We start from the raw sequence: 72089 nt of genomic DNA, 5'->3' as shown, positions 1-72089 counted from the left end.
TTAGTTTTGGAAGTATTCGCCTTAAGAAAGTCGACAATCTGTTCTTTATAAAATTGAGGAAGGTCATTTTCAGACACAAATCTGTCGGCAGCCTCCTCATAAGACTCACCAATGTTATACGGCAATTTGAGTCTGAGTCCAGGAAGCAGTTCCTCCAACTCCACATCAAAGACATAATCATATTCCTGTGTCTGATACACACGGAAACCACCCGGCCTTCATGTAGTTGCTTAGAACTGTCATTCGCCCCCACTACTCGTCCTATCTTCAGCCAACGTTCCTCCACGGTCGACCAACTGTAGGCGAGGACATCTCCACTCTCCTCTCTCACCATTCGAATCTCCCCCTCCTTCGACCCTGCAATATTTCCTAAGGGCACACCCACCTCTCTCACTCAGTGAATCCTCTCCTCGAATAGCCTCAGTGGAGAGGTCCCCGATCTGTGCTGGAATGTTCATCGAAGCCACTGCGGCGGAGAATGCCTCTTGATCTCTGGGACTAGCATACCGACTTTGATCTTGGGTAAAAATACGGACAATCCCATCACTAAAATGGACCAGGATAACTACGATGAGCCAGTCAGAATGTCTCCATTTGGAAAAAAAGAAACAGACCACACAGATTGGACGGGAAGTACAACTGTGGACACACATTCCCCACATTTCCACACCCTTACAGACCTGTCTTCCCCACAGGACACCAATGAATCCCCTCCTCTGCCCTGTACTCCATACACATAGTTGGTATGGCCATAGTAAGTCTCCAAACTCTGATTTGACTCATATGTCCAGCATTTGACTGTTCCGTCGTTCGAACATGAAAAGAAGGTGTCCAATTCGTCATCCACCGACAACCCACGCACACAATCAGAATGCCCCCAGAAAGTAGCCCGTAACGAACAACCCTCCCATAATTTGATAGTCCTGTCAGCAGAGGCAGTCAGGTATAACTCATCCCTGTAAATGGCCACATCCCACACCGGAAGTGAATGTCCTAAAGACTTAAGAAACCAAAATTGCCTTCCAGTCGATATTTCTCTTTAAAATCAAACCAAACTACGGCAGAAGAGTCCAACGATCCACTTATCAAGACTGAGTTGTGAACATGTAGGCATGATACTATCAAATATATATTAGATTAGAGCCTTCTCCTCGATGACTGTTCAGTGTAAATATTGGTTCTGGATTTGTAAGATCAAATGCTCTTATTTTTGAATCGTAACAAGCTGTTATAACAAGGCCGTTGGGGAATTGAGTATTTGGGGGGAAATGGGAGACTGAGGAAACATACTTTGGGTGGTCAAATGTTCTGTACTGTTCCTCAAATAGCCCAGATTGGCTGGGAATTTGACAGGTTTGTAAATACTAGTTAAGAATGTATTTTTTGGCATATTTATCTCTTGAACATGTTAGAAAGGATGTTGCAGAGTCAATAAATATGCATCTTACGTCGTCAGAATGTGCATTAATAGATTGACTAATTTTAAACATTTCGAACCGACAAGAAGCAAAAACGTTTAACAGTTTATTTCATTATTCAAACAAAATAATAAAAAAATAAAAAATCAAAAAAATTTATATTTTGATATCATTTAAGTAATATAAAAATTAAAAATTGAAATTGAAAAATCATCTGTAAAAAGAAAATATACCGCCGATACTTGTTTTCATATTTCCAGGTTGTTTAAACCAGTGGTTCTCAACCTAGGCTCGAAAATCAGCCCAGATCATCGTAAGGGGTCGAATATTAATTTAATAATTTTTTCATTTTAAATTAAGTTAGTTTATTTTTAAAGTGGTAAACCTTTGTTTTTTAAAATTTTTAAAATTACAATGCCAGATTTTGTTCTTGTATGAATCGTCCGTCTACATTAAAAATTCGTCAATATAAAAATGAATATTTGGCATTTGGATTTATGAAAAAGATTATAGAAAAAGATTTGATTCTCCGATTTCAAGATATTCTTGAATTAGAAATTCATCTTGGATGATTAATCCTTTTTTGTCGAATCCAGAAGAAGAAAAAGAAAATATTCAAGAGGAATTAATTATTTTAAAATTCAATCCAAAATTAAAACTATATTATGATGACTTACAAACGTCAGTTATTTTTTGGTAAAATATCAAAGTGAAAGAGACTTATCCAAAATTGTGGAACGAAATAGCACAATCGCTACTCTATTTTCCAACATAAGGGGGTCGATTAAATAAAAAAATCAACGGGTCGACGGTAAAAAAGGTTGAGAACCCCTCGTTGAAACAATAAATAGTTCCTTAAAAAATAAATCAGAAAAAATCTTTCTCTATTAATATTACCTATCAACTGTCAAAAAAAGTATTGAATGTATTGTCAAAAAAGTATAAATGAATAATCCCAATTTTCTAAACTTTGAGATTGAATAATCATGAGGTCAAAAATAATTTTGCTTTGTGAAATAAATCTTATTTTTATTCAAAATATAGTAGTATACAAATTATCCTAGGCCATGCTGTTTTTAGAGTTTATCCCTCACGAACTTACAAAAACTTCAGCGCTCCTGAACGCTGCCCTCCCCACAGTTACTAGATTTCGCCATCGACAGCCATCGACCACCTTTAATAGGGAATCCAGGATTTTTTTGTCAGTCATCATTTAGAAATACGAGGATTACAATTCCTCTATGAGGTCCTGAACAGGCCATACCCTCAATATTGTGTTACCTTGTAAAGAAACAAAAACATTTCATTACATTCTTGTGAACCGATTAAGACTACTGATCAACCATGTCCAAACAAATACACAACAACGTTTCCATTCAAGTCATAAGATCACTTGAACACAATAAACTACAAAACTCCGCACTTCTCCTTGTCGATAAATCAGAATCAGCAAAATCTTTGTACACCTATTAAAGATCCGCTCGAGCCACCATTTCCTTCTCCACAGACCACATCACTGCATCCACCCAGATGACCTCATTTAATGTTCTAGACCACTTCAATCTCTCCCCTCTTCTTTGGGATCTGCCGACCACCTCGATAAGGTTATATTCGATGCGTTCTAAAATGCGTGGATGACTATTAATATTTTTAACAATTGGTTACAACAAATAATGATGAAATGTCTTCACAAAATCAAAAAAATTTTGATTCTTCTTGATAATGCTAAGTGTCATAGATGTCTATAAATAAATAAATTAAGAATTAATGATTTCGAAATTAATCAACACATTCAAACTGAACTTTTGGAGACTCATATTTCATACATTTTTGACCTTGTAGATGTCAATTTTTAATCATCGAATAACTTGAAAGAATAATGCATTTTAACAAAAAATATTAAAATTAATCATTTTTTAGTCTTGCCATTGGTACCCTCCATATCTCTCCTTTAGCATATTTTATCTATTAAATAAAAATGATTGATTTGCCTCGACTCGATTATTTGATAAAATGTTAATTATTTCAGCCCCCGGATAGAATGGAGACTCGAATTTATCCATCCCCTGTGTACGGGGATTGTTTGGTCTTCCATGTATCTGAACTAGATTGAACCCTTCGCATAGATCTCTCAGAGATACATTCTTGAATCTGATTGCAAAATTTTGCAATGTCCATATAGGTAGAAAAGTGATCTTAAGTTGTTGAAATCTTTCATTCTGAGAAAAAGCAAAGATATGATGATTCATATCACCAATCTACATTAAAAATTAAAAAGAATTAAAACTTTCAATTGACAGGCAAATTTACATACTTCACAATTTCGAATGACTTTTCTGATTTGTTTACTCCTCCGTGTGAATATTCGTGTAGAGATATAGCTATATGCTCCATTTCAGTGAAGGAAATAATCAAATTTTATCATAAAAATAGACATTACACACAGCGCGATTTATCCCTTTATTTCAATGTTTCTCTGGGCTGCATAAACAAAATTTTGAAAAATTCTGAAGGAATTCTTAATGTTCAAGATGACCAATAAAGGAGAAAATTTACTTGCCCAAGTCACAACCATTCGACAGAGATCTATTTGAATGGTTCGTTAAAAAACGATCATTTGGATTTACAATCAATGAATATCTTTTGAAGTCCATGTCTCTAAAAATGGCGAAAGTTTGTAATATTCAAGGATTTCAAGCATCAAATGGATGGCTTGAGAAATTTAAAAATCGATATTGCATTGCTTCCCGTGCTTTATGTGGGGAAAATCAATTTTTTGAAACCTCTGTGATTGAAAATTTTACAGAAAGCCTTAATAGAAAATTAGAACAGTAACATCGAACTCTTTTTTTTCCCTCCAAATACAACATCGAAGTTACAACCCCTTGATCAAGGAATAATAAAATCATTCAAAGACAGGTATAGACAACTCCTATGTGCACACTTGATTGAATTTTATACTAATGATGACAATGTAGATCACGAAAAAGTTACGGAAAAGTTGAAGAAATTCACTCTATTGAATTGCTTGATATTCATAAAACAAGCTTGGTTAGAAGTGTCGGAATTAACAATTACAAATTGTTTCAAGAAAGCATTTGAAAATGCGTTAATACAGAACCTGACAGAAATAGAAAAAATAGATGATGAAAATTTTTTGATTCATGCAAATGATCAAATTGACGACGAAAACTTTATACAAAACTTTGCGAGAAAACTAAAACAACAAGACCAAGTTGAAGAAGAAGATGAAAAAATTTATGTTCCGACACTATATGAAGCTAGTGAATATGCGAAGGCACTTGAATTATGGTTTCTTGAGAATGATTATGAACAAAGAGGAAAAGTATACGAAATACAAAAAATTTTAAGAAATTATCAAACTAATCATTCTCAAAAAATCACCGATTACATGATTAAAATCTCTAAATAATCTTTGTAATTATACTTTAATATTGTTTAATGTTATTTTGATTCCTTTTGTTCACTATAGACCAGACGTCACCAAACTACGGCCCGCGACAACATTTTATCCGGCCCGCGCACTATTTCGAGATATTCAATTAATACCTTAATATATTCAATTAATACCTTAATAATTATTGTTTAATATGCCACGAACATCTCTCTGTTATGAAGGAGTATAACATTCGACGTCATTATGAAACGAATCATGCTCCGATATATTCCAAGTACACTGGAAAGCTACGTGAGGATAAAGTTGAATCACTGAAACGCACTTTACAAATTCAACAAGGCCTTATAAAAAAAAATTTTGAAAATAATGAAAATGTAACAAGAGCTGGATACGAGATAACGAAAATTATTTCACAACACGGAAACCCTTTAGTGATGGGATGTATATCAAAAATTGCATTATTGAAGCAGTTAATTGTTTGTGCCCACTAAATTCTTCCTTATTTGATGGAATAAGTTTGTCGGCGAGTTCTGTATCACGGAGAACTGAAGAGCTTGGAAAAAATATATATTTACAAATTTGTGAAAAGACAAGTAATATGTTGTGGTATTCTCTTGCATTGGATGAGTCAGTTGACATTTCGGGAACATCGCAACTTCTTATTTTTATTCGTGGAGTTGATGAGAATATTTCCATAACTGAAGAACTGGCATCTGTTTGTTCTATTCATGGAACAACCACTGGAAAAGATATTTTTGATGAATTGGAACAAACTATAAGTGACTATAACCTTGAATGGGAGAAACTGAGTTGTGTTACGATTGACGGGGCAAAGAATATGGCTGGTTCTAAAAAGGGTCTAGTTGGGCAAATAACTAATAAATTGGAGGAATTACATATTTCAAACACTTTGTTCATTCATTGCATCCTTCATCAGCACGCACTATGTGCGAAGGCTCTTAATATTTCATGTGTGTTGAATCCAGTTATTCGCATAATAAACTTTGTTCGAGGGAGCTCACTTAATCACCGTCAGTTTAAAGTTTTACTTGACGATTTTGGATCTGAATATTTTGACTTACCATATTACACTGCAGTTAGATGGCTTAGCTGTGGTAATGTATTAAATAGATTTTATAAACTCCGAAGTGAGATTGATATTTTTCTAACCAGTAAAAATAACTATTATCCCGAATTATCAGATCTTGCTTGGCTATCAAAATTATCATTTTTGGTTGATGTTACAACTCACATGAATGAGCTAAATCTGAAATTACAAGGAAAGGAAAACTTAATTTGTGATTTCTACAGGATAATTAAAGCATTTCGACAAAAATTGATGTTATTCGAGTCACAACTTGGAGTACGTCAGTTTTCACACTTTTCTTGTTTTAAAAGTTTTTGTGAGGCAAACTGTTATGAGATCGACATTACTTTCCAAATTGGAATTATCAAAGAATTAAAACATCATTTTTTACATAAGTTTTCTGAACTTGACAAAATTGAAAGCGATATAATTTTGTTCGAAAATCCATTTTCTTGTAATGTTGAAAATGTTCAACATGAATTACAATTAAAAGTTATTGACTTACAATCAAATGAACAGCTCAAAGATTGTCACAGACGGACCAAACTCGCTGAGTTCTACGAATATCTCAAGGATGATGAGTTTCCGAGACTAAAGAATTTTGCGATAAAGATGATTTCTATATTTGGCACAACTTACCAATGTGAGCAAACGTTTTCGAGGATGAAATATGTTAAGTCTGCCCATCGTGCAAGATTGACTGACGGACACTTAAAATCAATTCTCATGATAGGATGCAGCAATTTAAAACCAAATATTGATGAACTTATCAAAAAAAGATCACAGTTCCATAGCTCTCATTAAAATTTTTGTTTACTTTATTTTTGTTTAAATTAGTTTTTATTGTAAAAAACACACTTATGAATTTCTAGTAAAATTATAATCCTATGCACGTGCTCCGGCCCGCGTTCATTGTGTTGGGGTCAATCCGGCCCGCGAGTGCAAAAAGTTTGGTGACCCCTGCTATAGACAATAGTGAACATGATGTTTTGACGTGGACATTTTGTTCATTATAGAGAGGGTTGACTGTACTTTATAAATAGTAAGCATTACAAAATTTAATTGACATATAAACAATCAATGATTCTCAACGTGTGTACACTTTCCCCTCCACTCTCGGAGTGATGGAAAGCGTCCTGACGGGATGACTACCTTCCCTTTCAGGGAAGGCAAGTCCCTGATTTGGGATGCAACTTGTGTTGACTCGTTCTCCGCGACGGTGTTACTCAAGTCCATGACTAACCCGGGTTCTGCCAGTGCTCAGGCTGAGGAGGCTAAGAGGTCGAAGTATGGAAATATTTCGGACTCTTACGAGTTTGTCCCCCTCGCCTTCGAAACATCTGGAATCGTCGGCAGGTCTGCGACTCGCCTTCTTGCCGACATTGCCAGGAGAATTGCCAAAAAGACCAACGAGCGGAGGAAGACGAGCTGGCTCTTCCAGCGAATCTCGGTCGCGGTGCTCCGCGGAAACTGCCACTCGATACGCAGTGCGGCGACTTTGAGCAACCTCCAGGCTCTTTATTAATTCGTGAATAACTTATTCACCGCTAATGTCTTTATAAAAAAAATAAAATATATTAATCTTTGTTGTTATTTGTTTTTCTGATGGTTTGCTATGGAATTGTGTATTGATAAAAATTGAATTTTTACATATTCTTGTATATTATGATGAACATATTTTCATTTTATTTTTCTATTTGCTGTTTATTTTTCATTATTAGTATATTTAATGGTATCTCAAGTCTTTCGTATACCAAGAAAGTCGATTTGAAGGCATTTATAAATCCTGATAAACATTATTAACAGTGATTAGTGCGTTTTCTGATTTGGTTTTTATTTTTATATAAAGACATTATTGATTGTCTTAGGATAAAATTTTTCGTTTTTTTCGGAACGTTTGGCTTTATATTAATTGGCCTTTTGAATCGGTATATTAATTATCGATTTTTTTAACGGCTCGTATTCAACCGTATCTCATTATGAACCGGTCACAAGAAATTAATCTATGAATTAAAAAAAACTCGCTTCTGTCTTTGGGAATAAAAGTGAAATTACCAAAAATGAAAATAAAATGAATAATAATTCCCCTGATTTGGCACTATACAACAAGGTGCTTGAGTAATTATTAATTCAAATTGATGCTACAACTATAAAAAATAATCAATAAAATAGTGGAAAAAATCAAAATACTAAAAAATCCAAATAGACAATAGAATTAAATTTAATGTAAAAAGTTCTTATGAATGGAGATTAATTAATTGATAAAGTGAATATAAATTCGCTTGCAAAATAAACTTTATCCAAGATATTTTACCAGTAGTCAAATTAATTAATCTTCAAACAAATAAATAAACAAAAATATTAAACAATAAAACATTAATAGCAAGAAAAAATGAAATAAAATTTTACAACCAGAACCACAACAGAAGAAAAAAACATTAATAACACGTGATAATTTATTTCAATTAATTCGATAAATTTCGAACATTTAAAAAATTATATAAATAACATTTAATATTGTCAGTCATTTTGAATTCAATTAAGTTTATTAAGTTTATTTTTTTCCAACACGAAAATTTAGTCATATATGCTAAGGAAGAACAGATGACAAACATTGTCTATCAACAGGCATTAGAATAGCCTTACATCAAACTAGGTTGTTTATATATCTACATACATTTATAGTTGTTTGATGAAACAGGCCCTCCACAGGAGCTAACTCGCGATGAGCGAAGGAAGCTGCCGAGATAGTTCTCCTATAAGTGTCTTTAAAAATCTGTTAACTCTATTCAAGGTAGTTTTTTATTTAACTGAAAATCACAAACAGTGAATCAAATAAATTAATTAGATGATCCAGACAACCGGAATGAAGTTCCTCAGCTTTTCTATGTGCTATTTAACCATTTTTTAATTATTAATTTATTTATTCTATTAAAAACTGCATAACATTTGGCTTATTTCTCAAAAAGACCGCTCCACAAGCTACAGTACGCACAAAAATGGTAAAAAATAACAAATGGCAAAGTCCCAGAATAAATTTCGATATTTTTTGATTATATAAGGGGCGGTTAAATTTGAAAAGCTTTCTTGACGTTGTTGGTTGCAAACGGGATTTAGGCTTGTATTTGGGAAGCTGCTATCTTATTCTAGTTGGAATCGGACAAACGTGGGTTCCGTCAACTGCTTTTAAGATTTAGTCTCTCATGTCTTTTTTTCCACAGCCGACTATGTTACCCTGTATGACCTATCGTCTATCTGTTCCAAGTTTGAACGTAAGTGAGTTACGGTTAGTTTATAAAATTAGCCTGAACTAGTATATGAGATGGACATTTGTTTCCTACAGTGAGAGTTGGCACTGATTTTTTTATTTATTTAAGCTCATTCGCCCTGAAATTGAGAGGAATTCGGCACGAAGAAAATAGAAGGTCACACCATAAGTTAAGGAGGGAGTTTATCTTATATGATCTTCCTATAGCAGTGAGGTTTTTGCATTTCAGGACGACGTGCTTTGCTAGAACCATTGCAAACATCCTGAACAAAGCATTTGAGCAGAATAGACTATTAGACCTCGGCAAAGAATGGTTAATTCCACTGAAGAAACCCGGAAAAAAGAAAGGAAAGATACTCAAGTTAAGATCTATTAGCCGACTATCGACGCTTCGGATAACACTCTCGCTGGTTGCATTAGAAAGAATGAGAACTAAGATGGCAAATTTTCTTTCAGCTGGTAAAATGGCTCAGAATTGACAGGTACATACATTTTTTTAGAATCTGCATTACACGGGAAGTGCAAATAATTGATTTGACTCAAAGTATTTTTAGGGAATATCATTCGAAAAATGATATTTGTATGACATAATTAGTACAATAATTGATTTCTGAAATATAAATTTAGTAAACTAATAAATATTAGATACGTGCCAAAAATCGAGTTATTTTATAACTGTCTCTAAATTATAGTTCACGTACATAATTGTCTGGAAATACTACAATTATTTTCATGATTAATCAATTCCATAATTTTATGTACAAGAATTATTGCAGATGCTTATTGATTATATTATTAGTCAATTATTAAATTTCAATGTATTCTTTAAAAAAGTGATTTTAGCCAAAAATTCAAAAAATCAATTTACTAAACTACCAACTCAATTCGAACAGATGTAATATAATGACTTTAATAATTACAAAATTGACTTGTTGTGATTGCCATGATTCTGAAAATGAACTTAAGTGATTAACCTACTTGGTACTGTCAAACATCCCGATTGGAAGACGCCTGTTGGAAACTGTATTTTCAGTGGTTAGATAATTATACTTTGGTTTTAGCTTGGTATTGAGTGGTACTTAAAAATAAATTGGATGCTTTGCACTAGGAATTGGAAATAACTTGTTTTTTTAATCTCAAATATATTTTATTGTATTTGCTAATCTGACCACACTCCCCTCCGGCGTCGCTTAAAACCGTATCAAAGGGCGACTTTCAGCGTAAACTCCGTTCTGATATTCCATTAAATAATTAGCGTAGTTATCATTCTTGTTTTTAGTTTTTCTCGCCGCATGGATGGTCAGCTGAAATGTACCAAATGTCAAGAAGTAATTTATACAAAACACTCATATTTGCGTCTGATGGACTCATATTTTCACACTAACTGTCTCCAGTGTTGTGTGTGTTCTCAGGTACTCACAGATGTTTGTTACGTGAGAAATGGGATTTACTGTTTTAACGACTATGCAATGTTTTATTAAAATTTTAGTTTGTAGGATGTATGGGTTTTGTCCGTTGTGTAACGTCCAAATTGAACTAAATACATTGGTGTATAACATCAACTCACATATGTATCATATTGAATGCCTCAAGTGTCTGTGTTGTAACAAAGAACTCAAAACTGGGGACTCATTTCACTATTGTGATAAATCCACACTTTACTGCATGGACTATTATCACAAAAATATATGTTTGGTAATCGAGTTATTTTTAGTAAAAAACACTGCGGAATCAGAAGGCATCTCAAAGTCCCCTGATTCTTGTTCGGAAGTGAATGGGAGTCCTGAAGAGCCTGAATCCCTTAGTCAGGAAGTTCAGGCCAAGCATGAAGCCAGATGCAAACAGCGAGGACGGAGAACATCAATCAAACCACATCAAATTGGGCTGCTTACAGAATTGTACGAAAGTGAAAGAAAGCCATTGCGTCATACATTGGAAGAAATGAGCAAATTGACTGGACTATCAGTTCGCGTCATCCAAGTCAGAATGAGGGTCTTTAGTGTTAGGTCTGGTTTCAAAACAGGAGGTCCAAGGAACGGAGAAACAACCCGAGCAACTCTAGCCTCCTACCTCTCAATCCACCTCCCAGTAACACAGAATTTGGGGTCTACCAACATCAGTTTAATCAAAGACCACAAATCCTGCAGAATAACAGACTTAAAAATAGTTTGTTTTCGTCATTTGTGACAGATTATCAACATTATGGACATTATGGAAACGAATATTACCCAGAAAGTATGTTGAGAGAGCCAATAAATCCAATGCTGTTTCCTCCCTCAATGCATTTTCAAACTCCCGATCAGACATTCCAGAACTATCCCAATATAAATTTCTACTCAGATCTTAATTTTTAACATTGTGTCATTCTTATAAATATTGTTGTTTAAAATGTTCAGATTTCACTTTGTCTAAGGTTTAGAATTGTCGACCGAAATGGTTCACATTTCTGTCCTACTTTCTTTAACTTCCAGAAAGTGATTTCGGAGTACGCTTCTTCCAGAAGATCCAAAATACAAAAGATTCTTCTTTCCAGGAGTTTTTTGGAAATTAGGGCAAGATCTGCTAACGAATTCCAAGAGATTTTATTTGATTTCCTCCGTGGTGATAACATAAATTGCTTCCTCAACAAATAGATTATTGGCTGTTTAATTAAGTAAATCGACAAGTCTGAAGTCACGAGTGACAATCAAAAAATCATCAAAACGACCAATCTCATTGTCTCTGGCTAGACCCCAAAGTCTGGAAACTTATTGAATTTTGTGTATTAAAAACTATAATTTAACAAGAAATAATTAAAGTTATTTTTTGATACAAAAAGGAATTTAATTTAAATAAAAGTAGACACGTTTATTGATTTCTATCTTGTTCTTTGATATTTGCACGCATTTTATAGCTAGATAAGAATGTCTGGTGGATGTAATCTTATGAAAATAACCCCCGAGGATGTAAGACTCATACTTGCTTCAAAGGCTCACATCGCCTCTCCAAGCATTAACAAACAAATGGAAAGGTACATTTACAGCACCAACACAGACGGTAACTCACTTTAATAATCAAAAGGGACAAACATAATAAACATTCACCTCATGTGGGAGAAAATCCAAATCGCCGCTCGATTGATGGTTGCCATCAAAAACCCGAAAGATATCGTCGCTGTGGGGGGGAACATTCTGGCCCAGCGAGCAGCTCTCAAGTTTGCCCGCTACACGGGATCTGCCTCTGTCGTCCAGAGATTCACTCCCGGCTCGTTCACCAATCGGGGACAGGCTGGGAATGTTTCTTATTGGTAGAAACAATTCATGGAACCCCTGGTGTTGGTGGTAGCCAATCCCCAAGTGGACCATCAGTGTATTAAGGAAGCCTCCATGCGGGGGATAATCGTGATTGCTTTCTGTGACAGTGACAACTACCCCAATAACGTGGATTGTGTTATTCCCTGCAATAACAAGGTTGTAGTTCATAGTGAGTGTGTAGGGGAGGGAGTCTATTGGGGTGATGTGGTATTTGTTGTCCAGAGAGTTCCTCAGAATTAAGGGAGTTTTGAGTAGACAAAGTCCGTGGGATGTTATGGTGGATATGTTTCTGTATAGAGAAGTCGAGGAAACAGACCGTGTAGAGGAGGTTGAAAATGTGGACGAACAGGAGTCGGATATGCCCTATAATCAGGATGCTCGTCAGTATGATATGAACTTTGTTTGGATTTCAGTTTTTTATACTCTAGGTTCCTTCCGCAATGGAGGATCCCAATTGGCTTAATGAGGACTTTGCTTTCTAGTCATTAATTAATTTTTTACAGTAGCTATCATTAAATCTATTTCAGGAGTCTTTTATTTTCTCACAAATATTATAAAATAGATGAACGGCACAAATATTTTTAAGTATTCTGCCAGCTAAAATATAAAGATGATATTTTACCTGATTTTATATAATTTTTTTTTATTTTTATAATTTTATTAATAAGAAAGGACAAGAGAAAATTCGTCATTGGCAGATAGCCAGAGTATTGCCTCTGACTATGGCTATAGATATTCGTTCGATTAAATACCGGAATTAACAAAAGGAAATTTCCTCTTCAAACCAAATTATTTAAGTTCGTCGTAACAACCTGGGAATTGACAATGAGATCATTTTTACGAATAAAATGAACACTCGCGGGTCGGTTTGCAGGCACTATCCGCATTTTGCTCCATGCGCTCAAGAATCTTCTGTTTGTTCAACTTAAAATCGTTAATTGATTTTTGAAACGCAAAGAAAAAATTTCTGAAACACGACTTTCAGAGATGAGTTATCAATAAGATAATTTATAATTTCTCTTTTTTGATCATAAGATAATCTAGAGCAGTTCATCATGTTACACAAAAAGATACGCGGTTTTTCTGCACCTCCGATTACGCATATAAAATATAATGATTAAAATTGTGATCATTTCCGACAAAAATGATGTAGCATTGGCATTGTATTGGATAATAAGCTTTTTGCTAGAAATACTGACTTTTAGCACATGGTGACATTTCATTGAATTTCAGAATTGCTTCGTTCTTGCTTATTCCACACGTAAATATTTAATTACCAAAATATCTTTCGGGTCATTCTACAACTTTCAAGGGAGATTTCACAAATCCCCGAAAAAAATTATTGTTGGCATAATGCTTTTTGCAGAGGAGATTTTTTGTAATCAAGCAAAGCATCATTTGTCAAGTCGTTAGTGCAATAAATCAAAAAATGCCGGCTAATAATAAATTGTTGATTAATTTGGTTAGTCTCGTGGATCTAATTAGGGGGTTCCAATTTGGAAAGTTGATATTAACTTGTTTACAGTCCCTCAGAGAGTGATGGCCTCCGAAAAAGAGTGGCCACTCCTCCCCTCCAGTTATATTGCCTTTTTTATGTTTTATTTTTAAATACGGCTATTCTCAGGTTGACTTGGGTTGTGCTAAAATTAATATTTTTGTGCGCTTGGAAAAGGGAGTGTGCTCGGGGATGACTACACCCAAATTGAGAAGATTATTCTAATGGATCTAAGAAATCAAACGATCAAATCCTTATAAGAATTAGTCCAAGATAAGCTAAACGCGATTTTAAGCGGAAGAATATGCAAAAAATCATAAAATTCTGCTTCGACTCTCTAAATAAACCCCACTCAAAAATGTATTGCATTGATTGCATGGCCAAATAAATATCTTGAGCAACCATTCTAGTAAAAGAAGATTGGAAGAAATTGACGCAATCCAATAGAAAAAAAAGAATCTAAGTTCATTGACAATCCTTAGATTAATAAATTGCAATATCTGTCCGCTAATCAGAGAATTTGATACTTTATTTGTAAGGCTTGTATAAAAGCGTTTTTGCACAAATACACTTCCTTCGATTAATAATCTATCTTTCAGATCAGGATTAGCAGAAATAAGCATAATCACGACAGGGAAAATTGCAATTGAGATTTTAATGTGACGAGAACAAAAAGTAATGGTCCGAGAAAGTTTAAGTTTCACAACGTGTATTAGAAATACGACCAACGATCGGTTAATTGTGGGCCCTTTGTTGTGTAGGCTTTGTGAATGTTTACGGAGCAAAGCACGGTCTTTTGGTGCATCGGTTTGCTTGCAAAACCGTTACAAATGAATTCCGACAATGATTGTAAGTATGAAGACGTGTCTTCGCCTTCTTGAACCCATGTTAAAAAGGTTTTTCTGGTAAAAACTTTTCCTTTCCAGGATTTTTTGACATGAAATATAATAGGGAAACTGGCCTGAAAGATGCCGGCTGGTCTCTTGGGCTTCCAGGTTTCAGTATCGGCCTTATTAGAGTCTGTTTCTATAATAACGGAATCACATTATGGTTGATCGAGTAGAAGATAGCCGATAAAAACGTGACTCCTTCAACACCAAGATTTTTTAATAGAATGACCGGGATTTTGTGGAGTGCAAGGTATCCTCCACCTCCTTTACCCAGATAATGAGAGGTTCCGCCCGTTTCTTTAGACTTCTGATTGAGGGAGTGAATCCAATTTCATGTACTCCTTGTGTGCTGTTCTTGCGTTGAATTTGATGAGGCTGGTCACGTCTTTTTGATCATATTCTTCAGCAAATTCGGTAGCGTAGCCCTTTGCTACGTGCCAAAGAGCTTTTCACATTTCTCCCGTGAAGCGATTACGGTTTACTGCAGTGAGGATTCGATTCCATTTCAAACAGGTGTATCTGTGTTCACTATTCTTTGTTCAATGATGTGATACAGATCATTATATCAGAAGACACTCGGATTGAGTTCTTGGGTGATTTCTGTCCTTGGGCAGGTCGGACCTCCTTCGGCTACAAACAGCGTGAAGTTGACGGTTGGGTCCCTCTTGTTTCCAGAATAATCTTCGAGAAGCCAATTGCCTAAAGTTGTGCAGATTTTAATTCTTTAGTTAGGTTGTTTCGTATTGAGGCCTCCGCATAAGATCACTCCATCGATGCGTGCTAGATTAGAGAGGGAGGTGGAATGTCTTTGTGACAAGCGAGATCCCGATAACTCGAAACCTCATAAGCTTCGATAAGGTTTCTCACTTTAGCGGAGACTTCTGTGAATTTAGGATGTTTCTGATTAAAGTGAGCAGACCACCCCCTCCTTTCACTTTCCGGTATAGCCGGATAGCCTTTTAGCCCAGGAATGAAGGCGTGTGATCATTAGGAGACAGTTTGGTTTCTTGAATCATGGCCAGGTCAATTCTCAGGTTAGTCAGGAGTGTTTTCTGATCTTCCCATTGATCCCGTTAATGTTTAGCTGGAGAGCCGTGAAGTGCTTTCTACTTCTGCGGATGTCCTCAGGGAGGAATGAGTCTTAAGTGGAGTGCGTTGTCCTGGAACGAGAATGTCGCCAGAGGGACGAGTTTTTAAGTACCCCCTGAGCGTTTCCAAGTAAGTTTGAATTGCGAGATCAAGCGAGCTGGTAAACAACATAACGCCGCGTTGATATAAAGTAAAAAGGTGCCCTACTATTTTAATCAAGAAAAAAGAGAAGTTAGCTAAATTAGATGAGTCGCCTTAAAAAAATACTTAAGAGATAGTGAGAAAGATGCGTTCTAAACGCCTTAAAAAATACTTAAAAATAATTAGTTAATGTTTTCTTGGAAAAAATATTTGATTATCTTATTTTTGACAAGGATAGACATTGAAAACATCTGTCATGGTTTCAGTCTCGGCTCGGTTTCATTTTTGGCTCGCGACATAATTGATCATAAAAGTTTCTTTAATTTTCAGCATGTCGTGCCGGCCTGATGCAAGTAAAAAAAAACAAAAAATTGTATAAAAACATAACTGAAAAATTTAAAATTTGACAGAGAAACTAAACCGATAAATATATATAATAAATCACTTTAACTAGTAACTGTGATCGAGATTCATTGAAAAATACCAAATCTTTCAAATTTAAAGTGGAAAGCAGCAAAGACGCTCTTTTGGTTGAGGTTGTGACGTACCTCTGTCTGTTTCGGATATGTCTTTTTCGCGTTTTACAACTTTCGCGATGTCCCCCACGTATTCATTTGGGAGCTTTAACACTTCTGATGATCTCGACAACCTGAGAGAATTGAAAAAGAGGAGAGGCACCTGGAGAAGGTTGTGGGACAGTATTGTTGTTCACGCGGCACAAGGGAAGTTTAATTAGTTTTATGACTTCTCGGGAGTGCTTTTAATAATAATAACAATATTACGTGATGGCTGATGTGGGGTTGAATTTTGCTGTGAATAAACAAGAAACTTTGATGCTTACGGACAACTACAATGAAGAACAATGCATGTTGTTAAGTGAAACTATCATTCCGAACATCATTCCAAAAAGAGAGAACACGATATGCTCTTCCTGTGAACTGAGCAACAAACGCCGGTCTGGCATGAACTGTTCATCTTGCGGTGAATTGTTCCATCTTTCACGTGTTAAAATCACCAACAAAGCAGCAAAGACGCTATACAAATGGGACTGTCGTCGATGCATGAGTTCTTGTACAAACCGAAACTTCAATCCTCCTGAAATAAATATGGCGCCTAACCCGCCTGATCTTCCCTCAAATACAGATCTCATTCTTCTACACCTATCGGAGCTACGGAAGTCCAGGAAGATTCCTCTAAGGATTCCGAAATCCGCCCGTATTTCTGCTGCTTCATGTCTTAGCCAGCTAATTGATAATGCTCTCTCCACTAACAGCTTGGCTTCTTGGGTTCAATTGCTGAGCTTTGCACCTCTTGCTCTTGGAGTACAATTCAAAAACGCTACGCAGAATGAGTCCATATCCTGTATTATCAAGAGAAATATAAAATCAATTGATGACAAAGTACACCACACAAAGCCGAATGAAAGACGAAATATAACTCTAAACCAGAGACAGAGTGAATAGGAAACTCATTGAGGGTGATATTCGTGCTGCTTTGCGCGTCGTGAGCAACGACGATACGGTTTTAGTCCCGACTCCTTCAGTGATCGAACATCTGATACGTAAACACCCTTACCCACCTACGGACTACCAAGAATTCACTATGCCGGAAAATTTGCCCAGCATTATCATCACCGAACAGGAGGTGATTTCCGGAATCATGTCGTTTGCTCCAAGCAGCAGTGGAGGCTTGGAGGGCCTGCGACCGGGACATGTCAAAGATCTTACTCCGAGATCAGTTCATAGTTCAAATTTGGTTAAATCCATTACGTCGCTGATTTCTAAAATTGTCAATGGAAATATCCCTTCTTATGCAAGGGAACTACTATTCTCCGCGTACCTATTGGCCTTTAAAAAGAATGACGGGGGAGTAAGACCGATCGCAGTTGGTAATTACTTCAGAAGACTTGCGGCAAAGATTGTCGCTAAAAGAGTCTGTCCGCGGATAAACGGAGAACTTTCGCCACTTCAATTGGGAGTCGGTATTACAAATGGATGTGAGGCCTCTGTGCATGCGACAAGATGCTACTTTAGCTGTAGTGCGAAAACCCCCAGCATGGGGCTCAAAATAGACATATCTAATGCTTTCAACACACTGCGAAGAGATCGACTTATGGAATCGTGCTGGAAGAGAGTTCCGGAGATAATTCAGATAGTTAACTTCTCTTATGGGAAAGAATCGTCTCTAGTCTTCGGTAACGAAATTATCAAGTCACGAACTGGAGTACAGCAAGGAGATCCACTAGGACCTTTACTGTTTTCGTTGGCCATCGATGATGTTGCACGTTCAACTGGAACTGAACTCAATCTCTGGTATCTCGACAATGCCACTATCGGTGGAACTTGGGAATCTGTTTACGAAGGAATTTCGCAAATTGCTCCTGCTTTGAAAAACCTCGGTTTGGAAATTAATACAAACAAATCGGAATTGATCAATATTACGTACTCCAATGACGAATTCATGCGAATTACTCAACAGTTCAACCATTTGCTTAAAGGGATTTCTACCACGGCTCGGGACGAGGTATATTTCCTCGGTGGTCCACTTGGTGACGCAGAATTGCGTAAACACCTTCGGAAGAAAGCAGAAAACCTATCACTATTTACACAACGAATATCCCTCCTTGATGCGCATACTGCGTTTTTTCTCACGAGAGCGAGTATCTGCATGCCAAGACTTCTTTATGCTCTAAGGAGCTGCCCTTGCTATGCACAACGAGACAGCCTTTTATTACTTGATCAGACACTGAAAGACACGGCCGAAACTATTTTAAACGTTCGTTTTGATGATCTGGGATGGATTCAGTGTAAACTGCCAACGAAATTGGGTGTAGTTGGCCTCAGGTCCGCATTGGAATTTCAATTTGTCATTATCCGTTTCTGTAGATACGATAAAACGATGTTTAAGGTCCAATAATCTTCATGGTAGAATAATGGTAAAAAAACCGAAACTTTCAATAAGAAATTTGAAGTCAAGATTAGACTGGTGTATTGAAAAACTTACATGGGGATTTGAAGAATGGAGTAATGTAATTTTTTCAGATGAATGTCGAATTATGTTATTTCCAAATGTTAGAAGATATGTTAGAAGACCAGAAAAATGTAGAAATGAGAAAAAATATTCATCAGAAACTGTAAAGTTTTCTCCGAATATCTTGGTATGGGGTGCTATCACTGCAACTGGAAAAAGAGCATTGGTTTTGAGTAGGAAAAATGTTAATTCCAATGAATACCAAAGAATTCTCGAAAAAGGATTAGAAAATATAGATTTTCAAAATATGATGTTCCAGCAAGATGGGGCCCCATGCCACAAATCGAGATCCACCATTCAATATCTTGATCAGAAAAAAGTTAATTTATTTGATAAATTCGAGAAAAAAGATATTCTCAACTGTGACGAAACATCCCTTTTTTGTCGAAAAGAATTCATGTAAATCATTTGTATCTTCGAATGATGACTGTTTCGGTAAAACAAAAAGTAAAGAACGAGTTTCGGTTCTTTTATGCTGCAGCCTTGAAGGTGAGAAATTAAAACCCCTTGTTATCGGGAAATTCAAATCCCCAAGATGCTTAAAAAATATAAAAACTGAAGATTATGGAGTATGTTGTATTAGATTATTTTTAGGTTTTGTACACTGCATCAAAAAATGCTTGGATGACGATTGATATTTTCGATAAATGGTAACAGAGATAAACTTCGAAATGGCTCAAAAAAACAGAAAAATTTTGATTCTTATGGATAATGCACCGTGCCACAAATTACAAGAATATTCAAACTTATCATTTCTTAAATTTCCTAAAAATACAACAGCACTTCTTCAACCTTTAGATAAGGGGATCATAAATTCGTTTAAAGCCTATTATAGCAACGTTCTTTATGAAATGATGTGTACTGATGATCTTAAAAAATACTATTCGACTTTGTTGAAAATTAATATAAGGCAAATAATCGCATATGTGGGAGAAGCATGGAGTCGAGTAACAACAACAACAATTGTCAATTGTTGGATGAAAATAAACGAACAGAGAACATGTTTTCCTAAAATTAATTCAAAAAAAGAATCTGAATTAATTGATAAGCATGTTTTAGCTTTAATGGATCTTGAAATAAACGGAATTGAGAATAATGATAATTTGTATAATGGAAATGATGAAATTGAAGGGTCCGACTTAAAAGATTCAATGAGAATAATTAATGATCTTGAAACTTCCTTGCCCTGAAGGACACAAAGAATACTATGAATTCAAGATAAAAATGTCGAAGATTCTAAGAAATAAATATAATACTGGATTCAAAACAACTGATTATTTTTCACAGAATAAATTAATTCATCTTTTTTAATACGAAAAAACATTAAAAATACAGATATTTGCTTTTAAATGTAAAAATTATATATACCTCTATCTTAGGGGCACCATCTATATTTGGGGCACTTTTCTATTGGGGCGGGGTCGTACTGTAATTAGATTTTGATGGAGTCCATTAATATGCCGGACACATTAATTTATAAAAACATATATTTCTGTTGTAGAGGGCAATTAAAATAGTTTGAGACCTGGTAGAAGCATCGTGAGGCCTTTAATAACTTAGCTATCTTTAATTCCTTTCTTGTTTAAAAAAAAACTTGTTAATTAAAAAAATCATTTAAAGCTGCAGTCAATTTGGGGCATGAATGCCTTGAAATTGCTGCAGCTAAAAGTTCAAGTACAGGATGATCGAAATTACCATTCAATTTAGAAATATTTTCAAAATTAAAAAAAAGCAGCCCACGCTTTTTAAAAAAATCCAGGAACAAATGAATAAAATTCTGCTATAAGAATATTAAGAATAGAACTTTCTATCAAAAAATAAAGTGAAATTCAATAAATAAAAATAAAGTAAACAGATTGAGAGAATAAACTCGCAAATATTACAAAATGATGAAATTTCAGATAATTTATCCATTAAAAGAAACTGCATCGCAAAATATTCCTTCTAATCCAATTAAATAAAAATAAAGATCGACCAAATAATGTAGCAGGACAACAAGGTATGGCAACAGCGTGGTCACACGTGGCATAATTTATTAGGTTTTTTATTAATAATTTGGTAACTAAAAATTAAGATAATTTATTAATGAAAAAATTATATTTTAATTAAAACACACTTCTACTTAGTAGTTTATAAACAGTGTAAATTTTAGAGAGCATATCTCAATGATTCTCCAGATAGCTGAAATAAGGATACAGTCAAGCCTCGTTAATCAGAAAAATTCAAATCGACTTTCCCTTCGGGTTTCGGATTATGAAGGAATTTAAAATTTATATGATTGTTAGATAAATGATCAAATTAGTGATCAATTTACCAATCTGTTTATAAAACACATTATTTACTGAAAAAATCAAATAAAGTTCTTTGTATAGTGTTTTTTAATTAATTTTGAAGGCAATCTGAAGGCAATGAACATGACTGACCCTAACTGTTAGATTTGGACTCCAAATTAGGGCAAATCCACATGGTGACAGCCTCGGAACCGACCTCTTCCTAACCTTTTTGCGAGGTTTATGACTGCCTGATAAAGGACTCAACCAACTACCTCGATCACCACATCAACGGAGAAAAGCGTATTCCGCAAATGTGATCCCGCAGACCAAAAGAACTTCGGAATGTCGATGAAGGTGGAAAATCGATCAAAGCTCGGTCAATGCCCCCGATGAAATTGAAGAACCCGATGTCGCCATGAGATTTTCTTGTTTCGGTAAGCAGTGACAGTCAATTCAGTTGTCCTTACTTTAGTTGTCTTAATTACCAACTGAATATGTACTATGATCGCATAGGCTAATTCAGTACGAGATGCTTTTGTCTAGTATTACCTTGATATTACTTTATTAGTTTGATTAATTTCCGGAATAGCATCAAGTCTCTTAATTACCAATTAATCAATTATTATGATCACATAGGCTTATTTAGTACGAGATACTTTTGTCTAGTATTACTATGTGACGTATTCTGTTCTCCCTTGATATTAATTTAATATTAGTTTGATTAATTTCCGGAATAGCATCAAAGTTTACAATTTTATTTGAGCAAAATCAAAATATAAGTTTGAACAACCCTCGACTGATTGGCTTTTTAATAGATCTGTTGTTAGAATCCCAGTTTTTTGAAATACTAAAATCAATTTTGTATGTATGTTAAATCTTCAAAGCACACAAAGAAAGAAAAATGGTATAAAATTTTACATTTCTTCCCCTTTTTGACACCTTTCAAAAAAAAAAAGAACATAAAACTAAAACAAAAATGTAAACCATTCCTAAACAAATAATGATTGATAAAACCACAAATCTGTGGATATTAAATGCATCTCATATTTCACGACGATTTATTATAAAAAGTACGATTCTTAAGAGCGGAACCCCATAAGGAAGGAAGCATATCTTGAACTCGATTGACCTCTCCAATTACTGAAAAAGTTTGATATCCATAGTTTAAGATTGGCTGGTTAAGATATACCATGGAAAACAATAAGATGCAGCTTTTAACCAGGTACCCCATCTAGTCAATACGACTTTTGGTGGAATTCCAATTTCTGAAAACAACAATTGTCGCTTTTTGTTCTTCCTAATAGCAGCTTGTAGGCTAGCCATCACATCATCGACTTCTGGATAAGATTTTCTGACCTCAATTGAACAACTATGTAAATATGGGCGACGCATTTGATATGGAAAAGATTAGGATATACACCCCTCGACAAAAAATTTGGTTATTTAATCTTTCCTGCTTTTTTTCATTTAAAAACGAATAAATTCATACTTTAAGATCCTTTAGATCTTCTTTTTTTCATTTTTTTTTTATTAAACTAAAATAATTGTTAATTAAGTAAATTAATGATGTTAATTCTTTGATTGAGAGGACGCGCGAATAGATAGGCAGTTTCCGCGCAATATCGCGAGCGAAATGCGCTGAAAAAGCCAACTAGACTCACGTCTCTCGTGACTCTTCCTTGAGATCATCAAGCCGATTTCCGAAAGGAACTCAAGAGCTTTTGGCCGATTATCCCGCTCGTTTCGAAAGCCAGGGGACGAAAAGGCAGGTGTTCTCCAATGAGACATACTTTGTTATTTTTTTTGTTTCGGCATGTGCGGAGGCTGAGCCAGGACGGGAGGCAGAGTCCATGAGAGATGACGAGGAAAACGAGTCGACACAGGTCACGTCCCAAACGAGAGCGAGTCCCCCCTTGAACGGGAATAGCGTGGACCCGTCGGGACGTTTTCCGTCGCCACGGTCTAAACCAACCGGCTCTAGGACCGAAGGGAATCCAGCGGCGTTGAGCGCGCGCTTGACAATATCATTCAAGGCAGCATGTCTGGTATACGGCCGGTACTGAGGCGACAAGAGAGGGGGTGTAGCCCTCTCCTGTCAATGACCTTTCTGCATCTGCACTGATGTGGCAGGCAAATCTCTATGCCAAGCCGTAAACAAATTCCGATGCGGACAGATTCGTCGTCCAGCAACATTCCAGCAGAGGAAATTGGCAAAGCGTCAAGCCAATCGGCCGAGTGGGGTTGACAGGCACAATTGATGCTTGCCAACTGAAACTGGTCAGCACGTAGGCGGATATCTTCGAGTGTATGCAAACAATGTATCTCATCCCAGTTCTTTTGAACTGAGGGGACGTCCGGGATTTTAAGCCCACGAAAAATCCACATGTTGACACCCGCCGCATATTCCAACAACTCGGGCTGTTCAGGGAAGGGGAAGAGAACAGAGTTGAAGGAAGTAGCAGAGGCAGACAACGAGGAAAGGTAACATGAAAGGATAAATCAACACAAGAACGAATGCCGATGCCCCCGTAACGAATAGGTAAATTAACCTGTCGCATGTCTGAAGGTTTGAATTTGATATTTACGAGGAGTTCAAGAGCTTCGGAGACCATGTTGTCGAGACGAAATAAGTGATTTTGTTCGAGAAAGCACGGCGATGAGCGCAAGAGATAAGTTAGCCTCGGTATGAAGAGATAGTTCTTTAGCAAAAAAGGCCTAAATGGGATTCGAGTTTGGAAATGCGGGAGATTAAAGTTTCCAATTCTTCGAGCCTGCCATATAAAGCCTTCTTAGTAGCCTTGCTATTGATTGGGGAACCCAGAATGATGAGGTCATCAAGCTAAAAATTAGATCTTCTAAAATAATATTTATTTTGTATTTATAATTAAAATAGATTTAAATTTTAATATTGCAAGAAATCAATATTTTCGCGAAAAAAATATAAAAAATTAGAATGGCCTTCGCAATCTCCGGATTTAAATCCGATAGAGCATTTGTGGGCTTATATGAAGGTTCAAATTAGGCAAAGAAAAAATGAGAACATTCAGGCACTGAAGGAAAATCTATTGGATATTTGGAATTCTATTCCATCAAAAACACTTGAAAAATTAGTTGAGTCAATGAAAAAAAGGTGTTGGGAGATCTATTCGGCAAAAGGAGGTTATTCTACATATTAATCTCACAATAACCAAATTTTATGCCAATGAAGTCGTTGTTTTTTCCAAATTTCTTAGACAAAATTTCAAAATTTAAATAATTAAATTAATTTTTATCAATTTATATCAGATTTTAAATATATCTGAAGAAAAAATTAAATCATTCTTTGTATGAATGAAGTAAGTTGAAGATTCACCAATATTTATGTCGAGGGGTATAGATTTTTTAAAACTTTCCCGGCTAAATCGTAAATGAATTAAAACAATACCGGCCATCATATACCTTGCAGCATCAGAAATAAGAAGCATAAAATTAACCCTTTCGACCATAAGATTTCGGATCGAATCATCACCAATCTGGGCTATAATATTTTTTGTAGGTGCAGAATCAATTTGCTTGAATGAGACCAAATAAGTAATTTTAGGGGGTTTGATTAATCCCACCAAAACCGCGAAATATCGTTGGTTTCGGATTTGAATCTCATCGACTATTGAAAAAATTTTTTGTTGTCTAGAAAATAAAATTTGATGGAATACTTGAATTTGATCCTAAAAGAATCCATATATTCATCTTAATAATAAAATGGTATGGTGTGTGTCTGTCGTCTGTCTGTCTGTCGTTCTGTCTGTCTGTCTGTGTGTGCACACCAACTTCAAATTGGCAATACGATGTCCTCGACTTACATGATGAGGTCCTTAAAACCTTCCCCCCAAAAAAATTAAAAAAAATTTTTCTGCATTTTGGTCAAAATGAACAACTACGATGTCCTCGACTTACATGATGAGGTCCTTAAAACTTTCCCCCCCAAAAAAAATTAAAAAAAATTTTCTGCATTTTGGTTAAAATGAACAACTACGATATCCTCGACTTACATGATGAGGTCCTTAAAACCTTCCCCCCAAAAAAAATTAAAAAAAAATTTTCTGCATTTTGGTTAAAATGAACAACTACGATGTCCTCGACTTACATGATGAGGTCCTTAAAACCTTCCCCCCAAAAAAATTAAAAAAAATTTTCTGCATTTTGGTTAAAATGAACAACTACGATGTCCTCGACTTACATGATGAGGTCCTTAAAACCTTCCCTTCAAAAAAATTAAAAAAAAATTTCCTGCATTTTGGTTAAAATGAACAACTACGATGTCCTCGACTTACATGATGAGGTCCTTAAAACCTTCCCTCCAAAAAAAAATTAAAAAAAAATTTTCTGCATTTTGGTTAAAATGAACAACTACGATGTCCTCGACTTACATGATGAGGTCCTTAAAACCTTCCCTTCAAAAAAATTAAAAAAAAATTTCCTGCATTTTGGTTAAAATGAACAACTACGATGTCCTCGACTTACATGATGAGGTCCTTAAAACCTTCCCTCCAAAAAAAAAAAAAAAAAAAAATTTTCTGCATTTTGGTTAAAATGAACAACTACGATGTCCTCGACTTACATGATGAGGTCCTTAAAACCTTCCCCCTAAAAAAAATTAAAAAAAAATTTTCTGCATTTTGGTTAAAATGAACAACGCGAATGTCCTCGACATTCATGATGAGGTCCATTAAAACCTTCCAGGCAAAAATCTCACGTATTAAGAATATCCTTGATGAAAACGACAGCGAGAATATTAACAATGATGAACTCCCATTATTCGCGATAAAGAAATTCAATTCATCCTATGTTTTCTCTTTAAAATTAAATGCATATATCATTATCGACCATGAATCAAAATTAAAGCTATTATCATATTTGACTTTGACAGAATGTGCAATCACAGATTGCACGACTTTGAATAGAGTGTGCAATTAACAGATTTTAAAAAACCACTTTGATAGTTGAAACCACATTAGCATAATCATTAACACAATTTACCACCAATTGACGCACGACCTTGAATAGAGTGTGCAATTAACAGATTTTGAAAAACACTTTGATAGTTGAAACCACATTAGCACAATCATTAACACAATTTACCACCAATTGACAGCGCAATCTGAAGAATTTGCGTAAAAATATTCACTATTTAGTTAAGTTTTTCGTAAAGATAGAATTTATTTTCGGTATGTCTCTTTTCCTAAACTTTTTTATTATTCAAAAATAATTTTTTCAATAGATAACCGAAGGAGGGAAGACGACCTAAAGAAAATAAGTTTTTCGTAAAGATAGAATTTATTTTCTGTATGCCTCTTTTTTCCTAATATTTTTTATTATTCAAAAATAATTTTTTAAATAGATAACCGAAAGAAGAAAAACGAAGCTGAAGAAAAAACGGGCACCTTAAGGTAATTAATTAAATCTTTTTTGTGTGTCGCTTTTTTGGCTGCTGCTACTCTGCCTGCCTCTTTTCCGCCAGTGGTTTTATTACGAAATCTTGCGCCACCTAAATTATGCAACGGAACGAGGTTAGTTATCAAAAATTTAATGGCTAACGTAATAGAGGCGACGATATTAACAGGTAAGTATAGAGGTGAGGATGTTTATATTCCACGAATTCCGATAATTTCTGATGAATTACCATTTAGATTTAAAAGACTGCAATTTCCTTTGAGGATGAGTTTTGCAATGACAATAAACAAGGCCCAGTGACAGTCATTAAAGGTAGTTGGGTTATTTTTAGAGAGTGAGTGCTTTTCACATGGACAGCTATATGTGGAATGCTCGAGGGTAGGCAGAAGAGAAAATTTATTCATATATGCCAAGGAAGGACGGACGACAAACATCGTTTATCAACAGGCGATAGAATAGGGTTACATTAAACCAGGTAGTTTTATACATCTACATAAACTTATAGTTGTTTGATGAAACAGGCCCTCCGCAGGAGCTAGGTCGCGGTGAGCGAAGCGAGCTGCCGAGCTAGTCAGCAATATATTTAGCGCAATTTCTAGCTTGTGATTGTGAAGGCACTTGAGCCTACTTGAGCCTAAAAGCTTTTAATAGCGTATGGCACTTGAGCCTACTTGTGAGAGTCCATGACACTGGAGCCGGATTAAAGATCAATCGATGGCTAGAAAACTTCTTGTGTGGGAGGAAATCTTTTGTTCACTGTGGGAACCGCCTATCGAGATGTGTGGAACTTAGAAAAGGCGTCCCGCAGGGATCTGTCTTGAGTCCACTTTTTTTCAACCTCGTCTTGTCGGACGTCTGTACGTAATGGCAAGCTTGTCATCTACGCTGATGATATCCTGGTTATGGATACCTCGAAAAGGATATCACAGTCTTGGAGACGACTGAAATCGTACATTGCCGAGTTAAAGAAGTGGACTGCTGAATAGGGCTTGACCATAGCACCCGAGAAGAGGAACGCGTTGTGCAGCTACATGTTCCTATGCTATGAGTGATTATGATATGGATCTCTCCAAGAGTTTGAATCTACACTACTTTGGAATAATAGTCAACTGCTGTAATTCGTACGCCGACCACGTAGCTAAACAGAGGAAGAGGAGCGTTAGAATCCTCAAAAGCTTAACCAGGTTCTATCTGGATCCGGAAACGTACATTTACGTCTACAAAACGTGAGTACAGCCAGTCCTCGCATATGGCTACAAGGGCTGGTACGGTACGGAAGAGAGTGACTACCTTCGAACAGTTGGAAAAAACAAGACGTTTCGCATTGAACCTGGCTTATGGAGTACAACTTGACGGAAGGCTAGAAAGCTCGCAAGAATCATCTTTGCCCACGATCCGGATGGTCTTGGAGAAAAGTTGTCGACACCGACAATATTTAGGGATACGCATTGAAAGAGACACTTCGGTGCCTTGTTTAATCTCCCCGTTAACGATCTTTCCTTGTTTTCTTTCGGTTTCTGTTCTTCTTTGATCAATAAACAACATTCTATAAATATCAAGATTAATAATTCTTGTTGTTAAGTGCATGTTTGTTTCTACTGGGTTTAATGAAACATTTCCAATGGACCTATCTACGAAGGATAATGAAAGAGAAACCAATAATAACGTAGATCGTGTGGTCCGTGGGCAGCTTGGAACGCAAGAATCTGATATTCCCCCTCCAAATTCGGTTTTTCAACCGGATTGTCTTGCTAATCTGTTAACTCTACGGGCTATCATCGATCAAGTAACGCAGTTGGACGAATGAAGTGGTTAACGTTTCTCGAGCAAGATTCAAAAGAATACCACGTGGTGGATGCCCTATGATTACTCAGGCTTTCAACAAAAAGTTCCCCACGTTTAAATCTGTGGCGAATGTGAAGAGTCTGGCTAAGATGACGGGAACAAAGTCTAACTCTCCAATGGATCAAGAAATGATCACAAAACTGAAATCTCTAATTTTAGAGATTGCTCAATTGAATTTTTTTCCCAAATAGAGCAAGTAAAATCTATCTCTCGAAAAAAACGAAAGCCGGCCAAAAAAGTTCCATATCAACTACTTAAAAAAGAAATATTGTCTAGAATAAATGCATTGATTAATGAATATATAAAGACCAACCCTCCTGTCAATTTGAATGATATTGTTTATGCTGCACAGCTGACATACCAAGCTCTTACAAAATACGAAGAATAACAACTGGAAAGGAATTATGGAAGCAAAACTAATTAAACTTAAAGAACAATACGAACAGACTAATACACTTATTTATCAAAAAGGAAGCTTGAAGTTCGATAATGCAACGAGGGATACGCTGAGTGAATATGGATATCGAAAGGCAAAGAAAGGAGAACTTGGAAGAATTTCTGCTTGCATTGGAGTCGAAATAAAGATTGTTGAGAAGAAACATCGACTCCATGATGCAAGAAAAGAATTTCGGAAACAGAATTAATTCTTTGAACTGAATCGGCGTTGTTTCTTTAATAACAGTGAATGTCTATCATATTGGAAAAAAATATGGAGTAGAAATGAGAAGAGCGATAATGTGTTACAAATTAACAAGAGAGTGACATGGGCAGAGGATACATTTGCAGAGTTTAGTAAGGAAAGCATCTTTGAAATAATTAAACAACTCCCAAACTGGAGAGCTAGCGGTTGTGATGGGGTGTATAATTTCTTTCTAAAAAAATTACCTCAATCCATGATCACTTCTGTAAAGAACTAGTCAGGATAATCCATGGTGAATACACACCGGATGAGTGGTTCTACACTGGAATCACATATCTCATCCCAAAGAAAGATATTTGTCAAGGACCCAAAGATTTGAGATCAATTACTTGTATGTCTAACTTATATAAACTTGCAACGAAATGTGTTAACAGGAAGTTGGGAGATTATATTAAGGCATATAATCTGATTGCCGATAATCAATTGGGAACTTGGCGAATGTGTCAAGGGGCAAAGGAACAAGCAATTCTTAACCGGTGCATTCACAAGCAAAACGGAAATAATTTGTTTTCTACCTGGATTGATGCAAAGAAAGCGTTCGATTCGGTAGATCACGACTTTCTGTTCCAGGTGCTTGAAAACTCCGGACTTTCTAGCTGGATTGTGAATTTTGTGAAGAACCATGTAACGAAGTGGAGAATAAAGCTAATTCTGAATCATAATGAAATCGGAGAGGTAAAATTGGAAAGAGGCATACTCCAGGGTGATTCCTTGTCACCTCAAATCTTTGTCCTGGTGATGGATCCTTTTAGTAGAATTCTGAATGCTAAGTACCCAAAAGTGATGATTGATAACCAAGATCAGGGTTGTATTATATATACAACAAATCACTTACTGTTTATGGATGATCTAAAAATATTTTCACAAAAAGAAGATACAATGATGAATATGATGAATGAGGTAAATAATTTCTTCGAAGCTGTCGGAGAAAAAATGTCGAAAAGTATGCAACTAATCTGGCAAACCTTGGTTCTGAAGCTAAATTGCTTGATGGGATGGAAGGTTACAGATACCTTGGAGTGCTAGAAGATAGAAGAAGCGATGTATTGAAAAGCAAAGTATATCTTTATTTAATTTTCATCTTCATACTGGACTAGTTACTTCCAGATAAAAGTATGTAAATATGGAAATGCTAGATTGGGAAATAGATCGATCAAATCAGTACAGATTTTGGAAATAGTTTAAAATAGCATTGTTAAAAAGCATTTTTTATTTGATTTATTTTATTAGTGATATTAAAATGAATTTTGAGAAAAAATAATTTATGTAAATTTAAATTTATGAACATGATAAAATAAAGTTTAATAAATTGCCTAAATCTGGACATAATAAATTTGTTTGTGTTAGAATGCTCAGTCAAGGCTCGCAACTCGATCTCTCCAGTCTAAAAGTAAATTTTCTGGCCAAAAATCCACAAGGGCTCTCCTTCTGAATTCCGACTCCTTGAAACAATTGGTAAAGGCACCTACGGGACAGTCTGGAAGGTACTTAGCCCATCAATTTGCAGGCAATACATCTCAAGTCAGGCCAACTCACTGCAATCAAGATTATGTTACTGGAGAAAGTCGGGATGTGATTTTATTCTTAGAATGACGTTGAGGCATTCAGACTTGAGGTCGATATTTTGAGAAAAGTTAGTTTTTTGATTTAATATAAGTTTTCCCGCCATCGGAATATAGCCAACTATTTTAATTCGTTTGTCAGTACGCCAATTCGCGGAAAAACGGAGGAATTGTGGATTGTAATGGAATTTTGTAGCATGGGCACTCTAGATAAAATAATAAGGGGTATTTTATTTATTAAATCTAATAATTAGCTACAAAAACTAATATGATGCCTGAAAATTGGATAGCATTTGCTACGCGGGAAATATTATCCGTTTGACGTGGTGCCACTATATTTTATAGGGGTTGGCACATCTCCACCAAAACAACATCATCCACAGAGATATAAAAGGCCAGAATATTCTAATAACACACCGATGTGAAATAAAATTAGGCAACCCGTTAATTCTATTAGTTCTTAGTCGATTTTGGGGTGAGTGCCCTCCTGGACAAGTCGATTGGAGGACGGAATACATTCATAGGCACTCCCTATTGGTCAGATCTCCCATTTACTCTTAGGATGGCCCCGGAAGTGATCAACTGTGAGACAGAAAAGCAGACTACCTACGACGGAAGGGTTAATAGTTAATAAATAACTCAACAGTGTGACATTTGGTCTCTGGGAATAACACTTATCCAAATGGCAGAAGGAAAGCCTCGTATATTTGCCTACTTCATTCCTAGCACTGGCCAACTACCACCCAATGAAGGCTCTTCTTCTCATCCCGACAATCCCCCCACCCAAACTAAGAAGACAGAAAGCCTGGTCTCCCAAGATGCACGACTTCTTAAGGCTGTGTCTACATCGGGACCCTAAAGACCGTCCAAAGTCGAGTGATCTCATATCCCATCCCTTCATAACTCTGGAAAGTGGACAAGTCAGTCAGACTATCAAGCAAATGAAAGAATTGTGCCGTAAGGACTCCAGAAGGAGTCTTGATGGTAGAGAAGGCGAGTAATGTGTAGTTATGATTCACCTCCCCAATAAACCGAGGGACCCAGAAATATCAGATACGAGGAAAGAATATGTCGGTCACGTGGATGTGACAATGAAATCTCCCTCTAGCATAACAGACTCTACTTTGAAGGTCGAAAAACACAAAAAGAGACATCAAAGTCCCCCATTCCGCTCGGATAAGTTTTGTCTTTTTATAATTTTATAGCATTCGGAAAACAATTAAATTTAAACTTAAAAATCCTTTAACTGACCTCACTCTGAAGAAACGGTCTTCTCCAAAGTCTCAATCAGTGCCTGAAATAAGGAAATATAAAATAAAATTCAACTCGGAGGTATTTTGTGCGTGTGTGGTGGATGTGAATCTGTTTGTGGGGACATCCCAAGGACTGTTCCTTCTCGACCAGTCAGGACACGGGGACTGTATGTGTGTCATTTGATGTGGTAGTGTTTCAAATAATGAAGGAGCCTGTGTTTCAAATAAACGTGCTAGTCGGACTGAACTGTGTGGTGATGATAATGCGGAAAATATACAGTCTTAACTGCATTCCTTTGAACTATATGCTCCAGTCGGTCAATCAGAACAGCCCTCCTGCAGTGAGCAGACAATTGATATGTTGCACATTTGTGGATTGTTCATGTTTTAAAACAGTCAGCATTGATGAGAATGTGTTCCTGGCCATTGCTGTTGGGTTTTCCATTGAGATTTATGTGTGGCATAAGGATCCCCATTCGATGTTTATGCCTTATAAGGTACTTCTATGTGGTCATTTCCAGGCTCTCAAATCACTTCGGATTCGACCTCTCTTAGTCAATTTATTTTTTGATTCACAAAAAAATATGAAAGTGGTTTATGGATCTTCCAAGGGATTTAAAATTTTTAATTTCAAAAATAATTCCGTGTCAACAATTTGCACTTCTGAGGACACGGTACTGTCAGTGGTGTAAGTTGTAGATGAGGGGGACTATCATTCCTCACGACGTTGTGACATACCGTTTGGATGACAAGAATGTGTGTCTTTTAGTTCTGTTTAACAGTATTTTTATTTCTTTATTTTAGATCGTGGGATTTTTGTTGATTTTGAAGGTAGAGTGATTAGTGGGAGTTCGGAAGTGCGATTTAGTGAAGAGGCGTATAACGTCAGTTAGCCAATGTGTTATCCTAATATGTCACATGCCTCAGGGATTACTATGCCCCACTCGTTACCTCCGAATTATTTCTGAGAAATAATTGATTAATGATTTTTCAATTTTTTAGAAAAATTAATAATCAATCACAACGACGAACGAACGAACGAAGAATTTTATTGTAAGAAAGAAGAGCGAGACAGAAAATTAGTGCGGAAAGTAATTTTGACGAGACGATTGCTTTGGGCATTCGAGCTCTTCCATGGTTCGTCCGCTTTGTCTGTCTATGAGCAGGGACACCTGCTATTCTCCACGATCGATGAATAGGTCAGTTACTTTAGAGCGTTTCCGAAAAGTTCGGATAGAAGCCTCGATGGCCTGCCGTAGCTCTGGAGACTTGCTCTCCGCCCAGCTTGGGACAGGCTCCCATGGATTTAGCATATAGGCTAGTTTTAGAGCGTATCTCCGTATTTTTTCGCATTTTCGCAGAATTTTCTCATATTGTTTCGAGTAGAACCAAGCTTCCATACCATACAGTAGGCTGGGCAAGATTGTTGCATGGTATACAAATAGGAAGGTATTTGGATTCAAGTGCATGCTTCTTAGGAGTCGGAGAGCGGCGATGGCTTTCCCTTTTCTCCGTTTGAAATGCAAATGGTATCTCGAGTTTGCGTCGATTGTGAGCCCCAGGTAACGTATGCTCTCAGGGCGAGCAATTTCCACCAAAGAGCCGGGTTTGCGATCTTGCGACTTTCTTGGGTTAATTTGGAGATATGCAGATTTGTCCATGGCCAGCGAGAGTCGCTTACCAATGCACCAATTCTTTATCTCCTCAATGTAGCCGGCAAGTCGTTTCTCCGAGGCATTGGTGTCCATCGAGGTGTCCAGAACGAGAACATCGTCCGCGTAGAGGAGTAGGGATGTCCTGGGATCGGAGGGTGTGGGGAAACTGCTCATTACCAAATTGAAAAAGATTGGGCTGAGACAGGACCCCTGCGGAACCCCCCTTCGGAGCGAAATATATCTTGAGAAGAAGCCCGACTCAGAGATAAAAGAGTAGCGATTTGAGAGGAAGCAGCGCATCCAGAGGAAGACTTCCGCTGTTGGCTCACAGAGTTCGATCCTTTCCAGGAGGTCTCTGTGCCAGACGCTGTCAAAAGCCTTTGAGATGTCCAGACATACAAGAGATAAAGTTTCTTTAAACTCCGTTGCTCTCGAGATGGTGGACTGTACCGTAATGAAACAGTCACCGCAGCTACGTCCAGAGCGAAAACCCCATTGCTGCGGGAGCAGCACTTTCTTCTCTTCGGCGTGGAAGTCGAGGCGCTTGGCCATAATTTTCTCCATCAGCCTTGAGATAGTTGGGATTAGGCTTATGGGACGGTAGCTGCTAGCGAGATTCACCGGTTTCGCAGGCTTTTTGATCATCCGGACCTCTGAGATTTTCCATTTTTCCGGCACATGGCCCCATTTGAGACTTGCCGTAAACAGATCCGCGAGGAACACATGTAGGTCTTCGGGTGCTTCCTTAAACAATCGCATCGGTATTTTGTCATGGCCCGGTGCGTTGCCTTTTGACGAACGGATGGCCCAGGTCACCTCTGCAATGGTGATCGGGTGATGGTCCGGCGACAGTGGGCGCGGCAGTGGCTCCGACTCCCGGTTTTGCGACGTTTCCGGATTGGCCTCCTGGATAGTGGCCAGGTGTTCTGCAAATATGTTTGGCATCTCTTGTGGCGAGGCGGGCATACCAGACTGGTTGCACAACCTCGGGGGTGAGGATTTTCCTTCGAGGTTAGCCACTTTGTGGAAACAGTCCCAGAAATTTGGGTATCTGTAGTCCAGGTTTTGACAAGCCTTCTGCCATTTCCTGGCTGCTTCCAGCTTTGTCGCGACGTGGACCTTATAACCAATTTCCGAGATCATGTTCCTAAGTCTTCCCCTGTCAGCTGGGTCCACACAGCGTTTGAGTTTATTTCTCAGCCGCTTCCTTTCGTTGAGGATGATCTTCACTTTCACGCTCAGAGTGGTCCTCCGTGCGCGGTCTGCACTTGACAATTCTCCGTACGACGTTAGATACTGAAGCATGAATTTGCTTAGCTTATCGCTTGCGGAGTCGATGTCGAGGGCTGAGTTATACCCAACAGGGCGACCGTTGTCGTGCAGGAATGCACTTATGGAGCTCCTGTAGTGTGGCCAGTTGATCTTTGAGAGATTGTAGTGAGAGGAAATGTGTTCTTGTCTAACAATGCTAGTGTGAATTTTGATCTCCATTGGTAGGTGGTCACTTCCGATATCGTCAAGGACTGTAGGCTTTTCCATAAGGTTAGCGACAGAGTGAGAACAGATGCACAGGCACAGGTTGTCCCCGCCAAAGGGCGAGTGGTGGTTCGGGTCTTCGGATGTCCTGACGAAAACACCAAGCTTGTCAGTGACCTTCTTCAGTGTTCGACCATCTTGGTTGGTTAACCGACATCCAAACGCCGTGTGCTTCGAGTTTAAGTCTCCGATAAGAAGGCAATGAGCTGTGCTTGAGAAGAATTCGTCAATCAATCTGATGCAGGGGGGGAGATATTTGCAATATATTCCACCGACCTTTATCCAGAAGGAATCAGTTTTCACCTCAAGAGAGAGGAATTCGCACACCGTGCTCTCGATGATGGTGAGGTTACGGATTTGGAGGTTTTCGGCGTAGAAGATGCTCGAGCCAGTCCCTGGCGTAGAGCAGCTTCCCCATTTTAGGTCCACTGACCGGTAGCCCGGAAGTTCGTACGAGTGGTTTTCTTTGAGCTTAGACTCGTTGACGACAATAATGTCTGGATGGCCGCTGTTTACCATCTCAACGAAGTCCTGGTGCCGTCTCTTGATAGATCGGGCATTCACAGCTATGATTTTGACTGGGGCTATGTTGCTGGCGTGCTCCCCTCTAATAGGAGCCGTTGCAGCATCTCAGGTTCCACACCAAGTTTGGTTAGAGCTCCCACACAACGACGAAAGAATTCCATAAGGGCATCTCTGTTGTGCAGGTCCTCGTCCGAGAGGGCACCTCTTTGCGATGAGATATTGTCTGGAGGGGTGTTTGTCTTCTTGCGAGCAGCAGTCGTGCGGCCAGCTCTGGTACTGGAACAAGTGTCAGCCATCGGCTTCGGGTCGAGTTTAGAATCAAAGTCGGAGTCCGCCGATGTCTGAATGCAGACATCAGTCTTGATCGGATTTAAAACTGGCCTCTTCGTCCAGACCGACTGTGCGTTCGGCTTTTACCCAGCGAGCTGGGTTGCTAGCCGGCGGGTTTTTCACAGCCCGTAAGGCTGCTGACGCGGCTTTGGCGAATGGGCATCCACCGTAACATGCCCAGTGTCCAGGACTGTTGCAATTTATGCAGGTCTTGACAGCAGGGTCGTTAGGTCTGGGGTCTGAGTTCGGACACCTATTGTGTCGGTGTTCGCCACCACAGACCAACGACATAAAATTCAACCTATATATTAGGTTAATTAGAGTACAATTTAATGATATACTAAAAGATGCTTTAAAACAAATAAATTAAAATAATATTTTTATACAACAAACCATTTTGACTGATAAGCACATTAAAACATATTTTAAAAATGTGAATTGTGTGAAACGCTTTAAAGGCACATAATTTGATAGTTTTATAATTAACTCTAACCAGTTTTTAGTTTTATTTAAAACATTTTTTTTAAAACGAAAAATTAAATTTGTCCTTTTTTGATTCTTTTCATGTGAACAATCTTTGTATCTCCATTCGAAAATTCTACTTTAAATTTTTTCAAACCCTAAACCCAACCAATTCCCTAACCTTCACCCTAACCCTAACCTTCACCCAAACCCTAACCTTCACCCAAACCCTAACCTTCACCCAAACCCTAACCTTCACCCAAACCCTAACCTTCACCCAAACCCTAACCTATACCCTAACCTATACCCTAACCATAACCATGAGATAAAACAGCATGCTTAATTTATTGTTTTTTAATGATAATGGTAAGCATTGAAAAAATAAAAATCCATAATATTATTAATTTTTAAATAATAAGTAAATATATTTCAATCATTTAAATATTTTAAATTGAAATTTTAAAAATTTAGAGCAATGGTAACGAGCGGGGCATGGTAACGAACAGGGCATGTGACATAATATTACCAGCTTACTTGGAACCTGATTTACTGTTGGTTTGGAACAGAGAGTCGATTAAGATGTATTCAGCAGCTTCGGGTGTTGTTTTAGGATATTTTGTGCATAAAAAATTGGAGTCGTTACATTATTTGTGTTGTCGAGACAGAAATGTATTGAGGGTGGTCATTCTGTCTGTAGGTGTTCTTCAGTAATGGAAAGAGTGGCAACTCACTCCCACACTTGTATTCGCTTACACTGTGTGATACAATGTTTTGCATTCCAAAGAGAGGCTGTGTATCAAATCTTGACAGTAATAGTTTATAGTCACTCTATTTTACTTTGTATATTGTTTCATGATTGTTGTATTATGTCACCGTCTAAGGAAATGGACACTTTATTTAAAATTCTTACATATAAAATATACCTTTATTTAAGATATTGCTAAGTCTGTCTTATATGTCATCATTTGTTCAAGATCCATATCTCTTATAGAATTCGGATATTGATAGCTAACAAAATTAAAGGAACGAAAAATGACCAATTTGAGAAGGTTGAGTGTATTTATTTTATAATTAATAAAACACGTTGTTGGCGTGGTCCTCTTGACAAAAGCGTTTATATCAAAGAATAGCGAAGATAATGTTCCGACGATGTTCTCACATGATACTCCCCCTTGTACGAAATGTCTCTCCTTTATCCCCAGGAAGAACGGGTTCATTTGTTTGCATTATTTCAACCTCAGCTGCCTCAAAATTTTAAACAAGGCAGCAATAAAGGTTTCCCCCTCTTCCCTCTCATCCAAAAACCTTACATCAGATGCTTTATGAAGTGGTCCTTTGCCTTCGTCCCTCTCACAGAAGGATATACGCAAGTTAAATAAAAACTCTTTCTGAGGCTTCTGAGACGGCAAGAACTTGTCCAACTGGCTCTATTGATCACCCTTTGGATGTCAACTCATTAAACTATCCGAGTTCCGAGGTTCTTTGAAAATTCCCATACGGATTCCCAAGTCGTCAGGCGGCCGCAAAGGTTGGTCTCGCCTAATCAGCTTTGCCCCACTTGCGCTTGGAACCCCTACCCGAACTGGGGGAATCCATTCCGTTTTTTGACATTGATTAAAGAGAACATCAACAGAATAACAACTTTCCCAGAAGTTATCAAAAACGTCCCCAAAAGTGCAAAAATAACACAAAAAACATCCCGTATAAACACCCTGAATGAACATGTCAGTATCAAACTAGTCAACGGTGACTGGAGAGGCAGGCAATACGCTGATATACGCTATAACCGCTTTAGTCGGTAGGATATTGAACGGTGAGATGCCCCACTTTGCGAGGAACATGCTCTACTTGGTACATCTACTTACATTCCGGAAAAAGGACGGCGAAATCGGTCCCATAGAAATTGGAAACTACTTCCGTCAGAAACCTTTTCTTTTCTAACGGAGTTTTGAAGCTTGATTTAAGCAACCCTTTCAACAGTATAAGGAGAGATTGCATCCTCCAGGCTTGCCTTAAAAAGGCTCCGGAAATCGCCCAGTTGGTCTTCATTTCCTACGGCGAAGAAAGCATCTTTGGGAACCAGGAGTTCAGGAGAGTGACCCACTTGGGCCGCTCTTTTTCGCCCTCGCAATCGATGATGTCGTACACTTCCTAAACTCTCCTTTCAATTTACGGTACTATGCATTGGTTTGCGAATTTATTGAATCCATTTCCGGGACTTCTCACATCTCATCTCTGCCTTCGGACACCTCGGGCTAGAGTTAAATGTAGGAAAATGCGAACTTTTGAGTATAAACTATCCCCAGGCAAAATTCTCGATTTGAGAAAACAATCCCGGTGTTCAGACTAAAAACGTGTCCGAAGTCACATTCCCATCTGTACTAAGGGCTCACCTGGTGAAAAGAGACCTGAATTCCGTGACCTCCCAAACAGGCTTTTGTCACTAAAGTCGACATCGCCTTCTTCCTTATGAAAAGCAGTATGTACATGCTAAAACTGCTGTACAAGCTCAGCTGCCTGCCATGCTACTCTTATCTTAAAATGCTATCTTCTATGGAAACCTCCGTAAAATCGTCCACGGAAGCAGTTCTGAACATCGCCTTTGACGAAATCGGTTGGACCCAGGAAAAAATTCTCGTCATTTTCTGAGGGATGGGCCTCCGGGCGCCCAAAGACCTGGCGCCACATATCCACTTCATCTCAGTTTCCAGAAACTTCACCCCACTTGTCCAAAATGTTCTACTCTCCTTCAACAAATTTTCCCTATCCAAATTCTTGAAAAACGTTGGTCTCCTTATCGCTCGGAAAAATATGGATGCACGTGAATCTTCTTGGCTGAGACAGAGGATCTCGGTTGCAATCATTCACGGCAACATGTATGCTATCCATTTGGTCGGGACCTAACCGTTCTCTGGCAATGTTCGCAGATCGAGTTCGTCTTTCTTCCCGGATTTTATTATTTTTTTTAAAGTAGACAAAAATTACTAATATAAATCAATCTTTATCAGTTGGAAAAAGTAGTACAAAAAATGCAAAACACAAGCGACACCGCTTTATATAGCTGGAAGAATCCTCGCCGATTTATTCTAAATTCATAGTTGATAGATGATGAGATTAGAAAGCAGAATTAAAATACAGTGAACCCTCGCAAATTAGCCACCTCGCAAATTGGCCAAAGAAAAAAAAGTAGAAAATAAATTATTTTTTTAATCACGTCTTATAAAATTTCTCGTGGACGTTATACTCGGCTCACTTTTCTTGAAAAAACACAAATTATAAACTACAAGGAAGAAAATGACAGTGTAGGTGGTTTTTTGAATGATTCCTTAATAGCGTGTAAGGCTGCGAATTTTGCCGAAAAGTTAAAACTTTGTAACTTAAAAATTCTAATGGATTTTTGGCAAAATTCAAAAAGTGACGGTTTTAGAATGCTAAAATTACATGGAGAGATGCGAACTGATAGAGAAGTTGACATTAATTCCTTTCGTGAAGAATTCAACGAGATTTCTAAATTGTATAAGCCTTATCTAATTTATAATTTGGATGAAACTGCATTATACTACAAGCTTATTCCATTGAAAAACGTATGCAGAATCCGATTCCAAGGATACAAAAATTTTAAAGACCGTGTGTCTATTATGCTTTGTTCAAACATGACCGGAAGTGAAATCTGGATGATCGGAAAACCGAAAATGTCTAGATGTTTTAGAAATTTTGACTATGGATGTCTTGTTTCATATTATTATAGCTCACAGAAAGCTTGGATGACTGGATTTATTTTTATTGATTGGATCATTAGCTTTGATCTCCTGCTTAAAATTGAAAAGAAGACAATTTTATTGCTAATAGACCACTGTCCTGCACATTCTATTCCTCAAAACTGGGATTGTATTAAGATTTTATTTTTTCCTGAAAATTCTACTGGATTACTACAACCAGTGTATATTAGAATTATAAAAACCTTCAAGACTCATTTCATGAGAAGAAAGCTACAGTAATTAACTGATTTGCTGGAGACTGAAAATATTTCTGTATACAATTCATACAAAAAATTGACATTAAAAGATGAAATTTTGTTTGTTGATATGGGTTGGGGTCACGTATCCACTGAAACAATTCAAAATTGTTTTAAGATTTCAAATAAATCTAGTCACGAAAATCCATTAATTGAACATTATAACACTGAAATTGAAAGAACTGATATTTTCGATCCTTTAATGAGTGAAGATTTTTTAAATATTGAATGCACAGAAGATCAAGATATAAACGAAAATTGTGTACAAGAAGATCAAGAGTTTGAAAGTAGCGACGAAGAGACAAAAATCATATATCCACTCGATAGAAAGGATATTGCAAGAAGATTAACTGAAATAGAAAGGGAACTTTACTGTAATGCAGAAAATGAGTATGATGTTTCGCTATTACTGCAATAAGAAATTACAAAGCAAAGTTAAAAAGAGCCAATAAAAACGAATTAGGGATTGAATATTTTTAATAAAATTTAAACGTGTTTATTATGAAAATAATAACTGTAAACGAAAACAGAGAGAAAAGAGAGTTAACAAGAGGACTTCCCGCCTCGTAGATGGAGAAACAGTTTCCACGTACAATGGCAAGGGAAATCCTCTGAAACGTGTTTATTATATTTTTTTAAGTATTGATTTTTTTCAGATTGGCCATAAAATTTATATGTACCAAAAATGGTCAATTTGCGAGGGTTCACTGTATCTAAAATAGAATGACTACACCAAGGACGACTTTGAGAAAAATACGTGAATATTGAGTGTTTTACCACTTGGGTTGTTTAGTGTCACTCAACTCCAGACATGAGAAACGGCGGAGTATTCGATTAAAACTTTTCTATAATTTTTTCCACCCGTTCGAATATTGGGTTGACTGTAATCACGATAGTCCCAATTTCTAATGGGAATGGTTCTTATATAGCAGATTATTCGCTGACAAAAAACAAAATTACTAGCATGTTGGCCATGAGGATTATTTTGTGAGAGTATTACCTCTTCCGTCGTCGTCTCCAACTGAGTCCCTATTAAGAAAAGGATTTTTTTAACCCTTCACTGCATATTTCATAAGACTGGCTACTTATATATATGCGTAGAACGTCTGAGATGTCGAATTGTGTCTGGAAAAAACAAAACAGGCTTTTAATTATAATTAATATTTGCTTGATGTGGACAGACTTATTTGTGACATAAAAAAGTAACCAGGCAACCTTCATGTCTCCAAAGAAGTGCCGAAAATTAAAAATAATAAGTTTGGGAGACAGGCGAGTAGGGAAAGTAGTTTTTTAAAATGATTTCAAGAGCTGCATAATAAAACGGTTCTGCGAGAAAAGGTTTCTAGCCAAATATTCGCCGACGATCGGAATAGACTACGGAGTGGCCAAGTATTGGTGGCACTCATAAATAGGGCAACTATCCAAGACGAGGACTCGAGAGTTAACATATTTGACATGTCCGGCAACCCTGTTTACTATGAAGTAAGGGTGAAGTGATTGATTGAGGTCCGGAATGAGTTCTACAAGGACACACAAGGAGTTCTTCTCGTCTTTGATATCTCAGCGAGGGACAGTTTTGAGTCGTTGGAGACGTGGATGGAAGAACTACACAGACACGTGCAAGACGACAAGCTTGTTGTGGTTGTGTGCGGAAATAAAGTTGCCCTCGCAATAATTCCCAGGCCGACCAAAAGCGACAGGTCGATGAAGGAACAGCGCGTTGTTGGGCCTACGAACACAATTTCTTTTATTTTGAATGTTCGGCTAAAACAGGAGAATCGATAAACACCATTTTTGAGGTCGGGTAGTGAAAAAAAGGTTTAGAAGTTGTTCGAGGGTATATGTCAAGTTTCGAGGGACGGGTTCTACAAGGTACCTTCGAATGAGATGCCGAAACACTCTCTCGAGGCAATTAAAGCTATAAATAGATTGACCAGTGGAAGGAATGATTATGAGAAACTGGGTGTCGGGTTTGACGCCTCCACGTATTGCATTTCCTGACGAATTTTAGAGAAGAAATTAACAAGGTTTACAAAAAATTGGCCATTCTACTGCACCCTGACAAGTGTTGTGTGCCAGGCACGGAGGGGGCATTTAAAATATTATCATCTACAAGGATAAATCTGTTGCGTCGATTGTAAAATAATAATAATGATTGTGACAGTAATTATTCTTTTCATTTGTAATCTGTCCAACTATATTGAGTGTTCTCTTGCCTCCTTTGAGTCACTTTCTCGATTTGGCTGTTTAATAATTGTCGTATGTCATAGCGTCCGGGCTGTTGATAGTGTCCGGGCTGATGAGAACGACTAATCACTTAAAAACACTAACAAACAGTCGTTCTTGTTTCAATAGAAACAAATTAGAGTGATGTTAAATCCTCAAGGAAAAGAATAAGGCTATTTTATAGAGATTCGAAAAAATATTTACGTAATGTCTATTTTTAATATTTTTTAAATTATTTTTTTAATTTAAATTTCAAATTTGATTTTTTAAATCCCTTTTTTGTTTAATATTAAAACATCCTATGAATTAAAGAACATAATGAACTATGTCGAATATAATGAGTATCCTAATGATTTCAATGAAAATCAAAAGCGTACGTTACGCCGAAAGTGTCAGAATTTAAAACTTATAATGGAGAATTAATTCTTGCACTTAATGGAAACTTTCGTACTGTGTCTGTTCCTTTCAAGAATCCAAAATCATTCATTTTAACTAAAGAAATTCTATCGGACATCCTGGAGTTTCCAAGATGTGTCATTTAATTTCCCAAAAATATATTGGTATAAATCGAAGTTATTCGCCTATTTTATATCAACTTGTGATTCTCGCAACCATTTCAACAGTCTAAAGACATGCAAAGATATTCAAATGATTTCCGTTTTACATAAATTCGTTAGATTTGTGGCGGATTGTATGGATCTTCGGAGATATTCTTTTAATAATAGAGAATATAAATGGATTTTTAATATAATTGATTGTTAGGTCATTTTCCTTAATGAGTAAAACTTCTCAAAATATAAGAAATTCTTTTGAAGACTTGTTTTACTCGGTTGGGCCACGTGAAACCTTACACACGGATAAGGGAAAAGAGTTTTGTAACTCTGAAGTTTCATTTTTCGGGATTCAAAACTGTTTCTTTGTTTGATAATAAAGAAATCGAATCATCATTCGAACGAATGGAGTATTCATCGGAGGATGAAATTAAAAAAGATTTTGATAACAACGTGAATACAAAAAAACATAATCAGTTGGGGTTTGCGTTCAGGAAAGGATTAATGTTAAGGTCGGGATCATACAGTAAGTCAAATTAGTTTTCGGACACTTGTTTATTTTTAATAAGATTTGATTTACAGCTAGGGTTAGAATTGGAATAAGAGTTTGTGTTAGTGTTTAAATTAGATTTGGCTGATGTTAGGGTTTAAAGTCAAAATATGGTTAGGGCTTGGATTCGAATTTTGGGTAGTACTAAAGTTAGTTTTGGTGTTAAAATTTGGGATTTTCTCGTCAGAATTTGAATTATATCATCAAACATCATAAGCAATAGAGACAGGTGAAAATTTTCAAAAAATGAAGAATTTGATTATAACTTTAAATAATCGATATTTGAGTGATTTGTAGTTTTTATCAGATATTTTAATACTTCATTTAATGCTTTAAATTTTATTGTTATTTTGACTTACTTAATTTAATCTTATCGTTTTATTAATGTGCTGCTACTGTTACGACGTGTGCACCACCTCAAATAAATAATCTTACCAGAACTAACCTTTCTAGGGAAAGAGGCAGGCCACCCGCGTTGTGCAACAGGACTGGCAGGACTGCAATCCGCGCCATCTGTGAGAGTATTGAGTGCACGGAGCAGCAGCCATGGTGTTGGGCAGGTTTCCAAGAATGCCCAGGAATGGTTGGCCATACTTGACTGAGCTCTTCAACAGCACCTTTAGTGCATCCCTGTCCGTTGCTGAGTTTAAAAAGTTGGCGTCCCATAAAACTGCTGCTCCGAGGGGGAGGACCAGTCAACCGGCGACTGTAGGCCCCCCGTGCAGTGTAGTGCACGAGCACCAGAGTTGTGATTTATCACTACTCAAGCATGTGTATCAAAGAATGAGGTAGAAGAGTATTCTTGTTTACAAGAAGAAACTCTACCTATGAATCGAGGTGTAAACATAATCGAGAGAACAACCTGTTTGAGTTTAATCGCAGGATGTTTTATCGTCGTTTACACGATGATGGGGTGAAGGAGGGTAGCCAGCAAGACTCGGAGATGTTAGCCACATGGGGGAGTATGTGGAAAGTCCGACCTCGCAAGGGAAAAGTGGACTTTAGCTTAGAGTCCACCAGACCCTTGATGACCGAGTCTTGCGGTGTCTTTGACATTCGCAAACTCACTTATGTCTATGTGGGTGGATGTTAAGAAGGCATTTGACTCCGTTGATCATGCATATCTCATCGAATGTCTACACAAGCTGTCTGCCTGTGTGGTTCATTAGTTTTGTTAAAGCTGTGATGAGTATGTGGAGTGTTCATCTCGAGTATAACAAACACACAATCGGTGAGGTAAAACTAGAGAGGGGGATTTTACAAGGAGATAGCATGTCGCCGCTACTCTTTGTACTCTGTCTCGAACCATTGAGTAGGCTCCTCAATGGAAGACACTAACAATTGTCAATAACTCATGAGAGACGTTTGTTTAACACGAACCACCTTGTGTTTATTGACGACATTAAATTGTTTGCTCGGTCCTCAAACCAACTCCGCTCTATGGGAGAATGTGTGAACGAATTCCTGAGGAAAATAGGATTGGAACTTAATTTTTCCAAGTCGGCGACGAACTCGCAATTATGTGGCGATCTGGTCAAGGTCTTGGAAGATCACGAGGGATATAAGTACCTCGGGATCACTGAAAGCCCCAAATCGCTCATACTTCCAGAAACCAATATCCAAATAATAGAGGGAGTTCGGAAGCGGGCAGCAATGTTATGCAAAACTCATTTAAATGCAAGGAATTTATTCCATGCGTTGAATGAATATGCAATATCATTGCTTAACTATTATGTAGGTATTGTGGAGTTTGAGCCACAGGAGTACGATGATATGGATTGTATGATCCGTAGAGTACTGAGAGAAAACCATGTCCATGTGCTGGCACCTAACAAGAAGAGGCAATATTTACCACGTGCTCAATTCGGAAGGGGGTTTTGTGGAGTGGCCCATTTAAGTGAGCGTATTTTCCTGAAGATGCATGACCACCTGGTGGTAGTGTATCAGATAGGATGTACGCAATCTTGCAAACGGAAAAGGCACGAGCTAGTCACCTTGGAACTATAAAGGCCTATTTGTCGGCTAAGTACGGTTTCGAGAGTGAACGAGTGGTAGATGTGAAGGGGTTGATCAAAGTACAAAAGGAGTCTTTGATTAAAAAGATCAACTTAAAAGTCCTTCACAAGACCCTCTTCCAAGCTTTGGACAATCCGCATGTTGACGTTAAGTCGTCAACGACTTGGCTAAGATATGGAAATAATTCCCCTCGATCCAAAGGATTATTTACCTATCTGCAAGATCGAAACTTTTTCTGGAATCGATCTAAGGTCTGTCCTCATTGTAAATTGAGGTGCCTGTCCGTAGACCACATAGCCACGAAATGCGGTAGTATGCTTTACCACGACTATACGTGGAGGCATAACGAGGTTGTACGTAGTTTACACTTAATGCTGTGCAATAAGTATGGGATTAGACGTTCCAGAAAGTTGCGAACTCATAAAGTGCAGTCTGTGGTCGAGAATGCCAGAGTATGCCTTAAAGTGGATACTAGTATTCACACCTCGATACTTGTCCAGCACAATAAGCCGGACATTGTGGTACAAGATAAGGTCTCTGGCGAGATACTTATCATAGAAGTTGGCATCACATGTCTAGATCGTTTGACCACGGTGGAAGTGGAAAAGAAGCGTAAGTACGACCTTCTTGCAAACGAGCTTGGGTTGATGCACAGATGCAAGTCCTTGTCATTCCTTGCGTGATGACATGGGAAGGAATTGTATCGAAGTACCACAAGGTTATCTTAGGCAGTTGGGAGTCGATAGGTACATTCAGGCCTATATGCAGTCCACTGTCCTGAAGAGAACTCTAAAGAGTGCATCTGTTGATGCGCGCAGATCCAGCCCCCTAATGCCACATGGGCAGAATTATCGGCTGGAAAATGCTCTCACAGAGCTATTCCTTCGACCAGAAGCAGAAGAGGCTGGTCTCCAGACTTCAGATGCGGACGGGTCGATCATAATTACATAAAAACTTTTAAAGGAAAACTATCTTTATCTTATCGTTTTTATGTTATAACTTATAAATATCTCAATAATAATGACATTACGTAAAAATTTATGAGGTTTGAGTTTTTGGTTCTGAGTATTTGGGTTTTGTCCCCCTCCAAGGCAAGAATTATAAAACTGCTGGAGAAAACGATGAGATTAGCGTCAAGGTGGCCTTCGGCGTAAATCTAAGAGAGAAAATACCGAGCTGGCGCGAAGTCTTTCCTATGATTGGCGAGCTTGTTGAAACCCAATTCCAAAAGTTCCTAGAGAAGAGAAGAAAATAGCCCCGGACGACCCTGTGTGTAGGCCACTATTGGCCCTTAATTTCTTTTATGTCCGATATCCCTTTGCAAAATAAACCTTTATCTATCTATTATCTATCTAAAAATTTTTTCGAATTTCTATAAAAAAAGCCTTATTCTTTTCCTTGAGGATTTAACATCAGTCTAATTTGTTTCTATTGAAACAAGAACGACTGTTTCTAAACAAATAGCGAACACTGAACTCTTCTGAGTCGAAAAATGCGCCACAAGAGACCAACCGAATTATGGCGTTTTACACATTCTGATTAGACCGGTGTCTCCACTGTGAATTGGAATCCCCGGTCTAGAACGAATATGAATTATAATCTACGAAATAAACACCACAGTATTTTTCCAGTCACTATGTGCTTTCTACTCTGAAATGAATTCAAGCATGTCGAATAAGACGTTTGGAGGATGGCACTGTCCTTCTCTACTGTCTCCCGGAGTGTGACCAACGACATCCGTGGGGTACCTTCAAAGATTTTTCCCGGCCTTGATCATCGGAAAATTTGGGAAAACAGAGATTTTATTGCTTATATAAACACTATGTTAATCTACAATTTTAGTCAATGTATAAATCTCGACGTATAGACAATAGACTTAAATTATTTTTTCATTATTTTTTAATTTAATTTTAATAGGATTGTTTAATTTTAAATGGGATTGTTGATGCGGCTGCAATCAAGTCTGATGAGCAAATAATACAGGAATATAACCGGTTATTGTCTCTAAACAGGCTCTTCGGCGATAATATAGAAGAGTGTGTAATTTGGTGCGCAGAGAGGCGGTTGATCTCTAACACAATGAAATGCGTCCGCTGTAAAGTAAGACTTATATTCTCACAAATAGAGACGCTGTCGTTTATCTAAGTCAAGAAGAAACGTGGACAACGCAATTTGGTCATGTATTCCATGCAATACTCCTCGAAGTATAAGAACGAACAGCTGGTTTTGCAGTAAGTGATCCTTAAACTAATTTTAGGAAGTCATTTACCGCTAGCGAAAATTTTGATGCTTACGTTGGCATTAAATTACCAGGGAAATCTCATTCTGTACGATCTAGAAATTTCGCAAAATACGATTACAGATTAGGCGAACTTTTGCAGAGAACTTATTACGGTGTCTCTTGCAAATGCTCCTATTAAACTTGGGGTACTCGTGGTTAATGAAGATACATTATGTAATTCATTTAATTTTAATTTTTAGATGAGCCGATAGTGGAAATCGACGAGTGTAAATTTTTTCACAGAAAGTACCATTAAGGTCATTGGCGACCAGGTCATTGGGTATTGGGTGGAATATACAGGGAAACTAGAAAGTGCTTTTTTGAAGAAGTTGCATGTTCTTTTTCCATTTATCCTTTAGACAGAAGTAGATTACCAAAACTATATTAACCAATTAATTTTGTGATGTGATAAGACAAAATAAAGAAATACTACCAATCGAAAGAACCCACAATCGAGTCGATGCTTGGGGTATACGGCTTCATTGCACACACCGACCACCAAAATTCAATTCGGTTCATTGAGTGTCTCAAAAATAAGGAATCAATCCCCGACTACTCCTAGGTACTCGACTGTGGGGCAGGCATTGGACGAGTCTCCAAACGTGTGGTTTTGCTAATGTGCCAGAAAATGGATCTCTTCAACATGGCCCCTGACTTTATTTCCAATTCCCGACTGTACATTGGAGAACAGGACTATGCGAGACTTTTTCCTGGAACAGAACTATTATCACATTTTGTGAATGCAGTGGGTGTCCGGCCACTTACTGCGAAGAAATTTCGTTCGCTGGGACTCTCTCGGGGAGTGGAGTGGTCATTGTGAAGAACAACACTGCCGGAATGGACTATACTGACGACTACTTCTTGGAAGAGGACAGCACGGCTATTCGTTCTTTCAACACGTTTTGTGACATTTTCCATGAAGCAGGACTCACTGAAAAAAAAGCTAATCATATAAATTTGGAATAAATATTAAATTTATATTAATTATAAATTAAAATTTTTGCGTACTTAAAACTATTGAGTATTTATTCTTTGGGAAACCTAAACGTTGGAAGGAATTAAATTTATTTATTTCCTTACATCTCGTTTTGTTGTTATAAATAACGTTCACTTAACCTGCCACAATGTCCGAAGTTTCCAGAACAAATCCAATTTACATAAACTCCAAAAATTTAGTAAAAGTATATTATTATAAGAAGAAGAATGGTCCTAAAAAACCAAGAAAAAATAAAGTATTCCACGTAATATTTAAATTATAAGAAATTAATTGACAATCAAAAATTAAAGGAACAGGGTTCTTTAAATTTAAATTTGGATAAAAAGTAAAACTCGAGTTTTTTAATTGAAATAGAAATCCTTTAGTTTCCGTAACTCCTCAATCACTTGCGGAGACAAATTCTTCTGAATTAACCCTGAATACTAATTTTTTAAACGAAAATTATACAAACGAAATAAACCACAACTATTATTATCCCTACCAGTATTACACCGAGGAGGGTCACACCACGACTTGCACTACTACGTTCCTCAGAGTTATTCTGTTAATGGAATGCAGTTTCCTCAATTAGGAAGTACCGAGTTCCTTAATAAATGTGATTGGATGGTAGCTGGAGAATACGTTGGAGACAATCCATTTAATTACCAGCTTCCTCAGTACTCATATTATCCCGATTCATCATGGAAAAACAATTATCAAGTTCCTGATCCAGTCACGGGATATTCTTTGCAGGAATATAGTAAGATTATTCCCCATTGACAGTTCTCGTGATTCTAAAATTCAGTTTAATAAATGAAAAATATTTTTTTGATTTTTTCAATTGTGTTGAAGAAAAAGTTGAATATAGACATGTGATCAGAATCACTGATGAAGAGATAAATTCAGCCAGTAGCCTCATAATTGAAGAAAATATAAAGACAATACAAAAAGTGGGGATAAAGATGCTGTAACTGATTTGGTGACGGAGAATAAAAGAGTGATGTTGGTCATGTTGCTAAAAGAAGGACAATAATCTCTAGCGGATAACGAGCAGATTAACATCGTAATAATTAGTTAATTGGATTCTTCTAATCACTTTACCAAAAATAAAAAACAGTCATAAAACCTTTGACTATTTTTGGTGCGATGACTAATTGAGTTTTGATGGATTTTCGTAATGTGACAAACCCAATTGATTGCGGGCAGTAAACCAGCCACACACCTACATTTTAGACCAAATGTAGTCTCTGCAATACGCGATTTTATAATTTAGGTGAGTAAATTTCATCTAAAATTTATCCTGTAAAGGACTAAAAAAGGAAAAAAAGAATCATCTAACAATTAGAGTGCATAGAAAACGTCTCTAAGATGGAAGAACACAAATTACGCACATTATCCCTGTGAGACTTTGTCTGATGTGCTCTTCGTCCGGTTTGGCAATGCACGAAAGTACGGGCTCTTCTGCTCGATGTGCGAAAACTTTTTCCACCTCGAATGTTTAAGGATGTATTAGGCTGCATCCTCACTCAGTTTTTGGAACTGCAATACATGTATGGAGTTTGGTCGGAAGACTCAAGCAAACATTCCGAATGAGCCTATCGAAATACGGACTCTCTCTTGATTTTCTTGTCCAAGAAAGGAAGGCCAAAATTGTATCTGAATAATTTTCCTTTTTCCAACTTGAAGTTGGTGTAAAGAACGGATATGAGGTGGCGATGCATGCTACAAGATGCTTTTCACACAGAAAAACGACAAAATCCCAAAATCTGCAATTCCTTCAATTCACTGCGGAGGGACCAAATTTTTGAGACTGTTAGCAAACAAGTCCCGGAACTTATTCCACTCGTCTTTGGGGACAAGATTATCTTTTCGGAAATTGAAGTTCAACAAGGAAACACTTTTGGTCCACTTCTCGTTGCTTTCGGAATCCATTAAACTGTCCGCTCTATAAACGCGGAACTGAACCACTGATATCTTGATGATGCCTGATTTGAAGGCTTCGACGATGATTGGCGGAATATTTCTGGTTTAGACCGATGTGACGTGGAATCCCATACTTTATAGATTATCCTCGACTGTTTTCGCGATGGCCTTCCACACGAATGTGAGCAACCCCGTCATTGGTGGCTCTCATCTCCAATACTGTTGCCAACTTGGGATTCGTCACTCCTCGAATATGCCAAATTTTTTTATTGGAGGTCTTGTCTCGGCTTCCGGGTTTATTTCTTTATATAATCCAGTCTGTCCAAATTGATGGCATTTTAACCACTGGTTGCCCGCTATGGAAAGTATTGTGGATCAAGTATTTTTGTCCGGCGTTTATTGGGATCAAATCGTCATATTTCCTAGTATGGCAGGTGCAAGGTCTCAAAAAGCGGAGTGTTTGCAAATAATATTAAGCAACTTTGTTTAATAATATATTCTGTCGTTGCAAATTATACAGTAAACTCTTTCTAATTTGCCATTTTTGGTTTCTGGCGAAATTGTGGCCAATTTGAAAAATGGCACATCATTGTCATTTTCAATGTTTTCTAGAAGGCTATTTTCAATCTCTCTTAATTTTTAAAGCATTTCAGCCTTGCTTAATGATTTATGCACTTTTACACAACCCGATTCTTCTTGTTCCTCAATAGAAATTAATTTCTCCTCATCATCAATTGTCAGGTGGTATATTTATGTTAAGAAGTCATGATTCACATTCTGTACATTTTAGACGTTTGAAACAGTTTGAAATCGTTTGAGATGCCATTTTTACAAACAATACAGTATCTCTAAGAGTTAACTTTTTATACGATTCATATACTGAGTATTTTTCACATTCCAATATATCCGTTAAATAAAGTAATTTGTGTCTTGTAAAATGTACTTTGAACGTTTTTATAATGGCCAGATCCATTGGCTGAATAAGCCCTGTACTGTATTTTGGAATAAACATTATTTTAATATTTTCCAAATAAAGAGGCGGCCAATGGGATGGGCAATTATCCATTAATAACAAAATTAATCTATTTTCAATTTTCAATAAATTGTCAAAATTAGTAATCCAATTCGCAAAAATTGATGCTGTCATCCAAGCCCATCCAATTTTAATAAGAAATAAAGGAACTATAATCATAATTTTTGAAACATCTGGGCAATTTTGGTTTTAGCTTATGTGTTCCTGACATATTGTCCACAACATGACTGAGACTCTATCTTGGAAATTTTTATATCCATCAAAACGTGATTTACAAATACTCAGAGATGGAATCAATTTATAGAATATTCCTGTCTCATCCAAATTGTAAATATTTTGCGACGAATAACTCTGTGAAACTTCTTCAAAATTTTTTAAAAATTGATCAATATCCACATATTTTTCAGTGCGCATTTCTCCGTGTAATTTATGAATTCGAAATCGATGTTTTTTTTGAATTTGTCCAAAAACCCGTATGAATTTTTGAAATTAGTTAACGAAAGTTATTTAGCAAAAAATTTTGCCATATGTAATATTAGAGAATCGCTCAATAAAGCACCTTATTGTCAGAGTAGGAAGTGTACCTTTTGATTCCATTGAATCCATCCATTCGACTAATTTTTGATCGAGCAAGTTTTTTGTTCAGGAATTCGATTCTTAAAATGAAATAAGAGCGATTCTGCATCCTTTAATATTGCATTTACTCGTCCTTTTTGAGATTATCTTTTTAAAGATTGTAGAAAATCTGCTGCAAATCGTCTGACATGAAGTAGACTTATTACTTTCTTTACACAGACTGTAATTTTGTTCCGCAGTTTTTATCAAAAGTGTAAATTGTCATTGTGACCACTTGAAAAATATGTGTTTTTCTTAATTTTTGTATCTTATTTTTAAAAATTTTCAAAGAATACTAAATTTGAAATCGTTTAATCTACATGATTCATTATTTATTATTTCATGATCGGCTATATTCCCAAGCTAACCAAGTATTAAAAAAAAATCTTTGTTCAAAAAAAACGTGACCACTTATTTTTGTTACACTTTTTTTTATAATTACATGATTTTTCTTTAATAAATTAATTTCAAAATACAGCACGATGTCATCTCAAAGTTTCCTGATCAAAAAATATTTAATTGCGGAACACTTAAGGCGAGGAGGCTCACAAAAAACAATCGCCAAAGAATTCAATGTTTCAAAATCTTTCGTGCAGCAAGTCAGCGCGAAAATGAAAAACAGAATGCCTTTTGAACGTGCCGTCGGTTCTGATCGTCCAGAAAAACTTACTCTGGCGATTAAAAGCGCAATATTGACGAAATATGATGAAAATCATTTTTCCACTTTACAAGAAATTGCAAATTACATTGAATCTGAGCACAATTTACGACTTTCTCGATCAACAATAAGAAATGCTTTATATTCTTTTGGACTAGAAAATCGAAAACCATGTAAAAAACCGTTATTACGACCAGTAAACGTGTTAAAGAGAAAATTATTTGCTGAAAATTATTTAGGGATCTCGTCTGAAGATATAGGCAAAATTATTTTCTCCGATGAATCAAAATTTGAGTTATTTTCAGCAAATAAAAGAAATAATGTTCGATCTTTTCGCGATGAAAAATATCATTCGGCTAACATTTTACCTACAGTTAAATTTGGAGGGGGAAGTGTTCTAGCCTGGGGCTGTATTTCGTCCAATGGAGTAAACCGGCTCGTTTTTATTGACGGAATTATGACGGCTGCGCATTATGTGCAAATTTTAGCACAAAATTTAAACCAATCCGCCGGAGAAATGAGTTCAACTGACTTTGAGTTTATGCACGACAACGACCCAAAGCATGCAGCTCGAGTCACAACGAAATTTCTTGAAGAAAAAAAAATCAAAACAATTTATTGGCCTGCACAAAGTCCAGATCTCAATCCAATCGAGCATGTGTGGGCCTATATAAAGTTCCAGTTACCCAATATGGGAAGGCTTGATAAGGAAACTTTAAAGCAAGAAGTTTTGAAAATCTGGAACAACCTCCCCCCGGAACTAATAAGAAAATACAATAAACCAAAATTAAAAACGAACACTACATTTTTCCTAAAATTTCCAAGAAACGAATCAAAAAAAATATCTAAATAGAATTTTAACAATATATAAACAATAACTAATATTTTTATTTTTGCAAAAAAATATATTTACCGCCTTTTTACGGCAAAAGTATAATTTGAACCAAAATAAAAAACGAACAAAATTTTTTATTTGTAAATGTTATTAAATATATGATTTTTTAAAAAAAATTATTAATATTTTGCACGCTATAATAACTTATTATGCCCAGACAATTGAGTTTTGAAGAAAAGGGAACAATTATCGGTATTTACAAATGCGGAAAGACGTATCGCGAAATACAACGTATAACTAAAAGATCACTTGATACCATATCGAAAACAATTCGAAAATATAAACAAAATATTCCATGCACAAGAAAATATGGTTCTGGTCGTCCCCGGCTCCTAAATGAAGAAGATTTTAAAAAAATCAATAAGACAAGGATTGAAGATCCAAATTTTAATTGCGTAAAATATGCGAAGGCACTGAAAGAAGAAACTGGGAAAAATGTAACACCTGAAACAATCAGAAATACACTAAAACAAAGAGATTTCAAAGCATTTCCGCCTACTAAAAGACCACATCTTACTAAAAAACACAAAGAATGGAAATCTGTCAAAGATGGAATATGCTACCATCTACTTATTGGAATCACGTTATATTCGGCGACGAATGCAAATTCAACTTAGTAACACGACGACGGACGAAGATTTGTATGGAGACAACAATCCGAATTTTAAAAAATATTGATGTTTTTTTAAATTACAAATACACGTTAAAAATGCGTTTAGTGCAAGTAACAAAGGAAGACTTAGAATTACTTAAGGAACTTAAGAGCAATCCTGAGCTCGTATTCGTCAGCAGGACGCTTTCGCGGATGCAAAGATCAGACTACTGAAATTAGCAAATAAATTTGATTTTTTGGATGGAGCTCCATATATCACTAAAGATGGACTTAAATTAAGATTTTTCTGCAGCGATGAAGCTGAACTTAAAGATAAATATATTGAAGTTTGCATAATAAATGTTTATTTCAATTGGCTGAACAAATTTGAATCATTTTGGTCGAGACCGGTTGTTTTCAAATTGGCGCGCTTATACCACGGAATATCACGTGCAGAGATCAATCGTGTCATAAAACGATGTATTCCTTGCCAGGTTTTAAGTTTTTTTTATTAATTTTTAGTCAAAAAAATCATTGGCTACTAAACCCCAGTTACGCCGATCATTGCAAGGCGGAGTCGCGATCGGTATATCGCCGATTTAGTGGACCTAAGGAGATATTCAGATATTAATGATTCTTATAACTGGGTACTTTTGGCTATATAAGATTAGATTCTTGTAATTGTCGATCTTTTTCGAAATTCGCGATAGTTGAGTTATCTTTTACCAAAAGAGCTCATGAAATTGCTTCGTTATTTCAGAACATCTTTTATTATATTGGGCCACCATTGATCTTGCATACAGACAATGGTAAAGAATTTTGCAATGACCATGTCGCCCGTTTATGTGAAAAGTACAAAATTAAACATGTCCGTGGACGACCAAGGGCTCCTTGGGTACAGGGACAGGTGGAAAGGTTGTAAGATAACATTATTCTTTAGACTAAATCAGAGTATCAAAAGATGGATTTCATCTAAAAGTTACTCTGATGAATGTTTTGGACGCTATTGCGATATAATCAAAGACATTGTTTTTGATTATAACAATACTGTCCATTCCACCACAAAAAAAGTCCATTTAATCTATTTATGGGCATAAAATATCCTATTGAAACATCAGAGGAGGAACTAGAATCATTGTTATTGCAAAATGATGACATAGAATATTTGGAAGAGGAAAGGAATGAAGCGTATGTAAATATTCTGTTGGCAGCTGATAAATGGCTCAGAGAAGAAAATGGAAGTATGACGAGGCTACTTTTAGTGTAGGAGAGATAGTAATCTTAAGGTATTTGGGATGTATAAACATGTAATTTAGGCAAGATAATGACGCTAACAAACGACAATATCCACTTTATGATGGATTAGAGATGGTGAAATACACAATTGTGGCAAAAGACGATTTTGTAGTAACAATACAAAGTGAGACAGGTGACATGTATGAGAAATACATGTTTCACGCTTAATTAAAATTGGGAATGATCCTTCTTTTTTGTGATTCCTTGATAGAAAACGTTTTAAACTAATAGAGGCTTTTAAAATTTTTTTTTATTAAAAAAAAAGAATAATTATTAATAAAAAAAGATATGGATAAGCCGAATTAAATAGATTGCTAAATAATTTAAAACTCATATTTTACACGGTATGTTGGTTTTTGGGAAAAAATTCATGTTTCAGTCCAAATTTTTTCTATTCAGAAAAGCATATTTTTGCGAACAATTAGGTTATGCTTTGTATTAATTTTTAATTTTAAAAGTTTTTATTTCTATTTATATGAATTTTTAGTGTAACATATCTGGCGGAGTAACAGTTGTGGCCTGTGACATTTATTTCTAGTCATTAAAAAATTAATTAATTTGGATTAAAAAAACTCCACGCTAAATCATTATGGGTCTCAGTTACGAGAAAAAGGTTGAAATTGCTCGACAACTAAAAAGTCATTGCTCGACAACTAAAAAAATATGAACGAGCATTGGCACAATTGTTCGAATAAAAAAAACGATTACGCCGCAAGTAACCTGTGGGAACATATTCCAATTTTCGGACTGAAACAAAAACTGACGATATTTTTAAAACATTGGATAGTAAACTTCTCGACGTTTTTCAACAATTACGGCTCCAAAATATTCCAGTTTCAGGTCCTCTATCAAAAAAATTGGTAATTTTACTTTTTCTCACATTGTTTTAAGGTTTGAAAATTGCGGGTAAATTGAACATTACAAGCTTTAAACTTTAAAGCATCGAATGGTTGGTTAATGAATTTTAAAAGACATGAACTCAAATTCAAAATCCTTAGCGGCGAAAAAAACTCATGTAATCGTGATGGAATTCAATCATTTTTAAAAGTTTTCCATGAAAAAATTGATCTGTGTGACTTACTATCGATTGTTGCTGTTGACCTCAGGTGACGTGGAACAGAATCCCGGTCCAAAGCTAACAATACAATGCCTGAATATTGACGGAATTCGAGTAAAGACGGCGGAACTTGCCAGTTTTTTGGAGGAGAACCGAATAGATATCTGTCTTCTCCAAGAGACGAAACTTTCGAAACGGATCCCTACTCCTCTTTTTGCTGGATACGATGCACTACGATGTGACCGCGAGTCGGAACATGGAGGGGGTCTACTGACCCTTAAAAAGAGGAATAAAATACTTCGAGAATCCCTTACCGTATACAAGCCTAAAGAAGGACTCCAACACCGAAATATTGGAATCTCACTTATGACCTCCTACGGAAGACTTGAAATCGCCAATGTCTACGTACCTCCCCCAGGTTCATGCAAGAAGGGCTATCGTTTTGACCTATCAAGCCTTGATAAATTGGATAACTTACTCTTATGCGGAGATCTGAACGCGAAGCATCCCGCTTGGTTCAGATATCAGACTGCCGATGCCAGAGAAAACCTTTTGATATCGTAATTGCAGAAGTTAATAATCCTTAACAACCCGAAAAAGAACACTCGAACACCCTACAACTCTAAGGACACGAGGACATCGCCAGATCTATCAATCTGCTCACCTCGGCTTTCCCCTATCATCAAGTGGTCGGTCCGCTATGATCTCCAAAGTGACCACAACTCAATGATAATGAGAATGAACTGTTCTCCACATCTCATACTGAAACCAACTTATTTCTATGATTACGAAAACGCAGATTGGAATGCTTTCGCAAATTACGTCGATTCAAGACTCCAGAACTTTCACCCTAAGAATTTTTCTTCCTTGGACAGGGCAGTGGAAAGCTTCAACAAAACTATCATAGATGCAAGAAATTTGATTATCAGAAGAGCATGTATAAGAAGTGGGAGCTCAAAATATGACTCAAGAACGAAAAAACTAATCAGAGAAAGAACCAGCCTCAAGAAAAGAAAGTATCGACCCAAAGTAATCATCGATCGAATCAGGGCTCTAAAAATGCTTATTACGAATAATACCAACCAAGTCCAAAGGAAGAAGCTCAGCCGAATCTCTAGAGCCATGAATAAACAAGCTTCTATTTCGGCCATGTGGACGATGTTGAGACGCTTAAAGAATCCTGACGAGCGTAAAACAGAAACATACCAGCTCAATCTAAACAATTTTATGAAACACTGTGTCAAGATTAGTCATATTCCTTATAAAAAAATGAACTCACAGCCAAGATTAAAATCAAAGCCATCCAAAAGGCCCCCGACGACTTATTTTCTCTTCCTGAAGAGTGTCTGAAACAATCTCGAATCAGAAGAAAACAAACTCATGTGGACCGGATAGAATTCCACTTATTCTACTAAAACACTTGGGCCCAGTTTCAATAAATGCTTTAACCACGATCTATAACACATCATTATTCACGAACTCTATACCGAACTTATGGAAACTATCAAAAATCCGGCCAATATTAAAACCTGGAAGACCGAAAAACGACCCCGGCTCCTATAGACCAATATCCCTTATATGTGTGCTGTCAAGAATCTTGGAAAAACTGGTCCTAAAACATATTCGCCCTTTCCTCCCACAATCCACATTCCAACATGGATTCAAGGAAGGATTGTCAACGACCTCCTTCCTCACCACACTAACAGATTTCATAAATGAAGGACACAAAAAGAAGAAATTGCAGGAGAAATCAATTGTATGCACTATCGACATTCAAAAAGCGTTTGACTCCGTCCCAAGGAAGGTCCTAATTCAAAAGATATTTGGTACAAATATTTCTACACCTATGAAGCTATGGATAGCGAATTTTTTGAGCGGACGTCGTGGGAAAGTGTGCGTCGGGAACGAGAGTTCAAGATCACGCTTATTGCCCAATGGTGTACCCCAGGGTTCTCCTTTATCCCCGACCCTCTTCAACTTGTTTCTGAATGATCTCCCGGTTCCTATGGATAATAATGACATACTACTCTCCTATGCCGATGACATAGTTGTCGCATCTAGGGATGTAAATGTCGAATACGCGAAGGAAAGACTACAAAGAATACTGGACGACTTATATGGATGGCTATATGAAATTCACGAAAAATAGGAAGATGGGGACGAAAACTATTGAAGTCACGCTGAATGGAGTCACAATACCACAAAAGAAAACACAGAAGATATTGGGTGTAACGTTTGATACTTTCCTCTGTTTTTCACCTCATGTTGAATCGATCGTGTCAACCTGTATGAAGAAAATCAATTTTGTGAAAGCCTTTCTTTGGAACTGTGGGAGAACTTGTCCGCCAGGGGTAGAGACCCTTTACAAGCAGTATAACGAGCCAACAATAGACTATGCATGTGCTGCTTGGGGCTGTAACCTGGCGGCAACGAACCAACTAAAAATCGAGAAAATCCAAGAAAAATCCATAAGCCTACTGAAGGACCATACCGACAGGAAAATTGTCCATCGAACACTGGAGTCTCTCGTAGAGGCAAGTGGGAGGGATCGTGGAGATGGACCACAAGCATTTCACCGTACATACAGAAAGTGTGTGGGGTCACGGTCTGAACATCGGGAAAAGATGGCTCGACTGTTGAGAAGTGTCGGAATCACCTGAACACGTTAGTTAATGGTTAAGACGGTGATTCTGTTTTGGCTTAATTAATAATAATAATCAATTGGAAAAAATAATATCTTTAACATTGATGAAACTTGTTTTTTTAGAAAAAAGACCCTAAAAAAATCATTCGTACAAAAAAATAAAAAGCGCCAGGTCTAAAATAAATAAGGAAAAAATTTCTTTGCTCTTTTGCTGCAGTTATTCAGGCCAAAAATTTGATCCGTTAATAATCGGGAAATTTAAAAATCCCAGATGTTTCAGAAATTTTAACCCTGAGGATTATGGTGCTATGTACTCATCTTCCAAAAATGCCTGGATGACAAAAGATATTTTTATTCAATGGTTATTCTTAGTTAATGAACGAATAAAAATGGAAAAGAGAAAAATTTTAATAATTCTTGATAGCGCTTCGTGTCATGAAAATAAATCGCTCTCAAATATCGAATTGCTGTTTTTACCCAAAAATACAACTCCAATTCTTCAACCATTGGATAATGGGATAATCAAAGCTTTTAAAGATAATTATTCGAAGGCGTTAATTGAATTTATTTGTTGTATAGATGAAGAAGATTTTTACTGCGACTTACTTAAAAAAATTAATTTACGCCAATCATTGATAATACAGTCCCGTCCAAATGTTAGAGGCACCCTGTAGTATCGAAATCGTGGCAAAATGTATCCACCGAAATAATTACAAATTGTTGGGATAATACTTTCGGCAATGAAATATTTGTTGTTTCTGCTAATCTGACGGATGATGTTATAGAACAAGTTGTAGACGAAGTGTTGGAAGATACGGAAAGCAGCGATAATGAAGAAATTTTTTACAGTGGTATGCAAAATAAACAGACTACGGTCAAAGAAGTAGTAACAAAAGTGAATGAATTGGAAGAATCAGTTCTAGACATAGCTCCAATTTTGTTAAATGATTTTTACTGTTTCAGACAAAATTTGTTTAGTAGTTTGAAGAAAAATTATTGCTATGGAAAAAGGATCGATGACTATTTTTCAATAAATAATAATATTTAAGACTTTTTTGCATTAATTAAATTATTAAATTTATATTGATATTAATTTTTTGACAAAATCTCAGTTTTTGGAACACTTAGTGTTCCAATTCAAGGTCGAACTGTAATCTGCTTTCGATAAAAAAATAATGAATGGATCATTGTATGTTAACATTTTGGCAAACAATTTGTTGCCATTTCTGGAAAAAATATGATTATTGATCCAATTTTTCAACAGGACAACGACCCAAAACACACATGTGTGCTTGCAAAAATATTCTTTAAGACTAATAATATCGAATTGCTACCTTGGCCAGCGCAAAAAGAATTACAAAAAATTTGGAATGAGATAGGAGTGTATTATGCAAAATAATTGGTAGGAACTATGAGTGAACGAATATTGTCTGTAATTGCGACACGTGTTGGGCATACTAAATTTTAATTTGTAAATAAAATTTTGTTCGTTTTTTATTTTTGTTCAGATTATACTTTTGCCGTAAAAAGGCGGTAAATATATTTTTTGCAAAAATAAAAATATTAGTTATTGTTTATTAGATATTTTTTTGATTTGTTTCTTGGAAATTTTAGGAAAAAAGGAAGTGTTCGTTTTTTATTTTGGTCTACTGTGTGTTTTGAGCTTCCACAAACGAGTTCTGGAAGTATATAAAGCGAAAGGGAAGCATATTAAATACTAATCTAATTTTGGTCACGTTTTTTTTGAACAATGTTTTTTGGAATATGTAGTTACTTTGAAAATGTAGCCGACACTGACAAAAATAAAAATTGAATTGTGTAAATAGAAAGGTTTTAAATTCAGTATTCCTGAAATTTTACATAAGAATCAATAAAAATTGAAAAAACACACATTTTCAAGTGGGCACGTTTTTTTGAACAGAATATATGTGCCAAAAGGATTCCACAAAAATGCTAAACCATTCTTCAACAGAGAAATAGTAGATCTCATACAAAAAAGACGCTTAATGAAAAATAGCAACCGCACAAACGTGCATGAATTGTCTGTCCTCAACGAGAAAATCAATCAGTTGATCGCAAAGATTAAAAGAAACAAATGGTCAGAATTTATCTCCTCTCTCGATCACAGAACCAAGCTCTCGCATTTCTGGAGAGCTCTGAAAGGAATCCATAATCACAATGAGCCGAAACAACTTCACAGGCCTCTGGCCTTAACAAAAAAGGGCAAACAAAATCTTTCAGAGAACAAGCAAATACTCTCATGAATCACTATGCGAAGATCAGTCACATGAAGATGGATAAAGACAACCGTTGCCGAAAACTTAAACTCGACAAAAACTTCCCCTCTCCAAAAATCACAATATCGATTTCTGAAATAAACCATCTCATCAAAAACGCTAAGAATTCTCACGCTTGTGGACCCGACGGTCTTTGCATATACCATCTGAAAAATCTTGGCCAAAATAAGCTGGTAAACCACTAGTTTGGGATTCCACGTGTGTTGATTCCTTCTCTAAGTCGGCCATCAACGAATCCGCCTCTCTGCCCGGGCCCCGTACTAATAGGGCTGAATATACAAAATCCGAAAAATACCAGGGCTTGTTAGACGGGTTTTGGTTTTGGCCAATTGTTGTTGAGACTTCGTGCGTCTTTGGCACAAAGACAGTTGATCATCTGAAGAAACTTGGCCACCTCTGTTCATTACGCTCCAAGGATGCTAGGGAATTTACATTCCTAATCCAAAGGATCCTGTTGGCCGTTGTGCGTGGGAACAGCTGTTCCATCCGGCTTGCAGGCCGATTAATTTCTGATTAATTTAACTTTCCAGTTGATTGCACTATCGGATATATTCAAAACATCGCTAAACTCAGGTCTAATACCTATGGTCTGGAAAAATCTATTATAATTCCAATTTTGAAGCCCAATAAGGACCCCTGCGACCCCGCCTCGTTCAGGCCAAAAGCAATTTAGTTGACTTTTAAGGTCAATTTTTTACATTTTTAAGAGCAACTTTCGGGTTGCCCTAGTCATTAGATAAAAACAAAGATCTCAAAATTGGGGCAGAGAGATGAATTAGAAAGAAATTACCCCTTGCCAAAAGTATTACGGACAAGGAGGTAAAAATATACAAAGAATATACAAACACCAACAAGATAAATAGATATCAGACATAACAAATCAAATGCAGGTAAAATATAGAAAAGGAAAAACGAGATAGAAATAAATAATAAAATTAAAACAGGTATAAATAGAACTGTTTCACATAAATTATGAATTATACAATGGAATATCAATAAAGATTAAAACATGAATGTATGAATACACAATTAACTTATATAATCCATAGTTACTAGGGATTTTAAAAGTCACAAATTCATTCAATCTCTATTAAAATAAGTAAAAAAAACTATAAAAGATATATACAACCAAACACCAACAAATAATCACGTGTAAAAAATATTTATTAAAAAATTATTAATTGGGATAAACAGAAAAAAATAAAACAATAATTTAATCACAAAATTATAATTGATAGTACCTAATAGGAAACCTTTCACATGAAATATACGGCATTTAATCAAATTTTTTGATGCCGAGTACAAGTGTCAGGAACTGTCTTTTCAAGGCCTATGGAATAAACAACTCCGGTTATAATTGACAATCCCCCTAGCCATTTACGACTGGAAGAATGCATCGAATTCTTCAATTGGTGCCAAATACGCCTATAATCACCCAATTGAAAATTCATGGTCAATTTTAAAGACAGGAGTGATGAAGATTTATCAAATCATCTTCTATCCATCTTAAAAATAGTCAAACGGACTTGACACAAAAAGAATATCGCTTACGGTGTCTTGAGAGAATTATTGAAGAAAACACTGTTCAAAAATGTGTTGACTTTATAGCGCAAATTCAGCGCAAACTTCCAAGTCCAATTTACATGAAAAACGTCCAATTTTAAAAATAACGCCCATTTTTCCTTTTTTTCTCTAATTTTATACGTTGTCGATTTGTTCAATTGTAAATTATAAAATTGAACTTGCGAATTTTAAAATTAAAGTTGCCAATTATAAAATTGAGGTTGTCAACTATAAAATCGATTTTGTTGATTATAAAATTGAAGTTGCCAATTATAAATTAAAGTTTTTTTAAGAAGAAAATCGTACTTTTGAAAGAAAGGCAGTACTTGCACATGCCACATCACTCACAGATCTCAACACAACAACTCTTCCCTACTATACTAACGTAATAATCACATCAAAGTGACTTGTCCGCAATTGCAGAATATCCTTATACTCAACTTTGACCACGTCCTCCATAACAAAACCAGATCTTTCATAACACTGGACCAAATACAGCGAGTGACTCAACAAAATCATCAAATTGTTGTACTTCCCATCCAGAATTTGGAAAATAAATTCCTGGAAAATTTTTCTATGCAAGCAAAATATAGATTTGTAAAAAAAGATCGAGAATGAAAGCTAGTCTAAATTTACGATTAATGCACGAATTGTATCTCAGATCTGACGATCCAAAGCTCGTCATTACTTTGGACAATGAAACGAAAACGGAGAATGTAGCTAAATCTCTACAAGAATATTTACACGGAGGAGTAAACAAGATCGAATATGAGTGTCGATAAAGATACTTTATTGTTAAATCCACGTCTTTGCTGTTGGTGGTGAAAATTTCATTTTCAGGATTTGAATGGGATTACCATTCGAAAGAAATCGGAAGTGTTTGACCACTACGGATTCTCTTCGTCGTATAATCACAAGGTTCAGGAGTTAAGAGTGAGTTTCCTGTTTTCATGTGTGGAATAAGGTCGTGGGGTCATGCCTGGTAGACATTCTTATCAAGTCTTGTGTCTACTACTATCCTGGGGATTCAGTTTTGATTGTATGGGGCAATCGGGTTTGCTGAAAATAGTAAAATTAAAATTGCTGAAATCAAAATCGTGAAAAATGGATTTTTTGAGATCAAATTTGAGGAAACGTCGTCGAAAGGTGGGAATGTTTTGTGACTGTTTGGATTTTGTGATTCTGAGAGACCGGCCAATTCGTTTCGAGATTAGATTGGTGATTAATGCAAGTCGCTGGTCAGGGGACTGAACCGTGCCAGACAGACTTTGATGGAAAGACTAAAAAAATAATTAATTTTAAAATCTTTTTTGTTAAAATACATTAATCTTTAATGATTAAAATAAGATGATTTGTTCTAGGGTAAATTAAAATTTTTCAAAGTAAAATGTAACCGGTTGCCCATACGTATTCAGCTGCCCATGTCACATATTATTTTATTGAAAAGTTTGGATCAAAAGACGCGTTTTCATGCTTTATGAAATTAATTATTCGATATTTACAATTTATATTGACGAAAAAAAGCAAAAATATTTTTTTCAAATTTTTGTTAGTTTATAAATTTGTTGACAATGCAAATCAAAAAAAATAAACATCAAACTGTTTTATGGAGTTACAAAATGAGTTTTTTGTGTTTAATTGTCAAAATAGTGATAATTGTCAGTGTTCTTAAGATTTTTGTGATTTTTATCTGAATTATTCAGAACAAACATTTTTTTGATAAAATTGTGTTCTTAAAATAAATTTTTATGTTATACAGTAAAACCTCTGGTGCTCGCCATTTTCGGGACCGAAGAAAAAATGGCGAGCAATAGAATTTGGCGAGCAATGGAAATATACAATAAATTTTTTGACTTTGAAATTTTGAAAACATCTCGGTTTTCGATACTTTCCTAAGTGAACCTTTCAAGTCATATTTAAGCAAAGAAACAAAGAGAATCGAAAGAAATTAAAAAGAAATAATTAACTAAAAATTATCAATTTCAACAGTTGGTCTTGTGAGTTGATTTTCACATTCGATCCATTTTGAATGTCCGAAACAATTTGTACTTGTTTTGGTTGTTACTTTTTTCCAGGCAAAATATGCAAAAAGAAGACCGTCTTTTAAAGTTAATTTTGTATGAGCTTCCAGTGGATTTTCTCAATTTTCAATTTTTTCTAACATAAACTCAAATTTAAGTTTATTAAAATGTCCTTTGAAGGATCTAATGATTCCTTGATCCATTGGTTGTAGAATTGTTGTAGTCTTCGAAGGTAGGTAAAGAACTTCAATTGACTCTAAATCAGCGTGAAGTTTATGGGATGGGCATCGATCCACAACTAAAAGAATTTTTTGTTTTTTTAGATGCCTATCCCATGTTAAAAGCCATTCGTTAAAAATTTTACTTGCCATCCATGCTTTTGGTGAATGACAGTAATCGACAAAATTTTCGACTTTAAACTTTTTAAAGCAGCGAGGTTTCTGGAACTTTCCAATCATAAGTGGAATTTTTTTGTTTGTCCCAGTCATATTTGAGCATAGCAACAAAGAAAATCTAAAAAAATAAATAAAAATTAAACCGTTCTTTAAGGATTTTATGTTTATATCGAACCTTCTGACAAACACTTTTTGACTGGATAGATTAGTAAAAAAATCCCAGTTTCATCAGCGTTATAAATGTTTTCAGCATTATATTGTTGAATCTTTGCCGAGATCAATTTCTTGTTTCTGATCAACTGCAGCTCAATGTATTCCATCCAAGTTAATAGTTCGGTGTCAATAACAGAATAAGTAAAGTTAGATAATCTCTTCTTATTGGAGAAAATAGGATCAGTAGACATTATTTTCTCTTTTCCAAGTCTAAAATCGTTTACAGCCCTTCGAGATATTTTTTCTTCAAAACAGAAGAAAAAATGTAAGCTATACTGTCCATCGTGAGATTTTTGTTCTCCTCCATGTACGCAATAATGCGACGTTTTTTTTTAAAAAATTAATGGCGAGATTTAGAAAATGGCGAGCAATAGAATATTTATCAAAATTTACTAGAAATTTTTAATTTTTTGGAAAATATGTGGCGAGCAATAGAGGTGGCGAGCACCAGAGGTTTTACTGTACATACCTCTATTTTCATACCACGAACCAGCATGAGAGGCTTCTCGTACAAGTGAGTGGGTTTGCATCACAACAAATAAATTAATTTAAATATTTTATTTAAATAATAAATTTACTGTGTCTTATAATTAAATAATTATTCATTTTTATAAATATATTAAGAATCTCACAAAATATGCCTTGAATTTAAGTCGATAAGCCACGACTGCATTATGCCCTCAATTAGTCTATAAATAGTCCTTTTTGGTAAAAATTTTACCATCATAATAATTTCTTGTTCATCTAATACGAATATGTTTATAAATCATTAATGACTTTCCATTACATTATTTTTAAAACCAGTAAATTGGGTTAATTATTATTCATTTATTTTAGTGACATCCAACACAATGTCACTTCCCGAACAAAGTCCAGACGAATCCAAAATATACGACAAGAGCTATTTCAAGTCTAATCACTTTTGGATCAGAGTGTGCTTCTGTGTATGATTGTGACCTCACTGATCAGAGTGTGGCTATTTCAGTGGTGATCAGTGTTTCTGCCAATCCCGGGTTCAACGCGGCTGGGGGAGGATTCGTAATGTTCACAGGCCTGACGTCTCTTCTGTCCAATCTACTAAACATTGCATTATGTTTTTTCAAACTCAATTCTCGCCTCGATGAAAAACACGTGCACATGAGTGAGATAATTATAAATGGACTCCTGTGCGTGTTCTACGCCATTTCGGCTATCATTTCGGGAAGTAACAGTAGAGTCATGTTTGGGGATGTCAGTCCCAACTCGATAATCGCGGCGGCGGTATGTCTTCCTCTTAATGTCAGGTCATCTCATCCATCGGCACAGTGATTCACGGAATAATGGCTTTTCGGTCGTACATGTTACTGGAGAAATAATAAATCATTTAAAACTAATTAAAATCTAAGGATAGTCATTAGCATTTTTAAAAAATATTCGTTCTAATTTTGTGTATTCCTTAGAAAAATTGAAATTTGAAAAATAAAAGACCCTAATCGTATCAAAAAATTAAATATGAACTCACAACACTAATTTTGTTCATATTTTTTTAAATGATCGAAACAAACGAAAATAGTCTTTTGATTATTTCCAGGAATACAATTCTAATTAACTGTCCCAAACAAGAAAATATATAATTCCGAATTGTCGACTCTAATAATGATATTCACTTTTTTTCTTTCTATAAGTTTGATATTTTTCTCTACAGATAAAAATAATAACATGGAATGAATTTTTTTGATATTGTTTTAATATTTTAGGGCCGACTAAACTCTTTTATCCGAGTTTTTGTTTCTCCTCGGATATATTCTTAATTAAAAATAATATTACAATTGATTATAGAGTACTTTACGTCTCTATAACTAATTGCTAAAAAAATAGTCAATTTGATTCATTCGACACGCTCTAATATTATTAAAATTATTATTTTTTATATTCATACCAAAATTTGTTGGTTTTTATCCGCTAGTGTGTTATTATATGTCACCGTCCAGATAGGTCGGGGCGCCAGATCGGTTATGTATAAAATTTTTAATAAAAACTACCTTTCGGAAGTTATTTTCTTTTTCTGTTCATTCTTTTGTTGATTTTAATATTATTTTTGCCAAAATATTGAAGTTACTGAGTTCATAAAAAACCAACATCCAGTCATTTCCAGATAATTACCGTATTGATTTTGCATTTTATTTAAAAACGCTTTAACCAAGGTTAGCCAAACAATTCTCAACACTAAAGTTTATTAGAAAAATCCATTTTTAATTTTTAAAAATGTTGTAAATTTCTATTTTTATCATTAAAACTCTAAAATACAATCCGGCCTACGGCCGGATGATTCAATGTGAATATTTTTCCCTATGCGGCCTTCGGCCGCGTCGAATTTGTAACAATGGCACAATTATTTCACATTTAAATAAATATGAAACGAGAAAAAACACAGAACGAACCCCATGAATATTTGCAGTTAAAGTTTTTTTACTCTGCTAATATGTATCCTTTGATCTTTTTCATCCTCTTAATTAATTATCGTTACGAGTTCTCGACCCCTATTTTTCACAATATATTTTTGTGCAGATATTTCGTCGTATAATGGGTATTTTCTATAACCCGGGTTTGCATCGCTATCATGCCGTATTAATACTTTATCGCCACTTTTCACTTCATCATATTTCCATTTTCAAAGCCACATCAGTGCGTATGGCACCATAAATTGTGAGTGTCAATAAACTGTACAACCTATCACGTTCAAAGTGATTAAGATTGTGTTGAACCTAATTTAAATAGACAAATATACTACTTCAATGAATTTTAACTTAAGTTCAGCGTCTTCGATACAAAAGAAACGCAACTTTGAGCCATTTTTAGAAATGTAGGTGTTGTTCTCCTTGAAACTAAATTTTTGGCATATCTCCGTATTCGTGCCCTTTCTTCCGAACTCAAGGAATCATCAAGGTGGCCTGATTCCAAATACTCCCTAATTTTTTCGAGGGTGTCTCGAGTTAATTCAACTAAAACCATTGATTAATGCTAATCTTTTCAACTTTTTAGAACTTTTTTATTAATAAGATTTTATTTTTTTATTATCAATATTTTTTTGCAATGAAATGTTTCGTAGGAAAAATATTTGTTTTGTATTTAGATAATTGACCTGACCGATCTGGCGCCCCGGCCGGTCTGGACGGTGACATTATATTTTTAAATTGTTAAAAAGTAGTTTTAAAATACTGCCCAAACTTACTTCAAATCATAGTCGTCAAAATCATATTTACTAAATAAAAAATTATTAAAAGATATTAACCTATTGCTTGACTCAAATAAAGAATAAACATTCTAAAAATAGCTTTTCTGTAAATTAGTACGAAAAAGTACAAATCACAGTAAAGACCATAAATAAAAAAAAGAAATTTTATTAAAATTTGTTAGATGAGTTCTTTTAATTCAATCAATCGGAGCAGACAATCAAATATCTAATTATTGAAGAACCTTAAGAATTGCGTCTTGTTCATTATAAACAGATAAACTTTTTAGAAAAAACAAAAATAAATGACAAATATAGTCATTCATTATAGATTAGCTATCCAGGAGATAAGAAAAGGACTTGTCGGCAAATCATTTTTTTCAATGCTGATATTATTCAAAGAGAGTAGACCTGAGATATCAAAAAGTCACCCACAAATGCTGCTTTATTTTCACAAAGTGACATTTCGGTACAAAATTAATGAATATCGAGGAGTATAGTTCCACTGGAGAAGTCCAGGGTAATTATGCTAATAAAAAATTACTCGCGAATAGCAAGTAAATAACTATCATGAATATATATCAAGTTGTAGACTATTTCATCCATTTCGAGTCTTTTCGGGCAATCTATAAACTTATCATAAATCTTCAGACATTTGTTTGACTCACTGAACTATGGACTACAATCGACTCAACTGGACTTCTTATATCTCAATTTGATAAGTTGCATTTTTGACTTATTCACGTCTCTAGAAATTTTTTATATTCCAGATATTCTGGACTGCCTTTTAATTCCTCTCTTAATTAATGTTTAAATTATTCGCTAAGAAAATATTTTTTGTTAAACTTTGTCACCTTTCAGATAATATACTCATATAAAAATGTCTAAATAATAAAAAAATTGACTTTAAAGAAATAAAATCAAAATCAATGATAAAAATAATTGAATTTCAAATTCTATAATTAGTAAATGAAAGTTGATAGAGCTAGTCCTTCCAAATCAAATCAAATAAACACGTACATATAACTAAATCAACCACGTAAATTTTATTAATAAGAGATCCCATGATAGAGTGTACATTTTTGTGTATATTTCAGGTCCTTATAAATTTGATGGGAAATTTTTTAACATCTTATTATTTCACAATTAACACGTGAATATGTCTAAAATTTTTACGATTTAAAAATTTTTTTGTTCAGATTACATTCTTGATGTCAGGCTGTAAGAATTAAAAGACTTAATAATTAATTTTATTAAAAACTTTATTTTGAAATTAATTTGTCATTAAAACCTCTTTTTAAAGAATGTAAAATTTTATAAATGTTTCCACTGTCTCCACTAAAGAACATCTTTAATTTACCTTATTGGAGAGTATCCGTATTTCAATTCTGGTCCCAAAAGTCCCATACAACTGCTCAAAAAAGATATTGTCTGGAATAAATATCGCGATTAGCAAATACATGAGCACCCCTCCTCTTAATTTAAAATAAATAAATAAATAATTTAAATCACATATCGACACCATCCCCACAGCTGAAATACCAAATTCTTACAAAATACTCTCCTAAAAAACAACTATAAAATGGAAATTGATGCAAAACTGATTATTATTTAGAATTATACATAATATTTAGGGGTTCGAGGTCTAAAAGATTGAGAACCCCTGATCTATTTGTACAGACGGTGTTCTAGGAATGCTGGGAAACAAGTCCAATTTTGCTGGGCTATTAAAGAATGAAATCCCGAACATAAGAATTAGACATTGTTTTCTTCGTATTAGAATCTAATAATCTGATTTTCATCGTTGTTTAGTTTAAAATCAGTTCATCGTGCGAGACTGAATGGTGTGTCTTTAGTCAAAGGATCCGCAAATCGATAGATTAGTTGTACCATCCATCCCAATAATTAAATATTTTTTCCCTAATTTTTTAAAAATCGAAAAAGATGACAAGGTGTAGGAAAGGCAAAAAATTAAAGAACAACTGTATTAGATGTTAAAATTCTTTTTAATACAGACATTAACAAAATCAAATGTCATAAAAAATGGCTGCATTCAAAAATAAATTATCTCGATGGCGTCGGCAAATCAAAACCAACAATCTCACAAATTTCCCAACCTTATAAAAGGTGGTCAAGAATTCAATGATTGAACTCATTCTTCTCTGCCAACCTTACTGCCTTGAGGAAGACTGATGGAGGAGTTCGTTCCATCGCTGTTGGCAATGTCTTCAGAAGATCAGCAGCTAAGTTCGTTTACAAGCTCGTCTCTTCTGATTTGGGCCATTTTTTGAGCCTGTTCAACTTGAAACTGCAGTTAGGAATGGTTGTGAGGCTCATGCCTTGAGATTTTATATCATCAGT

General features: G+C 36.0%; 2 protein-coding genes across 2 annotated transcripts; both read left to right on the top strand.

Annotated features, from left to right (window-relative positions):
• Positions 1 to 40128: 40128 nt before the first annotated feature.
• Positions 40129 to 40698, top strand: LOC115228130 (tigger transposable element-derived protein 6-like). The gene has a single exon (XM_029798789.1). It carries the CDS (start codon positions 40129 to 40131, stop codon positions 40696 to 40698), a length of 570 nt encoding a protein of 189 aa, XP_029654649.1.
• A 5296-nt stretch (positions 40699 to 45994) lies between these two features.
• On the top strand, positions 45995 to 46741 carry LOC115228129. The gene has a single exon (XM_029798788.1). The coding sequence runs from the start codon at positions 45995 to 45997 to the stop codon at positions 46739 to 46741; it is 747 nt and encodes a 248-aa protein (XP_029654648.1).
• Positions 46742 to 72089: the final 25348 nt, after the last annotated feature.

Source organism: Octopus sinensis, unplaced genomic scaffold (genome assembly GCF_006345805.1).
Source record: "Octopus sinensis unplaced genomic scaffold, ASM634580v1 Contig09569, whole genome shotgun sequence".
Classification (NCBI taxonomy): Eukaryota; Metazoa; Mollusca; class Cephalopoda; order Octopoda; family Octopodidae; genus Octopus; species Octopus sinensis.
The sequence above is the reverse complement of the archived record's forward strand: the minus strand, read 5'-3'. Positions and strand labels throughout refer to the sequence as shown.

Excerpts from the sequence above, each read along its gene's own strand:
- LOC115228130 (XM_029798789.1), top strand. The coding sequence starts at position 40,129 with ATGCTAAAATTACATGGAGAGATGCGAACTGATAGAGAAGTTGACATT.
- LOC115228129 (XM_029798788.1), top strand. The coding sequence starts at position 45,995 with ATGTACGCAATCTTGCAAACGGAAAAGGCACGAGCTAGTCACCTTGGA.